Consider the following 67,022-nt stretch of genomic DNA (forward strand, 5'->3'; position numbering starts at 1 on the left):
GAGTGAGTGAGTGAGTGAGGCTGGAGCTCCACATAGTGTATCTTTAGTGGATTAACTTATTTCTTTCCCACCCCCGAAAAAATGTGTGTGGTTTTTTTTTTTGGGGGGGGGGGGGGGGGGCAAAAAGTAACGACGTCTGGTAGCTTTTATATAACCAAAACGTTCATGGGAAACTTTTCCTACCCAAAATGGGGTCTAACAGGCGAGGGATGTACTTTCGGAAAATTTAAAGGGAATAAATAGTAGATATTTATTTTTGTGTGTGTTTTTTCCCTCTTAAAAAAGGAGGCATCGTGTGTGTGAGAGATCGTGTGTGTGTGTGTGTGTGTGTGAGAGAGAGAGAGAGCGCATCTCACCCACAACCACATTTCACACCAATTCCCCGAAGGCTTTGCTGGATTGGGGTCTGTCTGTCTGTCTGTGTGTGTCTGTGTGAGTGTGTCTCAGTGCTGACTGGAGCACAGACGCGCTGGGCTAACGGTAATGCAAGGATTCTCTCTCTCTCTCCCTCCCAAGCGTCTCATTGCCTTGTAAAAGTTGGCGTTAGGAGAAACCTTGGCCGTTAAAGCGACTTCCCTCCCCAACAGGTCCTTCCCGTGTCGGGATCATTCATCTCCCACCTTCTCTCAGACCAGGAGCAGAGAGAGAGGGGCTTCAACCGCACAGCTGGGGTCTAGCGAGGGTGAGTAACTCCTGAAGGGAAATTAACGCATTCAACGATGTGTGTGAGAAAGAGGAGGCTACATATGGGGGGGGGGGGGGGGGGGGCAGCTAAACTTAACACAGAGAATGAGAAAGCCCCCCCAAGTCATGAAGATGAAGAGAGAGAGAGAGAGGAAACAGAAGATAAACGAAGAGGATGAGAGGAAGGAAAGAAGAGTATGACAGATAGATAGATATAGACAGACAGACAGACAGACAGACAGATGGATATATTGATTGATTATGTGAGTACCAGTATATAGAGAGAGACACAGATGGATATATTGATTGGTTATCTGTACCAATACAGAGGCTGATCTTGAGGGCAGGACCTGTGGAGGGAAGTGTACTGTGACCGGGATGGGGAGAGGGCACTCGGCAGATCAGAACAGACCGATTTTGACATTTGGTGAATGTGGAGAACTTGTCTGTGTGTTTAGGGCGGGGAGTCGATGTCCGCTGGCAGGACAGCCTGGAAGAAGATGTTTCAGACTGTCCCCGACACTTCATCTTACGTGAAGGTAAGACACTGAGATGGACTGAGCTGAGCTGCTCTCAAATGGTAAATCACAATCCTGGGCAGTGGTTTTTAACACGAGAGAGAGAGAGGGAGAGAGGGGGAGAAAACAGCTCATTTTTTATGTGCTGTGGCCAAGGACAGCCTAATAAAGTGGGGAACGAGTTTACAGATTGTTTAATTACTTTTCGTTTGAACTCGCAATTATCCCCGTTGCGAATTCCTTCGTAATTGCGAATAATGAAATAATTAGCGCTGGGGAAATAAAGAGAGAGGGAGAGGGAGAGAGTGAGGGAAAGAACAAAAACAGACAGTTTTAACTTAACATAAATCATGAATTCTCCACCCAAACGGAGTATGAGTTGAAACGGGAAACAATTGATTTTTTTTCATTTTAAAAGCATTTCTGAGCCGCCGGAAGTTCAGCCGCTTTTCAGTTTATTATTAATTATATACTATCAATTTATACATTTATAGGTTGATCGATTATCGAGTGAGTTCTGTACTCAACAACAACAATGCTGATTTTTATTTTAACTCGGATTTTCCAGCGAAATGCAATCAAATTCACAACAAATTTCACGGCGTGATTTCCACACACATACCAGGAAATTGTACCTAAAATAATTTAATATGTCTACTTTTATTACATTTTACAAGCTTAGTGGGGGAGAAAAGAACACTCTAAGAAGCCGTTCGCTCTCATTCGCCCACAAAACACACAGTCACTACACTTATACACAGTCACACACTTATAATGTACAATATATTCTGTGAAGCGCTTTGAGATGTCTCAACAAGGCGTTATATCACATGCAAGAATTATTAAATTATTATTATTCCCGGGGATAAATAGTGAGGGGTTTGAAACCAGAAATCGGACACTGTGTGTGTATAAAAATAGGAGTCAAACGGCGCGCATTTGCAGACATCTTACTCTTAATATTTGGGTATGGAATAATGAAAACAAGGAGAAAGGAATTAATAACACGCCGTGTCTCCTGTGTGTAAGTGAGAAACCAGAATATTGCCCTTCTCGCCTCTGTCCAGACAGAAATCACTCTTACAATTTCCCCAGAATGTTAAAATTCACCATTCGCCTCTGGCGGAGGCGTGTATGCGGTTTTATTTTGCTTTAAAAATAAGAATAAAATGGTATATTTTAGTCACACGCGTAACTTTGGTACAAAGAACTCTGAGACGAGGCTTCTTGAGGGTCCCCTGATTTCTAGGAATTAAATAGTTTGTAGAAGCGCTGTGAGACGCTTCCAGTCTCTCTTTCGCTCCCCCAAACCTCAATCTATCAGTCTGTGCTGTTTACAGTACCCAGACTCCTAGAGTTATCTGTAGAAATAAAACCATAGGAATATGCACCCCCCCCCCCAACACACACAGTAACTTTCTTTTATAAGGAGTTACAAAGCCTCTCTCTGTATTTATGTCAAATTTGCGCCTATTTAATTATAGGTGGCAGCGTTTTGGGGGCTGCAGGTGTGTGTGTGCGAGAGAGAGAGAGAGAGAGACCGTGACTGATGGAACCCAACGCCTTTTAATCTCAGTTTAACGCCAAATAATATTACAAATTCTTGCATTTGAGAAGATGGAACGTCCCAAAGCGCTTCGAGGGAATATACTGCAAAGTGGATTACTGACTGACTGACTGACTGACTGATTGACCGCGTATTCTGTTGGCCAAACTCAAAAGGGGGAAAAAAAACAGTGGCTAAAACGATATGGGTAGAGAGGCCGTGTATATGTTTGTGTATGTATATGTGTGTGTGTGTGTATGTACTGTGTGTATATTTGCGTGCGTGTATGTTTATATGTGGGTGTGTGTGACATCGTGTGTGTATGTGAGACACAGTCTCGGAGCTGTTCTGTTCAGTCTAAAACGCTGAATGTTGCTTTGCTCGGCAGTTTTATACACAATATATTAATAAAAGACACACACACGCACACACATGGGAGAGAGAGAGAGAGAGAGCGTGAGCACGTTTCCTCGCAGCACCTCACCACGTTTGTGTTATTTCACCAAAAAAAAACTGTTTTTCCAGACAGTCTCGTCTGCAAGCGGAGGAGAGGTCTGAGAAAGGCGAAACAGTTCCTTCTCTGTTCCCTGCTTTCCCCTCCCTCCTTCCCTCCCAGACAGGGTTCAGCCAAAGATCAATGAGCCCCCCCTTTCCCTCCCTCCCTCCCGCCCTCCTTCCTCCCCCGCGCTTTGGAACCGCGGTATATGCGTATGTGTGTGTGTGTGTGTGCACTGCGCGAAAAATCGCTCCCTTCACTGAGGCGTCCGCAAGCGTTTTAGCGAGAGATGCACCTACAGTGACACCTCTAACACTGACGCGTGTGTTATGATTATAATAATAATAATCCTCGCATTTGATACAGCGCCGTATCACGTCTTCGAGACTCCTCAAAGCGCTTCACGGGATATACTGTAAAGTGCAGCGACTGTATTTTGTGGACGAAACTTTTGTGTTCCTTTCTGAGTGCTAAACCATGCGTTATTTTTTATTCTTATTTTATTGAGAATCTGTTATTTTTTTTAAAAAAAATGCGCTCGCGACAAACGCCGAGAGAGAAAGGAAAGGCGAGGCGGGCTTTAGACTTTATATTAGATTATGTTTCATTCAAGCACATCTCGCCCGGCTCCCCCCGCGCTCTCTGGCTGGCTGCTGGCTTGTTTGGCTAAGGTCAATGGAGATTGAACGCTCCAATAAAAATAAATCTTAAATTAATGATCTGGCCCCGAGCTCAGGTCCAGACAGTTTTGCTTGTGTGCTCAGCCACCCCCACCACCACTAGCGCCCCCAGAACTCTCTCCCTTCCCCCGCCCCCCCCCCCCAGCCCCTCCCCAGCAGCCCCCTCTCCCTCCCCACAGCCGCCCCCCACCAAACCCCACTAGCCCCTTCCAGCACCCTCCCCAACATCCCCCAGACCCTCTCCTCCCATCCCCCTGTCCCTCCCCTCCCCAACCAGCCACCTCTCCCTCCATCCTCCCTCCAGCCGCCCCCCTCCCCAGCCCCCCAAAACCAACCCACCCCCACAAAATGATGAGGTTTGACGCGCCTGTGTGCTTATTGGTGTTACGCGGCTGGTTTGCCGCGTTGCCAGTAGCGCTCTCATTCACTATTGCTCTCTCGTCTGTAAGTTGTAAATAAATATTGCTGTTTAATTTGCCTGGAGCTGCCTTTGGCTTTGGTTTGTATCTTCTCTTCTGTTCTGGAGCCCATTCTGTGTCTGTGTGTCTCTCTCTGTCTGTGATTATGTCTCAGTCTCAAACCAGGGAAAGATGGAACCTGGGGGGGGGGGGGGGGGTGGTGGGTGGGAGGGGAGGTGGTGGGGGGCACCTAGACTGTGTGACCCGGCGTGACTGGGCCGTGTGAACCCACCACAGGCCTGAGTCATGCTTTCTTGAGTCGTGACAGATACCTGTGGAGGGCATGTATGTGTCTGTGAGGGGGGGGGGGGGGGGGGGTTTTGTGTGTGTGTGTGAGGGGGGGGCGCGGTAGTGGTCTTTAGGGGGGCGGAAGGAGGACACCCCCCACCCCATAGAAATAATATGCAAAATCTCTCAGTAAAGTGGGAGTGTCAGACAGCTGAGAGGAAGAGTATCTGATGATGATCTCTCAAAGGAGGGTGTTTGGTGGATGACTTCTGTCAGCTCAGCCCCGGAGAGATGGGGAGAGATGCGGAGAGAGGGATGGGAATGAAGAGAGAGAGAGAGAGAGAGAAAGACAGGGAGTGGAAGTGTATCTCAGCCTCTGTAGATCCCAATAGCGAGCATTACTGCTTATGTTTTGGAATATGAGTGATTAAATACCTCCCTGTTGTAGGCAGCGCTAACGTGGGCATTCGGTTCTCTTGTACACTAAAACTGTATTCCAAGCTGGTGAGCATATACATGATCCAAATATCCCCCCTCACCCCAACACACACACACTCATACACACGTCTTGGGTGCAGACTTAAGTAGTTTACTTTGGGAGAATGAATATGGGAGTAGGAGAGAGGGATTATGATACAAATGCAAATAAATACCCCAGTTTTCTCTATCTAATAGAGATCACTAAACAGATACAAATTAGTAGCTCTATTTATCATACCTATATTACCTATATTTTACCTAGATTACCTATATACCTATGCTTATAATATATATATTTCTCTTCATATGAATAGGATTTCAAACAGCAGTAGTTACGCTCTTATTTATAATCCTATTTATATTAAGCGAGATAGTTAATATATCTATTCACTGGAATATATTCACTGAAAGTTAACATATATTTTAGGGTTAACCAAAACACGAAACTATATTTTGAATGGCCTGCTTATTCGAGAGAACATTTTCGCGCCGACCTCGCCTCCTAAGTAACATCTGTGGAAAAAATTGCGATGATTCTTAACGGTTCGTTAAATTCAATTACATTGAGTTAAATGAACGCATGTGTTAAGATAACAACAACAGTAAGGCGAGGGCAGGTTTCAACGCTTACGTTTACGAAAAAAAAGGGGGATTGTCCGTGGGTTTTCTTAACGAGCGCAAGGAATGGGTTAAGAAACCCCAGCGCAAATTGTGCCCCCAATTGCGCTGACGCTGGGAGTAATGGCGTTCGCTAATTGCGCGCTGTTACTTTTCCGCCTGTTTAGCCGCAGACAGGGGTAAAGGGTATTAGGTAAGACGGGTCATGTGAACTGTGTGTACAAAGGGTATTTTATATATAAAAACATGACAATAAGCACCTTAACTCAAGCCCAAAGCGGGGAATGGAGCCCTCGCTTCCGAGTCTCAAACTATCCCCAAACCTTGGCTTGAGAGATTTAGTGTGTGTGAGACACAGAGAGAGACACAAACAGAGAGTGTGAGAGAGACAGAGAGGGTATGTGTTTCTATGTGTGAGAGAGAGTGAGTCTGTGAGACACAGAGAGAGTGAGTGTGAGTGAGACAGACAGTGTGTATGTGAGAGTGATTGAGTGCATGTGTGTGAGTTTGAGAGACAGAGTGAGTGAGTGAATGTGAGAGAGAGAGAGACAGAGAGAGCAAATGGCCACAGGGTCCCGAGTTCGCTGACTTTGGACCAAATCAAACGGTGACGATTGTTTCTTTTGCTTATCTCAGCGACCAAAATATCCTGCTTTGAAAAAAAACTCTGTGTGTAATGAGCCCCGATCATTGGTTAAGCGCTTCCTCCCGGGCGGCGACTGACTTCACTTCCCAAAACCTCGCCACATACAGCCATCCGGTGTTTCACCTCCTCTCCTGTCCTCTCCCTGTGTGTGTGTGTCCGTGTCCGGGGTAAGCGGGGAGGGTACCTGCTCATTGCCCGGGTCATGTTCGGCATATTGTTCCCATTGGGGGAAAAGGGACGATATTGGGTGACATGGATTGCTCCATTAAGGTAAGACTAAGAGAGAAGAGGGGTTCGGGGGGGGGCGGGGGGTCGCTGAGACTCGATCCCCCCTGGCGCTTGGCTCACGCCCCCTTCTCTCCCCTCCCCCCATTCTCCCCCTTCTCTTCCCTCTTTCCCCCCTCCTCTCCCCTCCCCCCCTCTCTGGTGTCTCAACTTTCTTCACAACTTTCCAACCCAAAGCGGTAAATCCGATTTCCTCTTATTTCCTCTCTTTTTTTTTCCCTCCCTCGCTCTCTCCCATCTCCTGTTAAATTTCCTCTTCCTTTCAGCGCCCAGAGCAAGTGTGTGAGATGTGAGCTGTCAGTGAGATCGACACACACAGATAAACACAGATAGAGACAGAAAGACACTGTGAGACAGATAGACACAGAGACAGACACACAGAGAGACAGAGAGACTGGGTGGGATACTCAGAACCCCTCGGGTCGGGTGCGCCTCGCTTTCTGTCGACTCACTTCTCTTCCAAGTTTTGGAATATTTGGCTCAGAATCGTCCCGCCTGGGGTGGGGTGCGGGATGGGGGGGTATCAGGCTCTTCACCGCTTCTCCCTGCTCGGGTTTAGCCCGGGAGAGCGCCATGGGAGGAAGGTGGACGGGACCTACCAGACAGACAGCGCGTCCTGGAGACATTTCAAGCTGCGTAATGTTGGTTTATGGCACAGCGCCCGGGTGTAACGCAGTGTCACCGGGACCTTGCTCCTCGCCCTGCCCTTGCCCCAGTCCCAGCCTCTGCTCCCAGTCCCAGCCTCTGTTCCCAGTCCCAGCCTCTGTTCCCAGTCCCAGCACCCAACCTCAGCCCTCAACCCCCAAACCCAGCAACCCCCACATCGCGCCTCAGCCGCGAGGGGAACAGGCTGACCTACAAGTAAATCCGAACGAGGGAATCCGGGGGCTGCTGAAATGTGACGGGTCAGTTTGTGGTGTCATTACTTTGTTTTCAGTTACTGAGGAAAGCGAAGTTTGCAGAGTTGGGAAACGCGATCGCCTGAACCCTTCCCGTTTCCCGGGGCTGGGGAATGAGACTGTGAGAGAGAGAGACTAGTAGGGAGAGTCTGGGAGAGAAACTGGGAGAGGGAGAGAGAGAGACTGGGAGGGAGAGTCTAGGAGAGGGGGAGAGAAACTAGGAGAGAGAGAGACTGGGAGGGAGAGTCTAGGAGAGGGGGAGAGAAACTAGGAGAGGAAGAGAGACTAAAATAGAGTGACTGAGGAATATAGCGAGCGTTTTTTATCTCTTCAATGCCCGCTTTGCCTCAGCGACTGAGGAGACGGTCTTTCTCACCAGTCTCTCTTATCGACACACCAGAAGGCTTCCGTTACTTAGTCTTGTTTCCTTCTGTTGTAAGTACAGTATAACAAAGAGGAGAGAGGGTGAGAGCGTCGCTTCTCTCTCTCTTTCTCTCTGCTCCTGTGTAACAAGCAGTCAGTGAGTGTGCAGTTGTGATGTGTTGTGCGTTTTATATAAAAATCTGTTTTGATCCTCTGTTTGTTCCCAGGCTGTGCTGTAATCGGTGAGCTGGCTGGCTTTCTCGCTGGCTCTCTCCTCTCTCTGTCTGTTTCACTTTCTCCCCCCCACCACCACCCCCTCTCTCACCCTCTCCCTCCCCTCTCAGTCTGTCTCCCTCTCTGTCTCCCCCCCCGACTCTCTCTCTCTGACTCTCTCTCCCTGGCTGTGAGGGTTGTTGTGAGGGTTTTTGTTGAGAGCTAGCAGATGTAGAAAGCAATTTGAGAAACCGCAACGGGTTAGAGTGTTTGTCAAGTGATGTGATCCTATTTGCGGCGCTATGTACAGAGGGATCTCTCTCTGAGAGAGAGAGCGCGGGGGACATGCGGAGCGCATTATTCTTAACCTTTAACCATCACAACTCGCTTTGCCCAGATGGTGTAAATAGTGTGTGAGTATGTGTGTGTGTGTATATATATATTGTTTTTCTATGAATGAACCTTAATACACAGAGTGCATTCATTTACAAATACCTAAGACTGTCGGATATTGTATTGTTTTATATTATACTGTATAATGTACACATATTCACGTGTGTATATAATACATATATTACTAAAATAATATACCCTTTTATGACAAACACCGTTACAAACAGTCTGTTTCAAACCGACGAGTGAACGATAGTTAATTATGAACACACACATATTTCTATTAACTTTAGTCCCATTGTATAAGGCCTTCGTGTTCCCAATATAACAAATAGTCGATAATAAAATATCTGACAGGATTAGGTGCTTTTATTTAAATGAAGACACTTAAATGTGTGTGTATATACATACGGTTCATTCATAGAAATAATGATGATCGTGAAATGCGCGTTGGGCTGTTTAGCACATGGACTAATCATAATGAAAGGCTTTTGCAGGTGGCCCTTAATTGTAATTAGCCAATGAAAAGGATAGAACTTTCTATACTCCCTGGGCTATTAACCCGAGCTGCATTTTAGCAACAATATATTCTCATAACAGGGAATGAATACAAGAACATCTCAAATAATCACAGGCGCCAGAACCCTGATGTAGAAGCTACTCCTATACAAACACTCTCGCACTCACCAACATAACGCAAACAATAATCCGTATATTTTACTTGTGTTTTTGATTTCTGTGTGAGGATACGTTGCTGTTAAAATGCAGATTGGGTTTCGCTCATAAAATAAACAGTCACTACACCTGACGCGCACTCTCACTCTCTCCCTCACTCTGTCTCTCACACCCCCCCTCTCTCTCTCACACACTCTCTCTCTCCCCCCAGGAGGCTCTCTCGGTTGTGAGTGACGATCAGTCCCTCTTTGACACCTCCTACGCCGCTGCCCACCTGCCCAAAGCGGATATGACGGCCTCGGCCGCCGCCGACTATGGACAGACCCACAAAATCAACGCTTTGCCCCAACAGGAGTGGATCAACCAACCGGTCCGCATGAACATCAAACGGGAATATGAGCACATGAACGGCTCCAGGTAACAGACACCTGTCCACCTCGCGCAGGCGCACTGCACGCCAGGTATCCCCCCCCCTCCACACACCTCTGGCAACATGGGCCCATCCCAACAAGACTCTGGGACGTGAGCTATCTCTGGCCAGCGCCTTGGGACGCCCTCTCCACGTGACAGGAGGTAGCGAAGCCCAATTTTGTGGTGGTGTTGTCCTGGGGTCACCCTGGAGACCACCCCCCGCCCCCCCCCGATTTGCTGTGGCTTTTAATCCCATCGCACACCCCATTGCTAACTATTTGGAGAGTTTCATGCCAAATGTTTAAGGGAGGAGATTCCATTTCACTGACCAATGGTTTGGGTACCTGTGTCTCTCTCCCTGAACTCGATGGTTCAGGCCGTGATGTACTGAGCTCGTTCTGTGCTCACAAACACACAGTCACTACACCTCCCAACACATCCTGTGAAAGCGCTTTGAAACGTCTCTCCCACCCCCCCATCCCGCCGACATGAGAGGCGCTAACAACAACTTACATTGATATAGCGCCCCTCCCACAGTGCAGCGTCCCAGAGCGCTATTAAACACAAGGATTATTATATTATTATTTTATCGCATTATATTTGAGCGATTAACGTTTCACCACACTGAGAGGAGAATTGTCATGTCAAGCCTGGGGGGCATTTAAAACACTAAATATTCCCCTCCAAATGAATGATATAATTACAATAATCTCATTGTAAAATATTGGGTTGTGAAGCGTTAGAGAGAGTTATACATTGTGGGCAGCTGACAGATACCTCAACCCCTTATTTCTCGTATTATTATTATTATTTGAACTTTTCCCCCTCTCCCTCGCTCCTTTCAAAAATAACACTTTTCATGAAGATTGGGAGATTTCTCCTGTTCGAATTGAGAAATTCGTACCCACAAAATGCACAGTCCCTCCACTTTACAGTATATTCTGTGAAGCGCTTTGAGACGTCAAATTCAAAGATTATTATTATTATTATAATAATTGGGACTGTTAATGGGGACAGTATAAACCGGGCTGGTCTTAAAATAGACTAGTCTGATTACAGAACGTGCAATCGCCTCAAACGTTATTATTATTATAAACTCAGTGATATTTAGCTGAAGGTAAAAAAAAAGGACGTTTCATCCACAAATAACGGATCAACCGCAGCAAAAGGCTTATTGGCGTCTTGAATCTTTCAGCACAGAGGGAGACCATTTAGCCCATTTTGCCTTTGAAAGAGCTATCTGTGTCTCACCCCCCACCCCACTCAAAGCACCTATTACACAGCTCTGATAATGCAGAGGTCACAAACACACGTCAACATTGTCAAAACGGATGGCTTCTGTTTTCAACGAGTTTTGTTGCAGGAATGAGCTGCAGAACTGGACTGTATCACTACGTGTGCTTCATAGACACGACAATGACAGAGAGATGGCACCTGCTCTCTTCTCTCGCCCCATTCTCTCTCTCTTCTCTCTCTCTCTCTCTCTCTCTTAACACCTCTCACTTTCTCTCACTCTCACCCCTGTCTCTCTCAAATCCCCTCTCCACGTCACTATCTCTCGCTCTGTGTGTCTCTTTCTAACATCACTTTCTGTGTGTGTCTCTCTGACTACCCCTCTCTATGGGTGTCTCTCTGACTACCCCTCTTTATGTGTGTCTCTCTGTCTACCCCTCTCTATGTGTGTGTCTCTCTGACTACCCCTCTCTATGTGTGTGTGTGTGTCTCTCTGACTACCCCTCTCTATGTATGTCTCTCTGACTACGCCTCTCTATGTGTGTCTCTCTGACTACCCCTCTCTATGTGTGTGTCTCTCTGACTACCCCTCTCTATGTGTGTGTCTCTCTGACTACCCCTCTCTCTGTGTATGTCTCTCTGACTACCCCTCTCTCTGTGTATGTCTCTCTGACTGCCCCTCTCTATGTGTGTGTCTCTTTCTCACACCCCCTCTTGTTGCCCTCAGGGACTCCCCTGTTGACTGCAGTGTCACTAAGTGTAACAAACTGGTCAGCGGCTCCGACCCCAACCAACTAAACTACAACAGTTACATGGATGAGAAGAATGGCCCACCCCCTCCCAACATGACAACTAATGAGAGAAGAGTCATCGTCCCAGCAGGTAAATTGCCTCACCTGTGTGTGGGTGTGTGTGTGGTGGGGAAAGTCACCCCCCCTTCCTTCTTCCCCCCCCCCAACGCCTCCCTCTGCCCCCTCCTCCCCCCTCTGCCCTCTCTCTCTCTCTTCCCTCTGCCGCCCTCCTCCCATATCCAAAACCTTGCTCCTGTTTGCTGTGATGACAGACAGTGTAAGTGCCGAGGGTTTGTCCCGGGAATTGTAGGTGGAAGCGGCCGGACATTGAATGTTCCCTGTCCAGACAGTCAGGTTGTGGGGATAGTTTCCCACCGCACATCTGGGCTGAGTAAAGGTGGTGCAAAAGGGCAAAGGCCGATTGAGGAGCATCAATGTGCCAGCGCTCAGTGGTCAGGGGGCTATGTGTGTGTGTGTGGGAGGAAGGGGCTATGTGTGTGGGGAAGGGGCTATGGAGAGGGTTGTGTGTGTGTGTGGGGGGGGGGGGGGGTAGCTATGTGTGTGTGGGGAGAGGGGAGTCCTGGCTGAGGTGAAGGTCCCAGTGCCTGACTCCCCCTCTCCCCCCCCCCCCCAGATCCCACGCTGTGGAGCCAGGAGCATGTCAGGCAGTGGCTGGAGTGGGCGGTGAAGGAATACGGACTGGTGGACGTTCACGCGAATCTGCTGCACAACACCGACGGCAAAGAGCTGTGTCAGATGAACAAAGATGACTTCCTGCGCCTCACGTCCCTCTACAACGCAGAGGTCCTCCTCTCTCATCTCAATTACCTCAGGGAAAGTGAGTACATCCCCAGCACAGGGCAGGCACAGGGCGACTGGAAGCCAGAGCAGAGCCGGCCATGGGGGGGGGTCATTAATTACATCCACAGTATTGTGGAGGAGGAAGAGGACGTATTGGGTGGTGGTGGAAGGGGGTTGGGGAGGTTTGGGGGGGTAGTGGGTGGGGTTGTAGCCTCCTGTTAGGATTGTGGAAGGGGTAGAGATGCGTTTGACGTCTGCACTGATCCTCGTTATACACAAGTGACTTTGTGAGCACCACAGCTCCGATTGACAGTATCCACGTAAGCACCGGAGAGCGCCTGTGCTGGAATAGCGCTCAGGAGGTGGCGTCCCGACTAACACTATTATTGGCACCAATAATAATAGTGAAGCTGTCTAGGGCACAAAACCACTTGTGAGGAGCCAGGTTTCCCTTTTCCTCTCACTATTTCACAGCAACCAACACTGAACACACACACATATATATAATATACAGCATATATATATATAAGAGAGAGAGATGTGTTATATAATTACACACACTGATGTGATGCGAAGGTTTTTACGCTGTGTATTAAAATAGACCCGTTATAACGTCGTATGACAGGCTCCAAGTTAAAAGGAAACCTTTCTCTTTCTGGCTGATGGCGTTTTTTGTGGTCACAAAATCTACAGTCACTACACTTTACAGTATATTGTGTGAAGCGCTTCGAGACGTCTCGAATAAAGTGATCAGGCGCTGCATCAAATGCACAGGTTATTATTGTAATAATTATTATTTGAGAACTGGAAAGCATTCATTCAGTATTTCACCGAAAATGAGATACAAAGAAATCCTTTCGCCTTGTGTGGGTCCGATTTATTTCAATCAATTGACTATTTTATTTTGTGTGAGGGGTGGGGTGTGTGTGTGTGTGTGTGTGTATGTGTGTGAGGGGGGGTATGTGTCTGTGTGTGGGGGGGAAGAAAGCTGAAAGACAAAAAGTTGAGTGAGTTTTGTGTATAGTACAATATCTTATATATTGCAGTATATCTGGCCAACACATGTGGGGGTTTTGTGGAAGGTAACATAATGTGAACATATTGCACAGCGCGTCTCAGCGACTTTATAATGGCCTCAGTGTAACAGGAGATCAGGTCACATCCGACCCCGGCTTTAGATTTCAGTAACAATGGAAAAGACAGACTTCCTCAGATTTCTTTCCTTAAATCTTCTCTCAAATCTGCCTATTAGTATTGCAAAACATCTTTAAAATATACAGACTTCATTCAGCCCGCTCGATTAAGCAGCGCAGTTAATAATAATAATAATAATAATAATAATGACACAAACTACAATACAACATTACATTTATAAAGTGCCTTTCAGAAATTACATTTATAAAGTGTATTTATAAAGTGTCGGGAGGACGTCCTAAGGCGCTGGAATAATAATAATCATCCTTGAATTTTGATATAGAGCCTTATCCCTCTTTACCTTCAGTCTTAAAAGCTCGAGATTTGGGAGAAGAACACTGAATGGAATCCACGCCAAACCAATCGATTTTTAATTTTTTCTTTTAACCTTTTTTTGGGGGCTTTCATTATTTTAGTTTGGAAATTAAATTATTTGCAAATATATATTTTAACAGATCTATAAATATGTATTTAAAAAAATCGTTTCACTTGGTCCTGTCCCTTGAAGTTGACGTTTCCTTGTCTCAAGTCCCTCTGTGTTCCTCATACAACATACACTCACTTTCCTGTACTGTGTATAACCCTGAAATCGCTTTGAGTCGCGAAAGGTACTCTGGCAATTATCAGGATGATGATTATTTAAATGGAAGTTGCTTTGACAGCGATTTCTGTAGTTTCCAACCTCAATATTTTCCCAAAATAACGTTAAACCCCAGATTAGCCTTAGATTTTGCTATTAAATTTAGCCATCTCTCGCTGGTTTAATGGCTCTGTACGATAGAACTGGGACTAAATATTTTGCATTCATCCTTTTTTTTTGCTTTCTTTAAAAATATGTATCGTTTGCAGAGCATTAATGGGAATGTCCATTTGATGCAGTTTCTTCTGGAGACGGGATTCTCTGTGTAAATTCTTTGAGGCGTCTGTGATTAAAATGCCGCGTCAAAATGCAGGGATTATTATTAATTATGACTATTAACTCTGCTGCCTCATCGAGCGGGCTGTCATCTGGGATTATTTTTTTTTGTAGATTTTTAAACTGCACCCAGTTATGGAAACCATTTTACTAAAAAGAATACCGACACACACAGTCGGGATTGCGTACTGGGAGCTTGTGTGTGTGTGTGTGTGTGTGTGTGTGTGTGAGAAGAGTGTGTGTGAGAAAGTGTGTGTGTGTGTGATAGAGTGTGTGTCCAGATGTAAATGTAACCTCACAAACTGTCTCTCTGGCGTCTGTCATTGCTCCGAAGCGCTCTGAGACGCTACCCTGCGTGGAGGGCGCTATATAAGTGCAAGTAGTTGTTGTGTCTTAAGCCATCAGCTCCATGGCGGGTGTCAGTCAGTCAGTCCCTCTGGTCTCCGCTGTGTTATCTGTCGTCAGATCGCGCAAACAAAATACGGAATCCAATCGATTCGCTGTGGAGTCTCCCACTCGGAGGGGAAAGTTTGCAGAAGGGGAGAGAGGGAACATCACTAGTTTTTCTTTGACTTTTACCTGAACAATCACAGGATGTATTTGAGCCGTGTGTTCCTCTTTCCCACAGTGTTTTCCCCCAGTGTCTTTCCGATATAATTAGATAGAACATTATTGGTATAATAATGATATATTATTATTATTTCCATTATCAAACAGAGACGGGATATTCTCACAATTATTCACAGCCTCAATATTTGTGGGGAAAACAAGTTAGAAGATGTTGGTTGCTTAAAATAAAGCGTTGAGGTCTGGGTTTTGATCAGCTCAAGAGAGAAAGCGAAACGCACCAGTGTTTTCTGGGGTAAAAACAAATGACAAATGGATGTTTGGCGTTTAAGGTGTGGAAATGTTGTTAAGTGACGGGCATTGTGAGTCAGGGGGTGGGGAGAAATCAAATCTAATTTGAAATGTAAACCAATTCACTGTTTATTCAACCTGACAGGCAAACTGAGTCTTAAACTGTCCCAATCCACTAACTGTTATAGAGAATCAGAGCTTTTGACCACAGAGGACTCAGCTCATTATGAGGCTGTGTAATCCCACTCCCTTGTCGATTACCCCGTTATATTGTTCCTTATCGCATGTTTATCTGCTTCCATCTCAATCCATCTCCTAACAACCCTCTGTGTGTGTGTGTGTGTGTGTCTGTGCGGATAAAAAACACAGGTTCATGTTCTCACCTGTGATACATTCAGATAAATTAGTTACACAATAATAAAATCACAATGTTCTCATTTCAAGAACTTGTGGGGTGTGTGTCTGTGTGTCCTTCACTGTAAGGCTGCGGTAATTATCCTTGGGTTGTAACAGCCGATGTGAAATTCCCACCATAAGAGGGAAGCCCAATTAACCCTTTATTAGAGTCTAACATGATGGGATTTCTAAAGGGATTCCTTTATGAGGAATCGGAGTGGAACATCGCTGCTGATGACTGGAAATGTCTCGCTGTCCTTGTGCTCTGCTCTGAAGTCGATGGTGTCGGAGTGTACTTCCTGAGGCTCAGTATGACACAATTTCCTGTTTCTTAATTAGGGAATCCTGTTTGAAATGGTCACAATTTAGAACCCATTCGGAAAGGAGTTGAGAATGACTTGCGATTCAATCCACGATCCTGTACCACTTACATTTCTTATAGCGCCTTTCGCGTCAGGAGGACTTGTTAAAGTGTTTGAAATAGGCTGGCGGGGTGCCTATGGTAGGGGCGAGAGGTGAAAGGGGTTCATAGAATTATAGAACCTTGCAGCACAGGAGGAGGCCATTCAGCCCATCGAGCCTGTGCCGACTCTTTGAAAGAGTTGCCAACTAGCCTCACTCCCCCGCTTTTACCCCACAGCCCTGCAAATATTTTCTTTTCAAGTACCCATCCAATTCCCTTTTGAAAGCTTGTGGTTGGGGGTGAAGGGGGTTGGGGTTGGGGAGAGAGAGAGAGAGAGAGAAAGATGACCAATATTGTGGTCAAGGAGGTATGTCTTGAGAGTTGTGACAATCCCATTTCTGTGGTGCATTAATTCACGCCAATCTGCTCTATGAGATCAACTCAGTCAATGGATACGCAAGCGTTTGAGTTATGACAGCCACATTAGGATGGGCACACAATTAGGCTGTGGACAGTTTACTGACAGGAATGTGGCAGACAATGACTGGTGTTTAGCCTGTAAATCTCAGATATGTTGTTGATGCCACATGCGATAATAGAATCAAATTGAAAAGCAAATGTTTATGACATCAAAGGAAACACTCTTACAGCAACAAGAACAACAAATTTACATTTATATACAATAATGCCTTTCATGTTGGGAGGTCATTATATAAATGTAAATTTGTTGTTTTTGTAAGAGTGTTTCCAATCTTCTTCCTTTGATATAATAAACATTTGTTTTTTTCACCAACAAAGTACGCAGTCAATCCACTTTACAATATATTTATTATTATTCTGTGAATAGCTTTGACATGTTGCAACAAATTAAATTCCTATAGTGGTTTTCACATTGGGAGAATGTTCTAATGTGCTGGAGGTGTCAATGACGTGATAAGGGGCCATATCAAATGCAATGATTATTATATTATAATAAATATGTTTCAGAGAACCAGTGTAGGCACAATGGACTGAAAGCTGAAAATTTCTATGGTTTCATTTTATTCTCTGAAGGCATCTTGTATTTCTCTTTAGAGGATTCTGGCTGCCACATTGCTGATCTCTAACTTGAAGCAAATGCAATGTGAAGGAGTTTCTGTTTTATTTCCAGTTCTGCAACCTTCCTTCCTCCCCCATCCCTTAACTGCCCCCAAATATATAGCCAATCCACTTTGCAATATATTACGTGAAGCGCTGTGAGACGTCTTGAAGACGTGATAAGGTATATTGGAGTATTTAGCATATTGGTTGAAGCACGTGCCTCGCAAGCGAGAGGACCCGGGTTTGATTCCCAAATGGGGTGAAACATTAGGCAAGTTTCCTTACTCCGCACGCCGCAGTAAGTAGGAACCCGGTTGTTAGTCGATTGGTTGCTGAGTTTCGCCCACAAAATATACAGTCAATTCACTTTACAGTGTATCCTGTGAAGTGCTTTGAGATGTTTTGAGGCGTTATATCAAATGGAAGGATTATTATTATTATATACTCGGTGTAAATCCGCCACGCAGTGTAAAAGGCTCTCACCCAGTGTGACACTGAAATGAAGGAGATAGCGACTGAACTTGTGAACCATTGGAGGTTGGTTGCAAGTTACTCTGTGATTAATTCATTGTAATATCTTCTGTAGGTAGTTCTCCATTAACCTATTCCACGTCAACTCACACTGACCAGCCCGCACGCCTCCCAGCCAAAGAAGGTGGGTTCAATTTCCTTCTGTTAAAACCACCTAAAGCGGGTTTGGTGAATGATAGTCAATCTGGGTCATTTATTCACTGAGTGGGATCTTGTTAATTTATCTGATGAAGCCAATGCTCAGCACGTGACACACAGGATATCTGTTAAAATAACCTTGCGAGTTAAAAGGGACTTTCCGCAGGATATATTTAACATACAAAGACTCCTTTGATATCTGCTGTGCGTCAGCCTGGCTCAATTGATAGCCGCTCTTGCCTCTGAGTGAGACAATGTGACAACGTGCTCTATCAAATGCAAGGATAATTATTATTCGTGTCGTTGTTATTTAGCCCTGGCTTCAGGTCCAAATTTTTAGTGTTTTATCTACAAAGGACAAGCAAGTCCCAGTGTTGTTGTGTATAATGTGTCGTGCTGGGGGCATGCTTCATTGTCAGAGATCCTGGATATGATGTTAAACCGAGCTCCCGTCCTGTGCCTTGTGGAGTCCTGTAGGCAGTGGTTAGAGCACTTGCCTCGCAAGCCAGTGGACCTGGGTTCGATTCCCAGGCAGGGCGAACCGTGAGTGAAGTTTCCTTACTCCACACACCTCTGTTTACCTAGCAGTACGTAGGAACCCAGTTGTTAGTTGGTTGGCGGATCGCTATTCTGAGGGTAATAATCACTTAAAAAAAAATCAAGGAAAATGCCAGGGTTCTGACCAAACCCACAGCAGAAAGACAGGTTTTCAGTGGGTTTCGAAGGTGGTGAGAGAAGGCACGAGGCTTCTTAGAGAAAGTTGATAATAATAATCCCTACATTTGCTACAGCGTCTTTCATGTCAGGAGGACGTCCTCCCAAAGTGCTTCACAGGATTTGCTGTAAAGAGCAGTGACCGTGTGTTTTGTGGGCAACATTCCCATGAGCGGCAGTAAGTGAGGTGGTTGAAGACTTAACCATTTCAGGGTGGGATGGAGGGAGCGAAGAAACAGTAAACTAGAAGCAAAGAGAAGAGTTTGGGGTGGGATGATGGAGCTGGATGGGGTGTGAGGTGTAATTACAGACAGGCAGAGGGAACTTCCATTATTAGCTGTGCTGTGCTGTACCTGAGCCAGTGAAAGTCTGAGTGTGGTGGTTCATGTGGGACATCCTTCCATTTTCCAGGACAAAGCTTGACGAGGAGAACAGTAGCTGTGTAGCCAACGTGTGTCACAGTTAATGGCTCCTTTTGACAGCCCTGCGATGTTTACACATTCAACCTTCAATTAACTTCACCACCAAATACAATTAAACCTAAACTCAGGAAGTCAGAAAGTTGTGTTCGCAATGAATCTGGAAATAGAAGCAAAGTGGTGTTCACACGCATACACACACTCACGCACACACTCACCGCACACAAACACACCGCAGAGTAAAGTGTATTTTGTGCCAGTCCACTCCAGGGCTGAGGCCTGAAATTCCCCCTAGTCTTAGCCTGTGAGACTATTTTGGCTTAAAATGTTGCAGACGGAGCAGAATCATAGAAAGTGAAAATGAAGAACTTTCCTCGATTCTGTGGGATCCTAAACATTAAGACGAAATTATGAAAAATAATCATAATTTGGTCACCCAATCCACGACTGTTAGTGGGACACTGTGCACAATTGGCTGCCGCGTTTCACCCACAAAATATACAGTCACTACACTTTACAGTATATTCTGTGAACCGCTTTGAGACATTTCGAAGATGTGGTAAGGTGCTGTATCAAATATACATATAGCTGGGATTCACCGGGTCTTACCACAGGCCACGACAACCCACATTGGAAATCAATGCTGATCTACAGACGAGCAGTGGAGATGCTGTGAGTTGAACTGTCGTTCTCTTAACACGAGGGCAAGCTCATCATCATCAGACGCAAATGATTTCCCAGTTCCGTGAGGCTCTGTGCTGGAATGTGTAGCAGTCTGTCCCTCGCCAGGCTACACAGCTCCTTAGGGGCTCGGAGCCAAGTGTATTTAACATTATAATGCAGTAAACAGCCTTAAATATAGTGTCTCTCCCAACAGTTAAACACTGGAATGTGTTCCCACAGGAGACCACACCCTAGCTCCTTAGTTGATGTTTGTACACAAAAAAAACATTTGATTCAGATCATAAACATTTCAAATTTGTCCAGCGGTAAACATTTAAGATTGCGAAGAATTTGTGAAAATCCTTAAATTCGGCTTTAATTTGTTTTAAGAACCACGGAAAAAACGGCTTCCAGAAATTAGGACGGCATACAATACTGTGGGCAGGAGGATTTGGGAAAGGTGGAGGAGGATTGTGGAGTCCAGCAGCTCAGTGGTTATAGCGCTCGCCAAGCAAGTGAGAGGAGCTGGATTTGATTCCCGGCAGGGCAAAACATTGGGCGAGTTTCCTTACTCCACACGCCTCTGTTTAACTAGCATTAAGTAGAAACCCAGTTGTTAGTCGATCAGTGGATCGCTTTCCCGAAGGTAATAATCCCTTGAACAAAAAATAAAGAGAGGAAGGTCCTATTTGTGCTAGAAAATGCAACCTGGGAACACTAATTCTTACCAGTGTTAATCTGGTAAACTCCTGATAATTCGCCACTCCAGGCGAAAGAACTCAGTGACGAGTTATCAGGAGTTGACTGTATTAACATCATTGACAACTCTATGTGTCGATTTCCTATTTTCTCCTTCCCCGCCATGGCTAGGATGATCACTGTACTGGGCCAGTCAATGGGTTACAGGTTTCACTCTGGGTTTATAGTTAATCTGATGTCTCACTCGTCACTGGCAAGTAGAATGGTTGCCACAGGCTGGTGCTTTGAGCTCAGCCTGTGTGTGTGGGTGGGTGGTGGGGCTGTGGGTTTCAATGATGTGATAAGTGACCTGAACATTAGAGTTTTAAATATTAATTAAATAATAATAATAAACTTTGCATTTGATAGTAGACTTTCATGTCAGGAGGATGCCTCCAAGTGCTTCACATGATTTACTGTAAAGCGCAGTGACTGTATGTTTTTAACACACGTGGCTGCCACGTTTGCCTTCAAAATACACAGTCACTACACTTGACCCCAATTCCCCGTGAAGCACTTTGAGATTTTTCAAAGTCACAAATTCTGCATTAAATGCAGTGACTTGTGTATTTCTCTGAACCGAGTGTTTAAACGCAGAATAATATTAACAATAATAATCCTTGCATTTGATACAGCACCTTATCATGTCTCCTAGACGTCTCAAAAGTGCTTCACAGGATACACTGTAAAGTGAATTGACTGAATATTTTGTGGACGAAACGTAGCAGTATAAATATTAGACAGTACTATATAAATATTATAATAATAAGAGAATGGGATAAATATTAACTTTATTGATGGCTGTGAAGTTAAAGGAGAAAAAATAGTTTTTTAAAAGCAGTGAAATTGCGCTTGATTGCAGATTTTTTAAAAAAAAGCTTAAACAAGTAAATAGTCCTGGTTTAGTGTTGTCTTGTGTATGTAGTTGGTTTGCAGGTGCACCTATTGTCAAGAAGGCAGAATACACACTCCACCCACATGCATGTATTCACTGCTTTCTCGCCTCTCTACCTGAATTCTGTCATTGAGCCATCAATATAAAAGGTGCATTAGTCAAACAAAACCTAATCAGACGCCTGGTGCCTCAATGAGGTTGCTGCCTCGCCCACTGGCTGCTATTTGCCCAAGTGTAAGCTGAATAAACACCTCATCAGGCAGAGAGATGGAGCTCATAGAGAGAGAGACTCTGGTTAGCAGTGAGGGACAGGTGGTGCCAGGGACAAAGAGAGGGAAAAGCTGCTTTCAGAGAGAGAGAAAATCCTTAATTATCTCTTTAATTCATAAGAGGTTAGGACTGTGAGTAGGTACCAAGCTGCCATGCTCTCAAACACCAAACGCCTTCAGTAAAGTGGATTGGCTGCCGCGTTTTGCCCACAAAATAGTGTAGATTTGGCTGATAATAATAATAATCTTTGCATTTGACACAGCGCCTTATCACGTCTTCGAGGCATCTCAAAGCACTTTACAGGATACGCTGTAAAGTGAATTGACTGTGTATTTTGTGGGCGAAACGCGGAAGCCAATGGTGCACAAACAGTTGTGGATTGAGTGACCAAATTATTATTTTTTTAAAAAACGTTGAGGGGATTTTCTTGGATCTTAGATTTTAAGACAGAATGTTCCTAGGCCTCAGACCAAGTCTCCCTGGCTCAGTCTCACTCACTCACCCTAGAACCTGATCCAATGAATAAATATATGGGGGACATCCCCACCCTGTGCATGATTTGTGTTGTAAAATCTTGTATTAAATTATCCCAAGTGTAAGGTTCACCCTCAATAAAGCTGTACATTTTATAACTAACATTCCTGCTTTATAGGGGTCAGAAACAGGGGCTGGGGAGCGGAGGGAAAGGCTGCTCTCCTCTCCCTTTGGTTTAGCTGAGAATTCCTTCAAAAAATAAATAAAATAATAATAATGTGGTCACTCAATCCACGGCTGTTTGTGGGACACTGCTGTGTGCAATTGGCTGCCACATTTCGCCCACAAAATACACAGTCAATTCACTTTACAGTATAGTCTGTGAAGCGCTTTGAGACATCTAGAAGATGTGATAAAACATTGTATCAAATTCAAGGATTATTATTATTATTAATTATGTGCCAGGCCAATGGACGGGATGGTTATGCCCCCTCTCCACCCCCCCCAAATCCTGGACGTTCATAAAATCCTGATAATGACCATTACACAGAAAAATAATAATTTGGGGGCGGAAGTTGGGGTCTGTGAGCAGAGAATACCTTGGACAAATTATAGGAAATTTCACCCCATTCCACCCCTCCACACAATCCAACGGTAATAAACCTAAAGTTACATGAGTGCATGCCTGAGGGTGAGACCTTCTGGAGAGAGAGAAAGGGTAGGGAGAGGGGGAGAGAAGGAGGGAGAGAGAGATGAGGAGAGGGGGATGAGGACAGAGAGAGAGAGAGAGAGAGGTGGGGGTGAGATCCTGAAGGAGCCTCATTCCCCACTTTGTTTTGTCTGATTTCAGTGCTTCACCTCCCGAGGCCCAGGGCTGAAAACCCTTTTGCGTTTTTTTTCTCTCCAAAAAAAAATACACACATGAAGCCAGAGAAACAAAGAGAGTCTGTGTGTGTGTGTGTGTGTGTTTCTCTCTGCTCAGGAAACTCGCTCTTTGGGGACCTCAGCCAGTCTGCAGCCCATCCAGACTGACAGCCTCACCCGGACAGATCCCTCTCTGAGCCGCTATTATACTCTCAATTACATGCAACCCGCATTGTTTCTCTTTAATATTACCGGAGAGAGTGTGTGGGGTGGGGGGGGGGAGAGAGGAGGAGAAAGGGGGGGGAGAGAGAGAGTGGGGGGAAAAAGGGGTTGAGAGAGGGAGAAAGGTGGAGAGAGAGGGGACGGGGAGTGAGAAAGAGGGGGCAAGTGAGATCTGAAGAGTTTCTGAGATTTAGTTTATGTTTTTTCTCTAAAAGTCATTCAATTTGTCCCATTTTGTACACAAACATAAACAGTTACAATTCGACTTGGGAGGGGTGGCTGAAAAGGACCACAAATGAGATTTAAAAACGCACACACGCACAAACACATTGCCACTGATCTTTCTCCGGGCCAAGTTGATCAGTTTATTGGTTTAAAATGTGGGTCAAATGTGTCCAGAGATGGGACAATGCAATATCTGCATTGGGAACCTCTGTACAGTGTCTGAACAATCCAAACAAAGTCATTTCCTGGTCGCTGTTTGTGTGTCAATTATTCTCAGGACAAAATAATCACTTTAAAGTCAACATATTCCAAACCTTTCTAACGAAAAGATTTGATATAAGTTGCGTGTTTTATATAAGTTACAGGCAGAATATTTCTCTCCCTCCTTCCCTCCCTCTCCAAGCCAATTCATGCCAATATTTTCTAACATTTTTTAATGAACGTGTATGAGTGAGTGAGTGGGTGAGTGAGTGAGGAGAGAGGGAGAGTTTGTTTCAGAACGATTTGAAATACATTCCTCTCTTTTAATTTATACACAAGACGTAAAACCTTTTTTTTTAATGTGAAAAAAAAACCGAAACCTTCTCTGAAACATACGAAAATAATTTTGTCCAAATCTCACGTGTTAAACCCTATCCCAACCCAACAAACGCTCTCAGTGTCTTGAGATCAAATCGCAGGGTTCTGAGTCAAGCGACAGAGAGCCAGGCTGGGCTTAGCCTCGCCAGCGAATGCTCTGGTTTTATTAACACATATTTTTCAGCCCTTTTTTGTCAGACAGCAGACAGACAGACCGACCCCTTGAGTGTCTCAATTACCCCCCAAACGCAAAAAAGCCTTTTTTGTAAAAAAAACACGTCTGGAAAAATAAAAATCACATACATTGACTGTATGTAGTCATAAAAAAAAAACAGTTTGGTTTAGTGTGAGTGTGAAAGGACGTCGGGACATTAACCTCCAGTCTTTTCGCCCACAAAATACACAGTCAATTCACTTTACAGTGTATCCCGTGAAGCGCTTTGAGACGCCTCAAGGATGTGATAAGGCACTGTATCAAATTCAAGGATTATTATTACTAGGACTTCTCTTTCAGGAGGGGTGGGGGATAACTTTACTGCAGAGAAATATATTGATTCTTTCTGTTTAATATTACAAGAAATATATGTATATATTTTAAAATTAGAATAAAATATTATCCTCCCTCCCAGACACACACATCCATATTAAAATATATTTTTCCTCATTTCCACCTGGACCAAAACCTGTAAATTACCATCTGATACTGAAAATAAATGGTTCGCAAGAAAAGTATTCGCTAATGTGTCCCAAAGCGCATTCTAAAGCTTTTGTTTTGCTAAAAGTCTAACTTTTTTTTTTTAAAAATCGCGGTTCAAAGTTTCAAACGGAACATCTTAAATGTCTGGAACTTTATCCCCTTCAAATGTGTTTCTAATCTGCAGAGTTTGCTTTGAGTCCTCTCTCTCCGGCGCTAAATAGCGAACGCGTTGCGAGAGGTGGGAGGTGCAGTTTGGAGAGCGGTCACCAGAGGGTGACAAAGAACCGGAGAGGGAACACAAGAGGGAGGAGGACAAATTCTACCCGAGTCCAGACTTGCACTGTTGTGTGTCTGTCTGGCTCCGTCAGTGGCACTCTCCCCTCGGAGACCAAAGGATGTGGCTCCAAGCCCCATGTCGGGACTTTGAACCCATTTAGTCTTAAGTGCAGAGCCGGGGGCGGGTGTTGCATTGTCGGAGGTGCCGTTCTTCAGATTAGACGATAGGTGTTCGTTCAAGATCCCGCGGCACTATCCGAGAAGAGAAGGGAGTTCCTCTCTCCTGGTGTCCTGGCCGACAATCCCCCCAAATAAAATTAGTCACTCAGTCCGTGGCTGTTTGCAGGACATTGCTGTGCGCCAATTGACTGGGAGCAATGTGACTGGTTCCCCATGGTTTGGGTGGCGGGGGGTGGGGGGGAGGGCTTGAGGAACAATTGTATTTGAGTTAGTTTCGAAGAGTTTATTGTTAAGCAGATACGTTAAATGTTAAATAAGATACTCTGTGCACGAGAGAAAGTGAACGGACAACAATACTTTCAGATACTCTAGTTAGCAGGATCAGAGAACACAGGTTCAGGGATGTGAAGGGTAAGTTTAGGACAGACACCAGGAAGTGTTTCTTTACACAGAAGCTCGGGAGCAGCTGGAATGGGTTAGCAGGACAGTAATTGAGGCCAGAATACCAGTATTTATGAAACAGCTTGACACTGTAATGGAAAGAGAAGTGAGTTGTTATTCTGGGCAGATGAGATGAAATGGACTGAAGAGGTTTCAGATGATTCAGAGCCTTTCACGTGATTTCCACCCCTCGGCCCCCCCACGAGGAATGACTTGAGTAAATGGTTATAAAACACCAATGATGCCATGTTAGGGTTCGGTCTTGTTCAGTGACACATGACTGAGCAATGAGAGAATGACACATTGCTCACACTCACGCCAGCCATTCTATGTGAGCCTAACACAGTAAGCCTCACATTAGTCCTATCAGTTGGGACCAGATATTTAATATGACGTCTGCAAAGTATGAGTTGCACCAAAATAGCATAGAATATAAACTCTTGAATGAAACTTGGGGCAGATGTACGACTTAGGTGATTTATAGAGATTGGACTTCTGTGGATTTTACTGTACAAAACTAACACAACACTGTGGGAGTTGGGGGCGGGGGGGGGGGGTTTCCTGTCTTGGGATGTGGGTGACCTTGGTATTTTGCCAGTGTTTATTGCCCGTCACCCCGAGAAACTGCCGGTAGAACCTTCCCTTTAAGCCCGCTGCTAGCCTAATAGTGAAGGATTGCCCACCATCTTGTTGGGTAGTGGAGTGCAAGGAGCCTGACCAGCATAGAGCTGGTATCCTTTTATGATCGAGTGTGGGAGGGGGGAGAGGGACAAAGAGTGAGAGGAGAGAGAACAGGGTCATTTCCTTCTGGTTTGCTTCAAAGCATTCCCTTCTCCCCAAAGAATATCGCAAAAGAAAGTTCATCATTCCGCTGGTATTTGTCAGAAATCCCCCTGAGAAGCCGTCGTTCCCAGTGGCTATGACTCCGACTGTTTATCACGGTTTGCCCTCATCCTCCCCGAGCAGACTGGGAGCCGGAGAGGGGGTTGACACTGACAGTTCCCGAGGGGGGTGGGGGGTAAACTGAGAACTGAGGTTAGAACAGGAAAATCATCTCTCTTCCCCCCCTCCTCCCCCCAACACACACACACACACAGCTCACTCTCTCTCTTCATTTTCAGATCCTTCCTACGACAGCAGTAGACGGTCTGCGTGGGGTGGTAATATGAGCCATGTGACTAAACGTAAGTAACCTGACCCCTGAACTCTCGCCCTAAACCACAGGACAGCGTTCCCCGGAGTGAGGCCATTCCTAGCTACAGTCCCGCTTTATTGCGTCTCCTCCTCCATCCCTTCCTGCCCTTCAGTCGGATAGAAACATAACACACGTGAATAGGATTTATTACTCAAACAACTATAAAGAACCCAATGGTTTTTCTTTCCTACCCTTCTAACCAACCCCCCCACCCCGCCCCCTGGTGTTTAGACTGATATTGGGGTCCAACATTGAAGCAATTCCTTAATAAGGATTCCCGACGCGATCTGCTCCCAGTCACCGGATTACAGTATTCCATTCCAACCCACGGAAGCTTCCCTCCAGAAGCAAGGATTTTGCTTTGCTGTGCACACACTGGTTGCCAAGGTCACGTACAAACACGCACACACAGTCACTACACTGGACAGTAATTACCGTGAAGCGCTTTTGAAGAGGCGTTGCGATGCTATGGGCTCTGCTTTCAATGCAAGGATTATTACTAATAATTACTACAGGGCTTTAGGACGTCCTCCTGGCTTGGCGGGCGCTTTACAAATGTAATTTATTGTCGTCGTCGTTGTTGTGACAGTAGATTTCCTGTGGGTTGAATTGACGAGATTCCAGGTTTGTAATGAAGGAATTATTATTATTATTATCCCGTTAGAACTCGCGGGGCTTTGGATTCCTTTTCAAAGGAAAGGGACTGGGAGTGTGTAGTTGTGTGAGGATGAATGTGAGAGGGTTCCAGCCATTGACAGACAGACCAGTGTCACTGGGAAACATTGGAGAGATCGGGTTATTACGGATCATGTTTCATCTCTTTCTCGTGTGTTAACATCTGGAACGTGGCATCAGGAAAAGGTGGCTGAAGCCAGGAAAGAAACTGGGCTCATAGAATTGCATGGGATCATAGAGGATGGAGCCAAGTGTAATGGCCTTGTGCAAATCTCTGAATTCATCTCTTTTCAGCATCTCCTGGAGCCTCTCAGAGTGCGAACAAGAGCACGGAGCAGTCTCGCACCCAACCAGGTAACAAGACACAGAGAGCTGGTGGGGGGGGTGGGGGGGGCATTCAGTTGATCGGCAGCTCGCTTTCTGGGGTAATAATCCCTCCCCCTCCAAACAATGTGGTCAGTCAATCCAGGAGAGTTTGTGGGGACGCTGCTGTGTGTAATTGGCTGCTGTGTTTCGCCCATACATTACACCAGTCACTCCATTTTACAGTATATCCTGTGAAGCACTTTGTGACGATTCAACAACATAATAAGGCGCTGTATCAAATGGAGGGATTATTATTATTAGAGACAGGAGATGACGTACAGATGGGAATCAATAGGCTGTAGGATATTTACTCCAATGGTCAGCCTTTATCTTTCTCCTCTCCCCCATCGCCCCCTCCTCTCTAAAGGCAGTGACATTTACATTGGATTGTGTTCCTGTGGCCCCGACCCCCCCAGTACATGACTCAAGTGACCATTCTTTGTGGACATGGAGGGTCTCAGACCCCAGCCAAGGTCACTGGTCTCTAATGTTCTTTCTCGTAATCTCAGCAACAGTTTGATGGCCTAAAAATGCCGTGATGTTTGGGTTTAGGGTTTAAAAGTCCAGACTCAGGCTTTAATTACCCGCGAGAGTAATTTTTGTCCAATTAGTCCAGTCACCCAGCCTTTCCTCTATAACTCACCGTGTGAGCTGGTCAGCGAAAGGTCTTTTATAGCCTTTAACCCATTAAAACACTTTACAAATCACTGGAAGTAGTAGCCATCCATTTGCACCAGCAAAGTCACACGCGCACACATATAGACACTCAGTTTATTGCCAGTTTATCTGGGGATTGTCAGCCAGCACACCAGGAGAGAGAAACTCCCTTCTCTTTTCCAATAGCGCCACAGGATCTTTAAAGCCCACCTGAACAGGCACAGACGGGCCCCAGGTTTAACATCCTAGAGCATCAGCCTGGACGATGAGCTTTAAGTCCAACACTTGCTGTGCGCAATTGGCTGTCGTGTTTCGCCCACAAAACACAGAGTCAATCCACTTTACAGTATATTCCGTGAAGCGATTTGAGACGTCTCACCAACGTGATAAGGCGCTGTATCAAATACAAGGATTCACATTATTATTATTATTGAACCCAAAATCTTCAGCCCCAGAGGCGGGAGTAACACCGACACAACAACAACATGACATTTATCGAGCGCCTTTCACGTCGGGAAGACATCCCAAAGCGCTGAACAGTCAGGTGTAGGGGCTCGAGCATGGGGGAGGGGTGAGGGAAGGCAGAGAGGTGGGAGGGTGACTGAAGGCACGATCGAAGAGGAGGGCCTTGAGACCGGTCTTGAAGGAGGCGAGGGAGAAAGGACTGTGGAGTGGAGTTCCAGAGTGTGGGGGCAGACACTGTCCAATCATTGAACACAACCTTTCCTTGGTTTCAGATCCTTACCAGATCCTGGGACCCACAAGCAGCCGTCTTGCCAACCCAGGTAAGAAGGGTCAGTGACCTCCTTGTGTGCTCTGTTCACAGTCGTCTCTTGCTTGCCAAGCTTTCAATTTTTCTTTTAATTTTCAGCAGATAAATATTGCGGGTTTATTTCTTTTATTCACCATCCCCCCACCCCCCGCAATTTTTAGTGATCTTTTCGACCATAAAAACGTTCGGCTCGGCTTCCAAGTACCAAGTTAGCGGCCGCAAGAGTTGCTCTCTACGCGCTGGATTGGGCGTATAGACACGCGTACGATTAAACACAGGAAGTGACATCAGCCACCTCCTGTGTTTAATCCACTTCCTTTGATCGTCCATGACGACTTTACGATCATGAACAGGCGACCATTTTGGTCAGTTCAAAACGGGTGAAAGAAAAGACACAAAGATTTCCGCCCCACAATCGCTGATGGGAATGAATTTTCCTCGATTTGGAAAACCGGATAAATACAGATTTTTAACTGACTTTGAAAATTGAAAACTAACGAGCCTAAAAGGGCAAAGGTTGATCCCATAAACTATGTCAAGGCCAGAACATCTCACCAATTGGCCCAAGAATAAAGAGCTTTGGGAATACTGGTAGATTTCTTTCATTTTATTAGTTAACTACTTTTCTCTGCTGTACTTTGGTATTTCTGAAAGTGGCTTTACAGATGTGTGTTAACAAGGAAGGGAACCCATGTTTTGAAAGCTACAAAGAACACTATGTGCTCCAGAGTTTGTTTTCACTCCAATCAGGGGGGAGTTTAGTCAGCTCAGAGCAGTAGATCGCAATGTGTGTGATCTCCACGTTACAGTTGAGAGTAGGACATTACAGAGTAAAGATAAGGGAATGTTCAATGTTAACAGTCGCGTGTGTGAGAGTACACTATAACCCCATTATTTATGTGGGTTCACTTATAGCATGATTCGGGGTGTGGATCCCTGACATTTACTTGTCCCCCCCCCCCCCCCCGCAAATTCCCTAATGCCTTGGAGGTTTCGTTAGTATTTCTCTGACCCGGGGAAAGCCAAAATGGTCATCGAGTTAATGGCAACTTCACTTCCTACGTGTTTGGCCATTTAGGAGGGGAACACGAGATGGGAGTCCTGGTCCTGGAGTCTCTTCAGCGCCCTCTAATGGCTGTGTGCATGCATGGCACGCCCTCGGCTTCACACACACACACTCACCCCCCAATCCCCTCAAGGACATGATAAGGCGTTACATCAAACACAAGGATTATTATTGTAGGTGAAAACCGCTGTGTTAGTGCGGGTTAGGATCGCAGATTCTCACAGCACAGAAGGAGGCCATTCGGCCCATCACACCTGTACCGGCTATTTGAAAGAGCCACCCAACTGGTCGGTGGTGTGATGTAACCCAACGTTATCGTTGCTGCTGAGGTTCATGTTATTGTTGTTGATGTTGTTGCTGTGGGACGGGGGAGTGACACAGAGTGTTTGCTGCAAGCTGACCCCTCGCTCCTGGTTTCCCTGCAGGAAGCGGTCAGATCCAGCTGTGGCAGTTCCTGCTCGAGCTGCTGTCAGACAGCTCCAACGCCAGCTGCATCACATGGGAGGGGACCAACGGGGAGTTCAAGATGACAGACCCTGACGAGGTGGCCCGTCGCTGGGGCGAGAGGAAGAGCAAACCCAACATGAACTACGACAAGCTGAGCCGAGCTCTGCGCTATTACTACGACAAGAACATCATGACCAAGGTCCATGGCAAGCGCTACGCCTACAAGTTTGACTTTCACGGCATTGCCCAGGCCCTGCAGCCTCACCCCACAGAGTCGCCCATGTACAAATATCCATCAGACCTCTCCTACATGACCTCTTACCACGCACACCCGCAGAAGATGAACTTTGTGTCTCCACACCCGACCAGCATGCCGGTCACCTCCTCCAGCTTCTTCGGGGCAGCCTCGCCCTATTGGAGTTCTCCCACCCCAGGCATCTACTCCAACCCCAGTGTCCCTCGCCACCCCAACACCCATGTCCCCTCTCACCTGGGCAGCTATTACTAGCCTCGGATCTCCCTCCTGCTTGTGATTTTATGTGGACCCCAAAACCCAGGCTAGGCCCCTAGGGACCCTGGAATATCGGGTGGCCTCGGAACTTTAGTGAACACTACATCTAATTCTCAAACTGGATTTTTGCCCATTCCTCGATCGCTGACTTTGGGGATGGAAACGATGCGATCTCTAACCTTCTCCGTCTGCTAACCTATAGCCAGAGTGGATTATCGACCGGTCTTGAAACTCTGAATCGTGTGAGCTTATAACTAACCTGGTAGAACCTGGTCAACAAGAAGCCTTCTCCCTGAGGGTGGAGGGGGCGGGAGGCGAGAACAAGCTTTAAACCCATCGAAGGCTCTTCAGTCAACCATTGACTTTGGCCAATGGTGGAAGGTGGCTCCTCGTATCAGTTACCAACACTGCAATCGTGAAGCAGTTACCTACATCCTAACCAGCAACATATTAACCAAACCACATATTTAAATGGCTGTGGAATCCGTAACATATTCTCAGACTGTAGGAGGTTACCGTGGACCATTTGATGTCACCTTTTTACCCCAGCTCTCGATTCCACAGGAGAGACTGTGCTGAGGTTCTCTATTCCGTAAGGAGCTCTCAATAAGGAGTGTCCTCCTCAGTGGAATGAACCGACTGAGGGTTGGGACTAATTGACCGAAAGATGACGTCCTGAAGGAAAGACTGTCGCCACATCGAACTGTATCTTATCCTTAAGGAAATACTAAAAAAAAAGCCAATTAGATGACACAGGATTCGCAAACGCTGTGCGTTTGTAAGAACTCAACATTGGATCAACCACGCGTCCTTGTATGAAAAGCAACTTACTGTATAAATTATGCAGAAAAAAATTTTTTTTTCCTTTGACAGTATATTACGAGTTGACCTCGGTCACCAATGCAGGTTTTTTTTAAACTATCAAATCCATTTTGACGAAATATAGTCATTTTGTAGCTCGTGAAACGTTTATCTGTACATTTGGGCTCTAGCTTTCTACTGACTAAAGGGATGCGTAGTGAAGTCGTTGTTGAGAAAATGTTTTTATAAAGTCTTACGTATGACGGAGGCACTGAACAGCTATTTCCTATAAATTGCAAAGAGCTGCAAGTGAATTTTATTTTGTTTCCCCCTCCCCTCCCCTGTGTCTTTAGGTAGTTAGTTGCTTTTTGAACTGTTTTTTTTAAGGTAGCTTTTTCTTTTGTTGTTGTTTAAATAATCACTCACACGATCTCCCCCATTAAAATGAGGGCGTCGCCTAACTATTATATGCAATTAGTTCTTTGATAACTATGTTAACTTTGCAAAAAAAAATAATCCTTTGCAGCATATTAAGTATTAAAACCAAAACACATAACAGGAGGATTTTAACCTCTGACACCACAATAAACTGTTGCCATAGACAGCTGGATCTATTGTTACGTACCTGTATTTTTTTTAATGTGGAAAAAGAACTGTGTACAAGTGAAGCAATGGCGTGTATGACAGTCTCTCACACTATGCAACATTTTCAATAAATTGCACCCACGGGGAGTGCCTTAATGACTCGCTGGCATGTGCAGACTCCTGTAACTTGTCAAACGCTCCCATGTTAATCGCTTATTCTGGGGAACGGTCTGCCTGGACACTGGAGAGGACGACATTCACTTCTCCTTCCAAACACCCCTTTCTCCTGTTCGTCCCTCGCCCCCCACTCCCCCCCCCCTCAACCTTCAGCCACTACCTCCCCCCCACCCACCACCAAAGCTCTGGAACTACGCGTGTGAATGGCGCTGTAATAAATGGCGCTGTAAATAAAGTTGTTGTTATTGTTGAGAAGGCAGGAGAATGGGAGAAGGTTCTGGGAGACAGCCCAGGAATGAAATCTACACGTGTTGTAAATTTCCACAAATTCGCCACATTTCATGTCTCTCTCCCTCTCTCTGTCTTGAACGACAGGAACTTTTAAGAGTTTTTTTTTATCATCACAAGTGCTTTAAAAGTAATATCAAATGTAATGACAGCGTTTCTCGGCAACCAAGCGGCCAATTTGTGGGCAGCGAGATCCCATAAGCAGCCATGAGATGATCAATAATTAATTTAATTGGATTTGATACAGTGCCTTACTGTGTCATTGCAACGTCTCAAAGCGCTTCACAGGATATATTATAAAGTGCAGCGACTTATATTTTGTGGGCAGCTAATTGCACACAGCAGTGTCCCATACACAGTCGTGGATTAAGTGACCAATTATTGTTAATCATTTTAATAATCTTTAAAAATCAAAGTTCATCCCCGATTTCACAGCCCAGTAACACAAAGGGCAAACGTGTCTTACAACTGAAATAACAAGCGTGTCCGCTGTGTTTTCACCAGTTTTATTCTGCAGCAATGTGTTTCCTGTTTTTGTGCCTGTGTGTCGGAGAATGGCCTCACACGCCATTGTTATCGTGCAGGAGAGACATCCTGAGCAATCCTGTCACTCAGGAGTGAATTACAGCTTCCCCTGCCACACAGGCCGCTGGTGATAAACAGCCCCAAGCTTTACCGTCTGTATGAGGGTTTTTCACGAGAATCAGTATGAGGGGAGCGCGGTGAGCGTTTTACAGTGGGGGGTGTATGACAGTGTTACAATAAGGGGTACCCCCTGCAGTTCCCATCGTCCCTACAACATAGAGATCATCAGGAGACACTTTGCAGAGGTTTGCACAGTTGTGTGGTGTTGCGATATTCTTGTGCAATGCCGTGGCACTGGTTAGTAATAGTGGGAAACATTCTGTTTGCTGTTGATCCCAGCACAGCATCACAAGGCTTGCTGCCATCAACATTCCCAATTAGTTACATCACAGACAATCCCAAACACCCACATCACGTCCCACTGCGACTGTCTACAATTCCAATAAATCCATTCACTCCCAATGTATTCTGTACAGCAATCTTGCCTCTGTGTCACACAAGGCTGAGGGGTCCAACCACACACAATGGGGACACAGAGCTCACAGTCAAGACTGACATAGAAACATACGAACAAGTGTAGGCCATTCAGTCCCTTGAGCCTGTTCTACCATTCTTTAAGATCATGGCTGATCAACTCCAGTTACCCGCCTTTGCCCCATATCCCTTGAGATTTCCCAACTAACAAACGTCTGTCCACCTCAGTCTTGAAACTGTGAGTGGATCCAGCATCCACAGCCTTTTGGGGGAGAGAGTTCCAGATTTCCACGTTCCGGTGCAGTGCTGGGGGGAGAGAGTGCCGCATTGTCAGAGATGAGACATCAAACCAAGTTTCCGGACGTCTGTGCCTGTTGGGATTGGACGTTAACGATTCCAGGTCACGATTTGAACAGAGCAAAGATTTTCTCTCTCCCGGTGTCCTGGCCGACAATCCCCGGATCTTCGTGAACCCGAAACGTTGAACCGCTTTCCTCTCTCCGTAGATGCTGCCTGACCCGCTGAGCGTTCCCAGCGACGTCCGTTTTCGTTGACAGATTTCCGGCATCTGCAGCATCTTTGCGTTCTGACCCCCACAGACACAATCGATCATTCACTTTCCCGGCTGTCTGTGGGATGCTGCTGGGCACGAATTGGCTGCACCTGGGGTGATCTATAAGGAGGTACCTGAGCAGGACCAGGACTGATATTTGTATCGGGCCACATCCACAGGCCTCCATGTCCTTCTGCCTAAGAGACACCATTGGCATCTCAGTGGATACAGAGCAGAGCTCCAGACACAGAGCTTTCTGTAGTGCAACATCGCCCTCATGTGGAGATACAGATAACTGCAGGTGGATTTACAGCCCACTGTTAGTTCCCAACAGAGCTGTGAGTGAGGGAAGGTGTCTGATTGTAACGGCTGGTTATTCAATGAACTGATTTATTTCACATCTGACCACATCTGTTTAATTTTGCTTGTTGAAAGCTGGAACATTGCACTTATCTATTTCCAAGTTAATCCGCTTCAACAGTATGTCCCGTGAAAAGCTCTGAGACGTCTCAGCAAAGTGATAAAGGCGCTATATCAAATGCAAGGATTATTATTATTATTATTAATGATAGGCTTCTGGGCTGGCTGGGCAACCCTTACGGACTACCTGTTGAGAATGATTACCCGGGCATTCACGTTATTAAAGGTGGTGTTAGAATTATGTATAAAGGCGGTGCTCACAGCGGGTCTCAAATTTCAACATAAATATAACGTGGCAGTAAATGTGGGTGAAATTGAGGTGAAATCACAGCAGAGAGCCATGCGATACAACAGTGAGGAAGTGATGATGAATCTGTATGGACTGGAGCTGGAATATTGTGTGTAGATTTGGGATTATGCATTATATATAGGAAGGACAGGAGAGCGATGGTGAGGGTAGGGGGGTGGGGTGGGGGCAGCGCATGTTTGGGAGGATGATACCGGAGATGAAAGGATTTAGCTGTGAGGACAGGCTGGTTCCTGTTGCGGGGAAGAAGGTTGAGGGGTGATGTGATCCAGGTGTTTCAGACAATAAAAGGGTTTGAGAGAATTTATTGTGAGAAACTCTTTCCGTTGGCCTGGAATTCGAGAACGGGGGTGGGGTGTGGGGGTGGGAGGGATGAATTCAAGATGGTGACTCGGGGAGAACTGGGCTGAATAACCTCCTACAATCCCTCAGTTACCTGCTGCTTCTAATATAATACAATACAAAATGACATTTGTTTGGTGCCTTTCACATCTGGTGGACGTCCCAAGGTGCTGGAAAACCCTTTTCCAACCCTCTCTCTTCCAGCCGGGTGTCTGACACGCATGGAAACCCACCACACACGCCTAAGTGTCTCCAACCCAAACTACTACAGTGAGAGTCCCACATTATGTATAAAAGTTTCCCTGTGCCTGGCAATGGAGTGCGCTCATGCGCTCTCTCTCTCTCCCCCAGAGGAACGTACCCAGCTCAGCTGCAGGTTGGCGAGAACCAAGACTTGGGGGGATACCCCAGAGCATGTGTGGGAGGGAGGGGAGGGTGGGGCAGCTGCTGGAGTGTAACCAGCTAACACAGAACATACGGCTTGCCATTGTGAACACTGGGAAGCTGGGCTGAGCTTCGATCATCTCCTCCATTATGGCTTTCCCTGTCTCACAGGGATAACAGCAGAGAGTGGATGGAATCCCAGCTCCCAGCAAATCCTTGAGGAACACAGAGAATAATAATAATAATAATCCTTGCATTTGATATAGCGCTTTTCACGTCGGGAGGACATCCCAAAGCACTTCACAGAATATACTGTAAAGTGAATTGACTGTATATTTGTGGGCGAACGCGGCAGCCAATTGCGCACAGCAATGTCCCACAAACAGTCGTGATTGAAAATGACCAATTTATTATTGTTTTTGGTTTTGGAGGGATTATTATTAGGCTCTGTGTGGAGTAAGGAAACTTGCCCGAGGTTTGGCCCTCTGCCTGGAATTGAACTCAGGTCTCTCACTTGCAAAGCGAGTGCTCTAACCACTGAGCTACAGGACTCCAGACAGGCTTGGGGGGCAATCCTGGCTCCCACACCAGGACGACAAAAAGATTGTTTGTAATTTTTCATGGATGGATGGCTTATTGGAGGCTTGTGACTGGAGATGTTCCCTGCGGAATGAACCTAATGGTGTGCTGTTCTGTGAACAGAACAACTATTTTCCCACTGTGCTGTAGGACTGTGCAATCACAGGTGCATGGCTGTAATACACCAGGGACAATGGAATCTCCCCATCGTTGCATCCTGTGCCAAGCAACTTTGTGAGCTTCTACCTCATTAACTGGCGGGCAGCCAGGGGCTCCTGTGTATCTCGCTGGATCTCTGCCTGCTCGCTCCACAGCTCTCCCTGCATCTCAAATCGAGAAACAAAGGCCACAGCCTTCGCTGGCAGAGAACTTGCAGCATCCTGAAACAACCCCACATCCTGTTTCCTGGTCACACGGACGGACAGGGAGCCTGAGCTCAGAAAGGGGAACGCTCAGTGTTTGCAGCACTAACTTATCATCATAATAATAATAATCATCGCCTTTCATACAGTGCCTTTCATGTCAGCCTTGACAGATTGGTAGGGGGTTAGGAGGTCACAGAGGCGTGTGAAGTAAGGAAACTTGCCTAAGGTTTTACCCCACCTGGGAATCGAACCCATGTCCTCTCGCTTGCAAGGCGAGGGCTCCAACCACACTACAGAACTCCACGAACAGAGGGAACTGTGTGCAAGAAAAAAATTATTAAATAGCGATTAAGAACTCAAACTTCAAGGTCATTCAGTAAACACAACAAAGTAAACTGAAATTCAATGCAAACTGCTTAATTTAAAGATCACAAGTGTCGTTAGAAAGTCCTCATGATAAACATAAACCAAAGCTTGGCAAACACTTCACCTGACAAATCAAACCTTTTAAAAAATACTGCCATTTTATTAAGACCATGATTATTTTTTACAACCAAAAAAATATTTTAAATATTTTAACCTAAAATATGTCAGGTATTTACACACGGTTTAATTTGTTCACAGGCGTGTTGATTGAGAAACACCATACTATGGACCCTATAATAAGGGAACCACTCGTGCATTTTATAGGAATATTTAAATTTCATAATCAATAATTACAACCTTGAAAGTGCCATTTATGTGCAAATTGATATAGGTCAGAAGGGACAGTGTCCCAGAGCACTTGACAATAGCGGAATCTGACACCCACAATCTGGCCTCACAGACGTAGATCTTACATCAGTCTCTGAGTGGAGAGAGAACCTGAGACAAATCCTGGTAACTGCAGGATTCGCCAATTACCCCTCAATTTACAAAATATCTTGAATTCCGGAGTTGAGGTACAGATCAGCCATGATCTTACAACATGGCGGAACAGGCTTGAGGGGCTGAATTGCCTGTTCCTATGTTCACGGAGCAGATGAAGTCCTGATCAAAGCCTTATAGTCACAGCTTTAGATCTCACACCCTGACCTGAGCTAACAGGAGTCCTGTGTTCATTCCTGGCTGAAGACCACACTTCGCTTTTCTTATACCTAGAAATGTCACAAGGTTATCTCTGAATCTGAAGAGTTATTCATATTCACCCTCACCCCCGCCCCCCCCTCCCCACCCGCGCCCCCAACCCCACACTGACTTATGCTGAGCACGTTTGGAAACAAAAAGTCTGCTCTCGTTAAGGAGGGGCGCTGGTGAGGAAACGCGAAATCCTCTTCACATTTTGGTTTCATTCACCTCGGTCACCTGATAGGCTGGGTTGTCGTAGGCTTTGTGCTGGGTGACCTTAGCGTCCCTTTCATTCTGCAGACAGTACGCACAGTGAGGGGTGTCCACTTGTATAGTTTTGCTGAAGTTGGAGAAATCTACTCTGTATTTCCCTTCTTTGGATTTAGAGATGATGGGAGCGAACCTGTAGCCCCAAAATATTTCTTCTGGGATGTAAGAGGTTCTCACCTGGCAGGTGGCACTGGTGGCTTCAATGGTGCCATCCAAGAAAACCACCAACTCAAAGTCTTGTTGGTTGATGGTCTCTGATGACATGTCGTAAAAGGGACTGGACTTGTCGATGATGTGGTAGATGGTGAGAGGAGAGATAAAGAACAAATTCTCGTTCCCAGCGTCCACCACAAAGTCGATGTTGACCTGGTCCAATATGATAGTCTCCCCCTCCAGAGTCACGGTGGTTTTCAGGAGTTTTCCGTAGATGTGGCTTCCAATCAGGAGGCTTTTCCTGAGGTTGGCCACTCGAATAACCAGGCAGAGTTTGCCCCCACGCTTGCTGATGACCCCGATCTTGCTAAATGTTATGGTTTTGGCTCTCTTCTTTGGCCTGGAGATCTTGGCCAGGATGGCACCGCACATGAAGGAGTTAATGATAACCCCGAGGATGGACTGGGTGACCAGCAGGAAGATGGCCTCCCCACACTCTTCCGTCACACACCTAAACCCATAGCCGATCGTCACCTGGGTCTCCAGCGAGAAAAGGAATGCGGATGTCAGTCCATTGATATTCTGCACACAAGGGTTGTGGTTCTCGTTGGGTTTAAATTCAGGGAGATCCTTGTGCATGTAGGCAACCGCGTACCACAGCAAGCCGAAGAGAAACCAGCTGCCCAGGAAGGCTGAGATAAAGATGGCCATTTTGTACCTCCACTTCAGATCCAGGACAGTTGTCCAAATGTCCACCAGGAAAGCCAGCCTCGATTCGTCATCCACATTCCCAAACTCTATGTTGCATCTCCCATCTTTGGACACCAGCCGGGCCCTCCTACGGTTGCGACCTGTGAGGCTCCTGGTGAATCTCTTGCGAAGATATTTGAACATTCCTCAGCCAAAATTCCTGAGCCTGAGGAGACAATGGCAATAATCACATTGAAACCCATTAGTTACCCTTCAGCGAGTTCTCAGGAAAGGAAGAAAAACATTTCGGTCGGAAAACTCAACCACGAATTGGACTTTCTCATGTCTCCCACAATTAAATATTTATTTGTATTTGGCTTCAGTTTGAATTGAATCTCATGGGACAGTGAACTGAAACAAAGTAAGAGAGTTAGAGGAAGTATTTTGTGCCTTGGCAAGTTACATATTGCTGCCAATCAGACAAACCTTTGTTAATTTTCTAACCCCCTGTCAAAGCTAAGTGAAGTTGTCTGGTTAAAGAGTACGGGTCTTAAACAACAGCTGAAACCTGCTGAGCACTGGATATGAAGGTTACACACACAAAGGTAAGCAAATAAAAATCCAACATTCTTATAACCGCAATCCTGAAACTGCTCTCTCCTCGTCAACACTTCCTACTGAAGGGTGAACATAACAACACAAGAATTTGCTAGAAGAAAGAAGACCAAGACCATCCAGTTCACCTTCCACCATCCTGCCAGTTGCTTGCACACATCATATCCCAAACTATATACTATATCCCTAGATATTATTTCCTAACACAATTTATCTAATATGTGTGGATAATTCTCAATGGCTTCCATCTGAAACCACTTTATCAATGGCTCATGTTAACCCACAGTCTGACTACTCAGGAACCCGCTGTTTGGGAAGTTAGAAGCTGCCGTTGACATTTGCAGAAAACCACAGTTTCGATTTGAGTTAATGTTAACAAACAGATTTAGGATTAGGGAAGGATCAGTGGAAAAACCACAGCTTTGATTTGGGGTGAGAGTTAGTGCTAGTATAAACTCTATCCTTGATCTAACATTCCCGTTAACAGAAACTGTCATCTTGATTTAGAATTACAGTGGGGCGCCAGAGCTCACAACCTTGATCTCGGGATGTTGGCAGATACAGTCGTCTTGATTTAAATTGATCAGGAAGCACAGCCTCCAATTCTTGTGCTCCTCTGAAACTGGAAGCGATGGTGTAATGGGCAATGATGCCATGCATGTGAGGGGCATTGAACAATGCCAACTCATTACATGCCTGTTGTAGTGCCTGGCTCCTTTGAAAACAAACACTGCTTCCATATGTTGGCTGTACGTGCACAACTGAGCTGAACTTCAGGGAAACAGTGGAGATAGACAGAGAGAGAGAAATGCACACAGGCAGATACATATAGATACAGACACACACACACACCGAAGTTGAGTCTCAGGCTGGTGTAGAGACTCTTGAGCATGGTGATGGGTTTCTGCGTGTATCAGACACACTCGCTGATCAAGATGATGGGTTTCCTCGAGTGTCAGGAAAAGCCGAGTGTTGTTGTTGTTTTCGTGGCTATTTCCGAAGAAGACATGCCTGTACTTTCAGGTGTAAGGGGTTGGACGCCTGTGGATTGGACCTGGGACAGTGAACTGGCCGGCTCCTCAAGCCTCCCTCCCACAGGAGGCGGTCACCCCCTGGAATGCTGACATTAACAGGCAGTACATCACGGCTGACACGCAGCAACTCCTATGTCTCCTCACAGGGATATCGAGTCGGACGTTACTCCTAACACCCCACCACAAGCGTTCCTCAACCCCGCCAGAAAGCCGCCCCATCGCCGCACAGACACATAGACTGCCCACAGCACACTCACTCGCTCCCATAGTCACACACAGTGACACAGCAAGGAAACAGGCCATTGATCCTATTACATAATAATAATCTATTCTTCTCTCCCTCATGTATGCATCAAGTGTTCTCTGAATTATATTAATGCTTTTTGCTTCCATCACAGATTCCAGCAATGAGTTCCACATTCTCACCCCCACCCTGTGAAGAAGTTCCTCCTAAACTCTCTATTAGATGTTACAGCCTCATTTAGATTAAACCCTTCAGTCCTGGACTCACTAACAAGTGGAAATAGCACATCCACCTTATTGAATCCTTTTATAACCGTAAACCCTTCAATCAGGTCTCCCTTCAATCATCTCCACTCTGGAGAGGCTCCGTCAGCATGTGTCCCATCTTCCTTGATAGATTTATCTTCTCAACCCTGGGGAACATGCTTGCAAATCTAGGCTGAACTCTCTCTCTCTCTCCGATGCGATATGATTTGTCCTGTAATGTGACGATCAGAACTGTACACAGTAGCCGAACGTGGTCTAACCAGGGTTTTATATATAAGCATAACATCACCTCCCTGCTTTTACACTCTATTCCCTACCCACAAAGTCAAGGACTCTATCTGCACTCTTTATGGCTTTGCCTAACTGTCCTGCTATTCAGACGTGAACAAGGTCACAGATACGGGCACAGCCGCCCAGATTACAAACTCACACACACAGACAAAGAGAGAGACACACACCTCTGTTACACCGCCTGTTACCACGTGTTTTCCGGTTACTTTAGCGGCTGAAAAAGATACCAATTAAAAAAAAGCTAGAGGCAAACAACACAGTCTCACAGAAACCTCCAGTGAGTCGCGTTACATACCCTTGCTGCTCCGTGCCTTCAGCAGGACTGAGGCTGTGCCTGGGCTGGGGTGAGCTGTACCTGTGGCCCTGGCCTGTTGCTCAGTGGGGGCCGCATGTTTAAGCTGCTGTAATCCTGGGCACATGTCGCAGTTTAATAGCCCAGACCAAAGGAAGCCTTGTTACCAAGCCAGGCCCAACACCCCCAGCCATCGGCAGGAATTTTCATTCCACTGTTTATTGTTTATCGCTGAGATTCATTAAGCAAAAGAAACTTTGTGCAACTTCTGATTAAAACTGGATTAAAGTGATGAAGCGACTTTGACTCAAAACCTTTCAAAAAAGGGGTCAAAAGACTCACCTTAAATGTCCCTGGTATTAGATAATAATAATAATCCTTTGATATAGCGCCTTATCAGGTCATTGAGACGTCTCAAAGTGCTTCAAGACTCCCCCAATATTAGATCCCCCCCCAGTGTTAAGTGTCTCACCCAAAGGACGTCTCTTCTGATAAACACAGCAACATTTCCATAAGTGATCCAATACAACATCTATCTGAGCCCAGTGACTGAAATAAATTTCCTTACTCCACGTGCCTTTGTTTACCAAACAGTAAATAGGAACCTGGCTCTAGACGATTGGCGGATTGCTTTTACGGGGGAAATAACAATAAAGTGTAGTGACTGTGCATTTTAATAATAATAATAATAATAATCCTTGCATTTGATATAGCGCTTTTCACGTCGGGAGGACGTCCCAAAGCGCTTCACAGAACACACTGTAAAGTGAATTGACTGTATATTTGTGGGCGAAGCGCTTTGAGACGTCTTGACAACGCAATAGGGCGCTATATCAAATGCAAGGATTATTATTATGATTATCATCTAACCCAAACAGACACCTAAAGTCCTTATGACCTGAAACTGGCATCAAAGTGGAGTCAATCAATCTAGTGGCACAGGTGCTCTCGCTGTGTGACGCACCTTGGTCTGTTATTCTGATTTTTTTTTAAACGCCAACTGTTTTGCAGGAACAATAACCGAAGTCTCCGTTTGATGAGCTTGACCCTGACCCACCCACCAGTCTCTCTCACACCTGGTGAACAAACAAGAGGTGAGTGCACGTGGCACGGAGCCCAGTGCTGGTTCTGAAAAGTGTTAGAATCTGGGAAAGTGAGTGGGGGTGGGGGGTAGGGGGCTGGGGCAGTGGAGCATGGCGGCCCCTAGCCATGATTTACACAAGACGCAACAAAGGAAAAGTACAGCGAGTGAGTTGGACAATTAACCCTGTGCGATATCCACTCCACAAACACCGGTGGGCTGCGATTCCGGCCGGTGTTCTGCGAAACGTAATAATAATCCTTACATTTGATGTGGCACCTTATCATGTTGTTGGGACGTCTCAAAGCGCTTTCATTGGATACACTCAAAGTGAGCTGACTGTGTATTTTGTGGGTGAAACGTGTCAATTGCGTGGATTCAGTGGCCAAATTTTTTGGAGGGATGATTACCCGCTAATCGACTAACAACCAAGTTCCTACCTACTGCTGGGTAAACAGAGGTGTGTGGAGGAAGGAAATTTGCCTAAGGTTTCACCCCCACCAGCCCGGAAATCAAACCTGTGTCCTCTCGCTTGTGAAGCGAGGGCTCTAACCACTACACTCAGGGGCTCCATAGGAACATGCAAAGCTTGGACAGTGTGAGCTTGGACAGTGAGGTGTTGCGTGTGCTGAAGGCTGGAGGCCAGTGGAGATGCCTCGCGCAGACCCTGCGATGTAGTGAAGGCCCCAGCACTGGGATCACAGTGAGAATTCTGAATTCCTCAATTCTAGCCACTGCGAAGCAGGTACTCGGTGTACTCCAGCCTAGGCCGTGCATTCCATCAATTAAATTACAAAATTAAGACTATTCACGGGCTCAAGGCCTCCACCTGATCAGCCGGGGCCTCAGCTATGGGAACAGGTAACAAATTGAGAATCCATTCTCAACAATTGGGCAACAAAGCCTCATCCAACCACAGCTCATCACCAGAGAACATGTCTGCACTCACTGTTGGCTGTGGATTTGCAAATAACCTTATTTTACCAACTAGAGCCGAACCTTGTGTGGCAGTGGAAGCACTCTCACCTCGGAGTCAACTCCTACATCGGGACTTGGAATCACATCGTCTAAGCTGACGCTGCAATACAAAGGCTTTAGTGATTGATAAATGCACATTCCCTTCTTTTTCTGATATGTCTGAAAACACACAACTTGATTGTGTAACTCCTTAATAGTGGAAGAGGTCAACAAGGCTGATCCCAAGTGCAGGAGATGGCTGAGTGGTCAAGGGAAAGAAAATTAAAGCTTAATAATACTAACCCTTGCATTTGATATAGCACCTTATCACGTTGTTGAGAAGTCTCAAAGCGTTTCATAAAATATGCTGTAAAGTGAATTGGTTTTATATTTTGTGGGCGAAACGAAGCAGGCAATTAATTGTACCCTGCAATGTTTCACAAACAGTTGTGGATTGAGTGACCAAATTTATTTTTATTATTATTAAGAGAAAGACTCGAGTTTTATTTGAACTGATGAGGGCACACAATCTCTTTATGTCTCCCTGAATCACAAGCTAGGCAGGAAGATAAAATGAATAACCCAACAATACTAAAGGGCATTGATAACATAGTTATAATGTGATTGCTTCATTTAAACTGAGATAACAACTTTAAGAGCAGATAATTAAAATTGTCTCACATCTATAAATGGAGAGAATTACTTTCTCTCCTCAATATAAGTCGCCGAATGTAGTTTCAACAATGATGTCTAGTCCTCTTTAGATCATTTTCTCGAATCCACAACTGGTCAGGTTAATTCTTCTAGGTCGGAAACTTAGACTAACACTTTTGAAGTTTGATTCGATTGTCCTCGAGGTAAACCGTTCACTTACTGGAAATATTTTCTGGGCTTAATAGAATCATAGAAAGTTTATGGAGCACAGAAGGAAGACACTTAGCCCAATGTGTCTGTGCTGGTACTGGCTCCCAGACTGGAGCTCTCCACTCTAAACCTAGCAACACAAGTAGAATACATCAATAGCCAATACAGAGAATACGCCATTCGCCCCTGTAAGTGAAGTGCGACAATAAGGCTGATATGTGGAGTACACCAGAGAATCTGGTAACAGATAATAATAATTGCATTTGAAATAGGCCATTGTTTTGTAGGCTGGCACTGAAGTTTGTACTGTGTGGTCAGCCCCGCACTGCATTAAAGCGTCAGCCTAGATTATACAAGTTCTAAATCCTGACGTGGACCTTAAACCCAGAGGCGAGAGCGTAATCGACTGAGATGTGAAATAATTCACCTGAATTTACGATTCCAAAACTGCTCCTTTTAGAGAGTGATTCTATTTGCCTACCAGCAAGTTTCTCTTGACTGCTAAAGTACCTTTTTGGGAGTTTTTCTTACCTGTGTAAGAAAAGTGCCTGACGTCAGGGCCAGTCGAGTTGCTGAGTTAAAGAGGCTGTTTCTTCCTCCAACCCCCAGAGCTTTAAGTGGCGAAGTTGAGAGGTGCAGAGCTAGTCTCTAGCTTTATGGGAATAGCTCACAGCTTATATAGCACTGTGTTTGGTATGAACTGGTTAGCACCCAGTTTATATGCAAATACCTCAAAAAGGGATCAGAAAGCCACCTTACTGGCTGGAAGGGGAGAGATTGTACATCACTTGCCCCATTAATTACTTTATCTGTGCCAATCTCTCGCCGACTGACAAAGTACCAATCCCGTGTGTTGGTTTAATTCCCAGCGGTAGGTAGCTGTCAGTGAGAAAGAAAGTTTCTCAGGTTTGAGGGCTGTACCGGTGCCAGCTCCCACTGTGGCTTCAGGGAGCTGCCTCAGGGGGACTCTCAGAGGTGAAGGTTAACAGAATTTCATTTTAATTGTGCTTCTGTGTGTTTATTGCAAAGCAATGAGCATAAAAGCCTCCAAGCACGCTGCTCATTCACACCGCTACGCTCTCTGCATACTCAAGCGTGTCAAACACTTCCCCCTGGAGTCTGCCTCCCACCCACCAGGGATGAAGGACGTTTCAGTACATTAACTGGCTCCCAAGTTCACTCTGCGCATGGTAATGTGATAGATTTGACATCTCACCGAGGTCAGAAAATATCCTGTGACCTGAGTCAGGTGAGAGCTACGTGCTGTGCACACAAGTTATGCAATTGTTCAGCTTAAAAAAAGGGATAATTTATAATAATAATAATTGTTTCGCCCACAGAACATACGGTCAATTCACCTTATGTCTCAATGCCCTGATAAGGCGCGATAATGCATAGATTATAAGGATTATTTCAATATTAATCATTGCATTTTATACAACGCCACATCAGGTCACCAGGACAGGATTTTACTGTGAAGTGCAGAGACCGTATTTTGTAGGCAAATGCGGCAGCCAACTTGTGCATGGCAATGTCCCACACAGACCAAGGGCATGAATTATTTAGTTGCTCCGAGACACCGTCTGGCGTAAAGGGCTCTATATAAATGCAAGTTATTTTTGTTATAATAATACTTGTATTTGGTATCATGAGACAAGAAGAGCTATCATGAGCTAGAAAGCTCCAGTGGGGGAGCGAGCACCAGCACAGACACGATGGGGGGGGAAACGGGGAATGGGGTTAGAGTAGAGAGTGTCAGTGGGGGACGAGCACTTGCAAGTCTATTATGGACCAAGTGACTTCCTTGTAAACAATGGTTCCACAATTCATCTCAACCAGAAAGAAAGAAGAGATGTATTGAAAACCAATGCTAAAGATCATATCCCAAGCACTTTTCACCAGATAGTGGAACAGACCTCTCCATCAAGACCGTCCACCTGGTCACAAGGCAATCCCATTAATAAATCAGCAACTGGACCTTATGGGGGAGGAGAGGGATAGGAGGAGGGGGAGTGGGCTCCTATATAAAAGCTTCTAGCTATTATTGCTGTTGTCCATCATTTGTTCTCCCAGCTCTCACAATAGGAGGGCTTGGGTGAGAACAGACTGTGCCTCAGCACTGAGTTCCCAGGACAGGTGCCTCACTATTTCAGGACAGGAACAAACACTGAGAACAAACTTCAAGCTGCTGATATATTGTGGACTCGGGGGCTGGAGACTTCTTTATTCCCTCACCTCCTCATCTCCAGACACAACAACAACAACGATATTCCCTGTGTAAAGCCCCTTTCACGTCGGGAGGATGTCCCAAGACGCTGGACAGTCAAGAGTTTCGGACCCGAGCTGGGGTTTCGGGATCAGGGAGGGTAGAGGGCAGGGGGGAAGCAGGGAGATCGAAAGCACGGTTGAAGAGGAGGGTCTTGAGATGGATCTTGAAGGAGCCAAAGGAGGGGGCGAGACGGAGGAACTGCGGGATGGAGTTCCTGAGTTCCAGACACAGCTTCAATCCTGATTTACAACAACAACTTGCGATTACACAGCGTGCGTCATGCTTGGCAGCATCCCAGAGCACTTAACAGAGGAGAGCATGCCACTGAGCTGGGGGGAGGGAAGGGGTGACCATAAGCATGGTCAAAAAGGAAGGTCTTCAGGCGTGATCTTAACAAGGGGAAAGGGGGGGGAAAGGCAGAGGAATTGGAAGAGTTCCAAAGCTTCAAGGTGTAGTGACTGAAGATCAGCCGATGGTGGAGAAGAAGGGATGAGGGATAAGCAGGAGGGCAGAGCTGGCTGAGCGAAGGCAGCAGGTAGTGGGTTCGGGAGTAAGCAGGTCGGAGAGGTAGGGAGGTACCAGGGTGTGAAGGGATTTGTAGACAAGTGAGAGGATCCTGAAGTCAATCTGTTCTGTGATAGGGAGGCAGTGGAGCCTGGCGAGGAGTGGGGTGATGGGAGTGCAGAGTTTAGAACGGAAGTTTTTAATTAGTGGGATTTTGTGGATAGTGGAGCTGAGAAGACCGGCGAGGAGGGCGTTGGAATCATCGAGGTGGGAGGTGACAAAAGCGTGGACAAGGGTTTTGGCTGCATTGGGAGTGAGGTATGGTCAGAGGTGGACAATGCAACAGAGCTGGAGGGAAGCGGTCTTGGTTAGGGATCGGATGTGGGGTAGGAAGCCCATTCTGTCCAAAACATTTAAGAAATGTGGAGCAGTTGAGGTCTGATCCGCGTAATGACAGGCGTGATGATAAATTTAATTCTCCTAGCAGGAGGTTGTATGGTGAAATATGGGTTACACTATGTTATGTACTGTTGCTGGGAACATTACTCTCAAACAACTGTTAATTACTTCAGTAAGAGAACATACCCAAATGTATTGCAGGGATCGAAAGGGCCATAAAAAGCCTTGGAAGCAGATCATTTCTTCAATCATTTCATTATCTTAGCGCTGTGATACTGCACTCACCTGTAAGTCATGTGTTAGCTCAAGTGAGTGCAGTGCCGCAGAGCTAAGGTTCCCCCGCATACACAGAACCATACAGAACGCCAAGCTATGCAACGCTCAACACCAGAGCAACAACAAGAGCAACTTGATTTCACACAGCGCCCTTCATGTAGGGGAGCGTCTCAGAGCGCTTAACAATGGGGGAGCCACAGTTGACTGCTGCGTAAAGTAAACCTGTGCACAGTCACTGCATTTTACAATAAATCCTGTGAAGCACTTTGGGATGTCCTCCTGATGAAAAAAATATCTACATCAAATGCAAGGATTCTTATTATGATTATTAGTATTATTAACAAGAATCTAAGCAGTGAATTCAGGACGTGGCTACCCACTTTGGAAGCTGTAGGCGATTTTATGCCCTAACTCCACTAGGTGACACTCTCGATCAGAGTTAAATGCGAATTACAGCAAATAGTGAAATAATATTCAGAACATGTTTGCATCTGAAGCAAAAAGAAAAGAAAGGATCAATTTTCCAAATTTGTCTCTCTCACCAGGAACATCACCCAGAAAAAAAAATGCGTGGTTTAATCTAACCGAGCTCGGTCGATTCCCCACCTACAAAAACACAGTCACTACACTTCACAGGAAAACTCCATGAAAGATCACTCTTTGTACAAAGAACTTGTTCTTTGTTTTTCATTTTCTGTTATTCTGTTGTTGTTGTTGTTCTAGGCAACGACGCAGTGTTCAGTCCAGATGGGCAGTCAAGAACACAGGTGGCTGTTGGTGCGAGTATTCAGCCCTCATGTTGAGGTCTTAAGGCTTCTTACGGTGTGTGTGTGGGGATGGGCGGGGGGAGGTGGGGGGGCAGGGGATATGAATGTCGGTTGTCATTTGCTGATGTTTAACACAACAACAAATTATATTTACACGGCACCTTTCACGTTGGGAGGACATCCCAAGGTGCTGGAATGGAGTTCCAAAAGGGACTCAGAATGATAAATACTTAACATTTAACAGCAGAGTAAAAGCACCAATCAAATCCATTACAGGCATCAGAGCCAATTAAGTTAAGTTGTGCCATAAAATAGTCTCTCTGCTATCACTGTAAGTCATACTTTGAGAAGGGTTTATTACCACTGATAGGATAGAACCAAAGGACTCGCAGCCTGTTTAACGACTGACAGAATTGACAACGTCAAGAGAATTATGCACATGGAGGAGTTGTACATTAAAACAGATCATGTTCACCCACGTCGTTGAGTGGTGCTATCTAAATCCCAGAGCCTCTTTGCATCCTATTAGTACATTGTTCTCCACATTCACACTGGAAATTAATGCAAAGCATTAACGTTCAGTTGCAGAAATTTATTTCCTTCTAGTTCTCCAAGTTGTGCAAGTCGAGACACGCATATCAATCTCGAGTGGACAGCAGGAGAACCATCAACAGCAAATTGCAGTTATGTAAAGCCTTTCACATAGAATGAACGTCTCGAAGCACTTAACGATTTGGATAGGGAGAAGAGAGATTTAAGGAGCTCGATCCAAGGCATAGTCGATTGTTTGTCGATTGGACCAAGAGTTCCACGTATGCCACCTACACATGGAAATTCTGTGTCTTAAAAAAACACACATAGCTTGCCATTGAGAGCCCTGTCTGGCAAGCTTCCCCACTGCGTGTCCAGCAAAGACCACCCTACCCGTCAGGGCTTTGGCTTGCAGGGTTAACAGGAGCTGAGTGGAAAGAACCCCGAGTGACTGGTCTGCCCTTCCAAGTCCTGCGAATGAGCCAGACTGGGCTGAGCTGTCATCAGCAATGTCCTGGAGAAAGAGAGAGCTGGACTCAAGTTATTAAATGAGTCCATTCCTCTAGCCTCAGTAGTAAACCTACTGTTGGATTCTCCGATGTTAAAGTTATGCAGCTTGTGACCTGAGGTTAATCCTGAAACTCTCTGATAAAGGTTGTGACATTGTTCGTGCAATAATACTAGTATCTAAGCATTTCGACTGACAAAAGATTTAAGCACAAATATATGTGCTATTTACATAAAAAGAACAAGCAATCAGGCGGCAGACAAGGCACTTTCACCTTGAAATCTGTGAATGTGTGAAACTACGCAACAGCCTTCAGGCTGATCTGGAAGCAGATTCTGGTGAAAGCATAGGAACAGGAGGAGGCCATTCAGCCCCTCAAGCCTGTTCCATCATTCTATAAGATCATGGGTGATCTGTACCTGAACTCCAGTTACCCGCCTTTGCCCCATATCCCTTGATACCTTGACCTAACAAACATCTATCCACCTCAGTCTTCAATGGATCCAGCCATAATCCACAGCCTTTTGGGGAGAGTTCCAGGTTCCCACTAACCATTGGATGTGTGAAAAAGTGCTTCTTGATTTGACTCCTAAATGGCCTAACTCTAATTTTAAGAGGTCACAGAGGGAGGGAGGAGCAAGGCCATGGAGGGCTTTGAAAGTGATTCCTCCTGTACAGTGTACGCCAGCTAAACCTCTCACTGCCTTCACTCTCTCTGGGGATGTCCTGTTCCGAACATTGGCTGGGGGTGAGGGAGGGAATGGGGGTGGGAACGGAGGGGAGGGAATGGGAAAGAGTTCCATGTTGCCTTCTGTCATGCAGCTCGGGCTAATAAAAAATTCATGTAATAAGACCGAGTCAGTAAAAGAAAGTGTCAGACCTGCACATGGCGTCTCACCATCAAATACCATCTGTTTTTAACCACATGGTTTGCATTATAAGCTTAACCCTCGTCCACAAAACTTTCTAGCAAACTGTGTGTTATATTTCTACTGTTTTATGAGCACAGATGCACGTGCGAGCCCACATGCCATGTACACGCAAACACATTCACCACACGCCGCATACACACAACACACACACACACCACACGCGAGCGACGCACAGAGAGTTATCCACTTGGGGCCAACCTGAGTCCAAAAGTCTCCAGGAATAATAAACTCTGGGACATTACTTTGCGGGAGGAGTGCTATATAAATGCAAGATGTTGTTGAGCTCGGATCGCTGAACCTCAGCCTTTCAGGTGCTGTAAAAGACCTGTTTAGCCCCAAACCTCTTGCACAGCTTTTACCATCCACAAATTGGCTCACAGACAGACTCTGCATCTAACATGGTGCCTGCAGCCAGCTCTGGGTTTCACACCTAATCAAGGACACCTTCGATCCAGGATCCACACCTCCCACCGTAAACCATGTGCTGCCACCAGGCACTGGAGTAATAAAAGCTGTTTAATTGCCGGCCTCAGCAGCTCCGTCAACAGCTTACATTCCACAAAAGCTCTTGATTAAAAATTTATGCCGAGCGATGCTGTGAGGGTTGGAGCGTGCTGTGCTGAAGGGGAGAGGAGCTGCCGAGGGCAGGTGTGGAAGTGGCCGTGGGCAGTGCATTATTGCTTTATGGAGCATCACCTCAGAGAGCTATAGTGTGGGCTCGTGCCCTCAATTACCCTGCGCAGCACATTGGGTTTCGCCCACAAAATACAGTCAATTCATAGTGTATTATGTGAAGCGCTTTGAGACGACTCAACAACGTGATAAGGCGCTGTATCAAATGCAAGGATTATTATCATTACATACAATTGATCGGTTATTGATCATGTTGTTCCTTGTCGGGTGGGCATCGCTCTCCAGTTGTCATTGTTTCAAACAATCGTGGAGTCTTTCTCCCGGTTTACATTCCTCCACCTCCTCCCTCATCCCAAATTCATTCACAAATTCAAATGAATGAGTTGCCCCTCGCATTGCTGTTCGTGGGGCATCCCTGGGTACAGATTAGCTGCCGCATTTGCCTATATAATAACATCCACTTTTGCTACTAATCAATTGGACATTGTAAAATGCTTCAAGATGTATTTCTTACATATGAAGGCGCTGGATCATTGGAAGTTTTTATATGTATGTTCAGCTCAGTCTATTACGAACTCTCCAACAACCAATTAATCTCTGGAGCGATGTCTGTAAACTTTCTCCCGATCTCCGAAAGGTGAAGCAAACAAACCTGAGCTACAATGACCAGTTATCTGACTTGCTACTGTACTGCAATTCCCTGTGGGGCCCTGGACTGAATTATCTGATAGAATAATCTTTGCCTTTCATGTCGGGAAAAATTCACAAAGCGTTTCAATGCCCCACAAACAGCCATGAAGCGAATGACTAATGAAGCGAATGACTAATTTTATTGCGGAGGGTTTGTTGGTCAGGACACTGGGAAGAGAGAAGCTCCCTTCTCTTTTTGAATAGTACAGTAAGTACGGTAGCTATTTGGGAAAGTTCAGATAAACTAAGAAAAGTAAAATACATTCATATGTAATGTGGAAATGTGATTGGTCTGGCTGATTCATCACTGAAAAACACTTAGAAACTACCTCTACGGTAGTGATCTAAACTGTAACCGCATAACAATAATAACAACAGTAAATAATCCTTGCATCTGAGACGGCACTTTCACATCAGGAGGACATCTCAATGGGCCTCACGGGAATTCACTGTAAAGTGTAGTGACTGTGCTTCGTAGGCAGATAATGCGTGTGGCAAATCATTTTTTTTAAAAAAAAATCAATATAGTGTATAAAAAGATTATAAGTGCCTAATCATCATCTTTAACAGAGCACAGACACACAGACACACACACACACACACAGGACAAAGAAACATCTGTGGATAAGAGCAGCGCAGGGAAATCAATATTCTCTGAGCTGAATAATGAAATAGTTTATTCTTGGCCGGCATTGCGAAATTATAATAATATTAATAATAATCCTGGCATTTGATACAGCGGCTTAGCACGTCGTGGAGACATTTCAAAGCACTTCACAGGATATATTACCAAGTGAATTGACTGTGCATATTTTGTGGGCGAAACAGGGCAGTCAATGGCGCGCACAGCGGCATCCCACGAAAGTGGTGCAGTCTTTTTTCTTGGAGGGATTGCTCTGATTAATATTATTATTGAATTGTTTGAGCAAAGTAAATTAGCGACTGTGCTCTCTATGGAAAGGCTGTGGATTGCCGCATGTGACGCTCAGGCTGGTGTGATCACATGGAGTCAATCCTCTCTCTCTCTCTCTCCCTCCTCCCTCTCTCCATCCCTCCCTCCCTCCTCCCTGCTCAGACAGACTGGGAAGAGAGCAGCGTTAAGGACTTGAGGCAACCCATCAACAGCTGGGACCTGATTGACATGGAACAGCAGAGGAAAGCATGAGGATCCGTGCGCTGTGCTGTAAGTAACCGCTTCGGGTGCAGTTGGCGTGCGGTTAATGGGATAGTATTATCCCCCCACACCCCCACACACACCCACACACCCCCACACACCCCCACACACACCCGGCCATCCGCAAAACAAAACAACAGCAAAGGTGCGAGGTTTGCAGCTGTGGGATTTGATAGACCAGAGAGAGACAGAGAAAGGTGGGGGAGAGGGATCAAAAATAAGTTTGATCTGGGATTACTGCCCTCATTCCAGCCGGGAATGCCGGGCAGCGAGTGCTGGGGTTCAGGGTATGTGTAACCTGTCACTTTGCCCTCTCGTCCATCTCAAGAGCTGATCAGGAACTCGTCGCTGCCCGAGGAGCCGAGGACATGGGTCACAAAGAACCCCGAGGAGCCAGACTCCAACTTGGCACTGACTGAGTTAATCGCGTCTTTCTTTTCATATATTGTGATTGTACATATAATAATATATAGAGTTGGTTTGGGGAGAGTGGGGAGAGTGGGGGGGGGGCGACGTGGTACCCAGTGATTGGGGGTTTGGGGTTTAAGCTACAATTAAAGGGGAGACAATTCACCAGATGTTTTGGGGATAAATTCAAGCAAATGAATAAAACACATCGCCTTTGTGCTGGGGGTTGGCAGGAGTGTGTTTGTTACTGTGTGTGCGTTTGTGTATGTGAGTGTATTTGTGTGTGCATGTGCGAGTGTGTGTATATATGTGTGTGTGTGTGCGTATGTGTGAGTGTGTTGTGCGAGTATATGTATGTATGTGAGAGTGCCTGTGAGTGTGTATTTGTGTGTGTGTATGTGTGTGTGTGTATTTGTGTGTGAGTGTGAAACAAAAGACTAGGAATCCGGCTGATGATGGATGTGAGAGTGAAGCACCTTCCCATCTCCCGGTGGTGGGTGGGGGGTGTGGGGGTTGGGGGGGGGGGCTGTGCGCCCCATCAGAGTGCACACAAACCCTGGACCACTAACGCTTTTGTTCAGTTCAGACAGAATCCAATTCAGTGTCGGGAGTTCAGGCCAATTGGGGAGGGAGGGAGGGGTGGGGGGAGAGACTGGCGAAAAACAGAGCCATGACCCCCCCCCACCCCTGGAACTTCACTCGTGGATTTGGGAAATACAATTTTCTTTTTTTTAGTATTTATTGATAAGCTTAATTCCCTCCCCCCCCCCCCACCCCTTTTACAGCATATCCTGTGAAGCGCTTTAAAACATCTCGAAGAGGTGATAAGGCACTATATCAAATTCAAGGATTATTATATTATTATCACAACGTTGAGGTGTCTCAAAGCGCTTCACAGGATATATTGTAAAGTGCAGTGACTGTGTGTTTTGTGGGCGAAATCTATTCTTCTATTTAAGCCATCTATTCTTTTCTACCTTTGATGCTGCATTTTAGCATGAGTTATCCTGGTTACAGCAGATGGCTTGAGGTGAGGGTGGGAGGGGGGGAGAGAGGAGTTTCTTTCAAACTCGAACTCGGTGCATGTGATTAATTGATTCGTTAATTAATTAATTGCTTTGCACTAATGGAACTGGAATGTCGTTATAATGTCAGGGGTACGGTACCACACCAATCTATATGGCAATTATTTAGTCATTTACAGGAACTTTCTGTACAATGCTTTTGGAATGGCAATGATATGTTGAATGATTAGAATTATAACCTACTGGTTCTGTGGTGACGGAGTTTGATTTATAATACTCAGCATTCAATTATCAAGTATTTGGGAACAGAGACACAAGTTGGTAAGGAACTGACTAAGCATATTCCTTATCATTAATTCCTACAGTCTCCTTCACCCTGACCTCAGCTCCGCATAACAAGAATGTGGAGGAAAACATATACAGAAAGAATGAAGGACTTGTATTTTTTAATATGAAAACATTTTTTAATATCATGTGAAAACAACAATAATTAATAATTCTTTTGATACAGTGTCTTATCACGTTGAGATGTCTCGAAGCTTCTGCCAGGATTTTATTGTAAAGTGTAATGAATGTGTATTTTATTTGTCGGCCAATGTGGCAGCACAGAGACCCCAAAACCAGCCGTGAAGTGAATGATCGATTTTTACCTGGGGGTTTGTTGGCCGTGATGTTGGGAGAGAGAAACTCCCTTATCTTTTCCAATCGTGCCACAAATCTTTAAAATGGTTGCATGAACAGGCGCAGACGGGACCTCTGTTTTAATGTCTCATCCGAAGGACGGCACCTCCCAACAATACCGCCCTCCCCCCAGCACTTCACTGTAGTGTCCGCCTAATAATAATAATCCTTGCATTTGCTATAGCGCCTTTTACCGTTGTTGAGAGATCTCAAAGCGCTCCACAGAATATGCGGTAAAGTGAACTGATTGGGTGTTTTGTGGGCGAAACGCGGCAGCCAATTGCGCACAGCAGCGTCTCACAAACAGTCGTGGATTATTACCCCCGGAAAATGAGGTTGCTCGAACCCACAATCTTCTGCCTCACAGGCGAGAGTGCTACCATCTGAGCCAGCTAGTGACACGGTCTGTGTGATGGGAGCATCAGTGTGTGGCATCTGATTATACTGTTGTGTGCAAACATGGAGAGATTATAGGGTTGCTCATGGCATTAGCAGTCAGCAATGTTTATGAATGCACCATTTTTTCAGCAGCGTCTGAGAAAATAAAGTGATTTGCACAGTTTGCGGATTCAGCAGTAAAAGGCTGCATGTACAGTTTCCTCAGAGTTATATTAAAACCCACATCACATTGGCTGGTAGGAGCACAGAGTAATACTGCATTCTGGCAATGGTTAAAGATATGAGTTTAATGTATCTATGTCCTACACAGAATATGCATCGGGTAATTTACTGGAGAGAGTTTCACCCTTTATCCTGGCCAACACTTCTCCAGATAAACTGGTTATTCACTTCATAGATGTTTGGGCCATTTTACTGTGACAGATTGGCTGCTGCTTTCACCCACAAACAAGAAAAACTTGCATTTATATAGCAACCCTCATGCAGGGTAGCGTCTCAGAGCGCTTGAAAATACACAGTCGCTGCACTCAACATAAATTACCCGTGAAGCACATTGAGACATTTTGACACAATAACAGGCCCTATTACCAAAATGCAAAGAATCTTGCCATAAATTACACAGAATGAGCATTGTCTGTGATGAATCACCATCTCAAAGATATTGTAAGGACCCAAACAACTGCAATAACAACACTTGCATTGATATAGACCCCTTCACGCGGGGTAGGATCTCGGAGCGTTGTTTTAGGATACAGGGCGATATGAATGGTGTCAACAGAGAGGTTCCCAACAACAACGATTTGGGGAGAGGAGAGGAAGGATCACCACCTGTTATCCACACTCCTTAATACCTTCAATTCTCCAAATATCCATCCATCTTGTCTATTTGTCTTTTCTCCATAGTCTTCTGGGACAATGTGCTCCACATTCTCCCACAGCTCTGATATAAAAATCATTCTGTGATAAATTAGGAATCTCTGTAGGTAAGGAAAGCTTGAAGTTCAGGAAACGCTCATCTATTATTCTATACATAAACCACGTGAACCTTTGATTTCATTAAATTAAATCCTGGCCTGTAACTCTTCCTTATCTGTGACCCTAGATACTGTATATACACACACCACCCAAATCCTTCTATTAGATTTGGAATGGAAGCTCACTCCAACAATCCATTAAATTGTGTTATTATGAGTGTATTTAAGTAAAACATTTCCCAAGGCCTGGCTTATAATTGCTTTACTGTTAGGAAATTGAATTATTCTGATACAGTTCTGAGTGCTTTATCAATCTGTTGGCAATAAATACTTGGTGACCAAACCATGACATGTTACTGATTAAAAAAATATTTCCCAACGTTGTGGAAAATGTGTCCCCGGGTTTGCTAATAGCATTCTTCCCTCAAACACTGGTTTAATATATTCAGGAATAATGAAATAATAGTAAACCGTGCGTTTGGTATCATGTCTCAAAGCGCCGCACAAGGGATTGCTGTAAAGTGTAGTGACTGTGTATTTTCTAGGCGATAGCAGCAGCCAATTTGCGCATAGCAACGTCCCCATAAACAGCTGTCAACATGCCCCATGAGCAGCCAAGTGAGCTGAAATTGGGAGAAACTCCCTTCTCAAATGGCATTGTTGGATCTTTATCGTGTACCTGAACAGGAACAGACACAGCAGGAGCTTGGTTTAATGTCTGGTTTGAAGGACAATGACAATCAGCCTAACCTGCGAGCTCAAAGTCTATGAATATGGTACTAGCAGTTGGGAAACCATATATAATCTTCCTCTGCCTCTCCGCCCTTGCCCCTTCATTCCTCTTCGACCGTACCTATGGTCACCTCCCACCCCCCACCGGCTTGGCATCGTGCTCTGCCACTGTCAAGCGCTCTATATAAACACACGTTGTTGTTATAGTAGTAGCTGGTGGTCAGTGTGGCTATAAACTGGTTGTTACAATTTCAGAACAAGGAATCCCTCCATCATGGCCGTCATTACGAGAGTTTGAAGATGGCCAACACTGGGGGTTGGAGCTCTAACCCAACAGCACAGTGTGAGATGCCTGGCTCTGCCAGCGAGCTGTGTGCAATGCCATCGTTGTTGGTGTGACATCAGTGGGCAATCGAATGGCAGACTAGCAGATGGCAAAGCACGTCAGAGCCCCACGCCACCCTGACCACCTTCCAATGCCGTATGTCGCTGGTGAGGGCGGCAGTCTCGGGTTTTTAAAGAGATAAAGATCTGCACGTGAACCTTTAATTTCTGCAGAAAGCCTAGGATAGCAACAAGGACAAGCTACATTACACCAGGCATTTTCTCCATCTCAGAGACCCTAAACTCCCCATAGTCTTTGCCTTAAGACAATTGTCTTAAAATTTAAAACCCTGCAGAATTTTTGGAAGATTCTGATTCTATAAATTGATTTTTTCCCATTCTTGAAAAAGGAGTTAGAGGAATTACTGAAGTGCCGGGGGTTAAAAAAAACAATCATCGCATTTTCTGCTACAAACTATACAGTGAGACTAGACTGTGAGCTCAAATTCCTGACGTGGGGGCTCCAACCCATAATTTATTGCCTCGAAGGCCACATGCTACCAACAGCCAGGCGTGTTCTTTCACACGTCTAATTAGAACTGAGAACAGAACCGCTGAATGGGAGAGAATGTGATTTATAGGATTGCGAAGGACTAGTAGGCAGGAAAAGACCAAAACTGTTTTGATCTCATCCTAAAAAAAACCTGGCGAGAGAGGAAGGGGCTGAATGACCTCTTTCCTCCAATATCAGGTCCAAATCCCTGGCTGGCCAACGCTCTGGGATGTCCTCCTGACGTGAAAGGCGCTGAGTAAATATCATTTGTTGTTGTTGTCATTCCCTTTCACTGCTGTGTTCACATCGTGCAAGTGTGAACATTTTCAGAGGAAGGGATGGAAATTTAAAAGCGCACTTGTCAATTACATTTGTTTTACTTTGAAAATGAAAGTTAATCTACTTATGAAGGAGAACAAACTGTTCCATAAAGCTCTGTCATGCATTAGTTGAGTCTAATCCCTCACATTTGTTGCTGCTTCTCTGTTAATTGCACCAGCTACATCAGTAAGAGACATGACACGACAAGGAAAATGATCAACTCGTAACAGTGCCTTTGATACTGGATCAAGCAGTAACCGTAAAGTCGTCTTGGCCATTGAGTCCTCATCATACACCATCCCCCAGAAAACACAGTGACTACACTCTGCAATAAATACTGTGGAGCGCTTTAGGACATTTATTAATTACAAGAATTATAACTTTTTAAATCCCATTCCCTCTGTAGTTTCACCATATGCTTTAATATTCCTACTTGCCAAGTATCTCTCTCTCTCTCTCGCTCTCTCACGCACACACACAATGTAATTTGTTGTTGTTGATTGGTTCAATGGAAGAAACTCCCTTCTCTTTAGAAATGGCATCACAAAATATTCAATATCACATCTGTACAGGCAAACGGGATCTCAATCTCGCCTCAAAGAGAACAACTTGAATGACCAGCACTGCATGAGGTTGTCAGCGTAGAACACGAGCTCAAGCTCTGATGTGGAGCTAGAATCAATAACCATCTGACCCAGAGATTTTTTCTTGGAAGCTTTACTTCCAGCTGAATTCAAATGAAGTTTCTGATCCCTTCAGATTGAGGCACTGCTGACAGGTTGAGAATCTCCAACGCTTATAATTATAATCCTTATGTCTGATATACAATCACGCCTTTCACATCAGGAGGTCGTCTCAAAGCAAATAGTGCAAAGTGTCGTGATTGTGCATTTTGTAGCTGAATGCAGCAGTTAATTGATGCACAACAATGTCCCACAAACAGCCACGTAGCGAATGACCAATTTTTTTTATTGGGGAGGAGGGATTGTTGGCCAGGACACTGGGAAAACTTCTTAGAAATAGCACTGTAGGATCTTTAATAACCAACAGAAAAGGCTGTCGGTTCCTCGGTTTAACGTCTCATCTGAAGGACGGCACCTCCAACACTGAAGCGCTCACCACCCCCTTCCCCCCACCCTCCAATAGGGAGCTCGAGCTCATAACCTTCTGACTAAAAGAGCAAAGATTGCCTTAGATATGATATGTTTTTGACACAAAGGATTATTTGGACTTGGAGGAATGCCTTACCCAGAGTGGTGGAAGTATAAGTAGAATCCGTATGAGCTTTTAAGAGGGAATTGGTAAAATATTTAAGAAGGAGTAATATAGAAGAAGGTGAAAATGCGGGAGGCTGGGAATATATCTGAGGTCCATTTGACCCTGAGCTCAGTTTGGTTTCAATGGTTCACTTGTGCTCACAGGGTACATTTTGTGATCTTTCATTAGCTCTCTCATGTCAACCCTTGCCCTCACCCCTCTGCCCTCTATAAATAATCAGCTCTTGCCTTTACAGCTTCCAAATCCCTAAGTATTTAAGTTCCTATTTCACCATCAATCTTCAGGCCGGAGGCAGGTACTCAATGGAGATCGTTTGAGGTTCTGTCTTGCGAATGGTGAATTGGAACAGAGCGCTGGCGGCTTGGGGATTTTCTGGCCTATTCCCGGAAGGTGAAATCAGCGGATTAGCTCCAAGCCTGAAATTATTAATGACTCCGTGGCCTCACAAGGACTTTCTCTAAGTTTTTATTGAGTGACTTTCTCCCTAATTACCTCATTCAATGCTTTTAGGCTAAGAGAAAGGCATGCTTCATGCCCTGCTTTGGAGCCAGATTATCAGTCTGTGTATTAAAGTTTAATTACGGGTATTAATTACATTAATTTCTTTGAGCTAGCACCAGAAAAACACCTCAGGAAAAGATAGTCTGAAAACGTTTTGTCTAGTCGCAATTTCCTGCATTTTCGCTGTATGGTTTTATGTCAAACATTTGTGTAATTTCATTTTAAAGGCTCCTCCTATGGATTCTACCTCAACAATCACTCTCGGTAGGGCTTTCCATTGTCCCGTTGTGTGCCATCCTGTCTCAGTTGGTAGCAAAGTTGTGTCAGAAGGTTGTAGGTTCAAAAGAGAAGGAAGTTTGTTTCCTGTCCAACAATCCCTCAACTAACAATTGTTCATTTTATTGTGTGGCTGTTAGCGGGACATTACTGTGTCTAATTGGCTGCCATGTTCCTCTACAAAATACACGGTCATTAAATGTTAATCCTGTCAAGCACTTTGAGACGTCCTTCTAATGTGAATGGTGATATATCAAATGCAATTTTTTTTACGTTTGGTGAAAAAACAATCCTAACTTCTCCCTTTTCTCTTTTGGTAATTATCTTAATTCTATTCTCGACCCGTGGACATTTTTTTTGTGACTATTTACATTTTGAACTATTAAGAGAAACTCTCTTACAACTTTATGTAACTCGGTTTACAATAGATTACCGTTGTAGCAATTTTCCGAGATCAACTTGAGACCAATTTGAGGTGATCTACCTCCATGGACAGATATAGCTGAACTCTCAAAATAACATAACAAATTACCTTCTTATGTTACATACAAACACTGTGGTTTATATAGAATTACTCTATTTCAGGTTTGAGTATCGGAGTGAGATTCTGCTTGGTCTGAATCCACTCTGTGATGGCCGGAGATTCCAGTCTTCATGGACAAAAACATGGAGATCGTTGCGACCACCAAACACACCAAAACCCCACACAAACCATCTCGCGACAAGGTCCTAGCGACTGACCGGACTCAGCTGCTGGCCAAACCCAAGAAACCCCGGCAGCGGTATGTGGAGAAGGATGGAAAGTGTAATGTCCATCATGGAAACGTTCAGGAAACCTACAGATACTTTAGTGACCTCTTTACCACCTTAGTGGACCTCAAATGGAGGTTCAACCTCCTCATCTTCACTCTGGTCTTCACTATTACTTGGCTCTTCTTTGGCTTCATATGGTGGCTGATAGCCTACATCCGAGGAGATCTCGACCACTTGGGAGATGAAGAGTGGATACCCTGCGTCAGGAACTTGAATGGGTTTGTGTCGGCCTTTTTGTTTTCCATAGAGACTGAAACGACCATTGGGTACGGTCACCGGGTCATCACTGAGAAGTGTCCAGAAGGAATTATTTTGTTGTTGATCCAAGCGATTCTGGGGTCCATCGTCAATGCTCTGATGGTGGGCTGTATGTTCGTCAAGATTTCCCAGCCAAAGAAGAGGGCAGAAACACTGATGTTCTCCCAGAGAGCCGTCATCTCTCTCCGGGATGAGAAGCTGTGTCTGATGTTTCGAGTGGGAGATCTGCGTAATTCGCACATCGTGGAGGCCTCGATCCGGGCCAAACTGATCAAATCCAAACAGACCAAAGAAGGGGAGTTCATCCCGCTCAACCAGACCGACATCAACGTGGGCTTCGACACTGGGGATGACCGGCTGTTTCTCGTCTCTCCTCTCATCATTTCCCACGAGATCAACGAGAAGAGCCCCTTCTGGGAGATGAGTCGCAGTGAGTTGGAGCAGGAGGAGTTTGAGATTGTGGTGATCCTGGAGGGAATGGTGGAAGCCACAGGTACAACACCACCACCTTAATAATAATCATAATAATCCTTACATTTGATATAGCGGTTTTCATGTCTTCTTGACGTCTCAAAGCGCTTCACAGAACATACTGTAAAGTGAATTGACTCTGTATATGTGGATGAACCTTGCATTTAATGAAGAGCCCTTCAATTGGGGTAGTGTCTCAGAGTGCTTAACAATGACCTAGGTGCGGAGAAAAGGGATGTGACCATTGGCAAGGTCAAAGAGGAAAGTACAATGTACAAGGCTTTATCTCATGTGCCTGGGGAAAGTACCAAACGCGAGGATTATTATTATTACTATAGATTGGGAGGTAGTGTGACCCATGCCGGAGGAGTTATTGCAGCTTAGAATCATTATTCAGTGAATAACTTATTCCAAGCACAAAGAAGTTTGTAAACAACTAGAAGATGGAACTGCCTGAAAGGGTGGTGGAAGCAGATTTAATAGGGAATTGGATAGGTACCTAAAAAGGAAAAGTGTGCAGGGCTTTGGGGTAAGAGCGGGAATAGTTGGTAGCTCTTTCAAAGAGCTGGCAAGGCATGACTGGCCGAATGGCTTCCTTCTGTGCTGTAAGATTCTAGGATTCTATGAAGATCACTTTGTGCCTCCTGACCTCGAGAGTCTGAGAGGTGCAGTGTGGACAGTTCCACATCCATTGTGCTGTGCATCAATAAGCTAATGGAGCTTGTGAGTGGGTGATGTTAACTGTTATTGACTTGTGTCTCAACAGGATTTGGAACCATTTCTGTATTTATGGCAGTGCAGAGAGATATCAGCCTCTCCTTAAGGTTTCCTGCTAATTCTCCTCTCCAGTGCTGTGCTACCCTTGTGCTCCCACAGTTCCCATCTCAAACTAATTATTGAATTCTAATTAAAACTCCGTCAACGTGATTAATTCTCTGTGACCTGGTTCAATGAGATCTCTGTGTGATTAACAAAATGAACGCTACAGTTAATAGGGTTCACTCGAGGTAGAATCTCATTCCAGTTGTCTGAAGAGAAAGAGATTACAATAAACATCAGTAACACAATCATTGGCATCTGGCAAGCATGGCTCAAGTTAGAGCCCAGCCACTTGTGAATTGAGCAGTAAGGAGTAGGCCGTTAGTTAGCTCAGTGACCAGACCCCTTTCACTGTGTGAAGTCATTAGGCTGACTACTAAGAACAAGGACCAAACCCAACACAAGAATCAAACTGATCTTCTTATCTTCATTGTAACCTGAACCCTACCAACCCCGTCACTCACTTTGCTCAGTGAACACTGGCCTGCTTCACGTCCCCGCTCCATCCTCCTTTGTCAACCAATCTGCTCTCTGGGAGTCTCTCCGACTGGCACCCTCCCACATTCAAAGCTCGCTTCCAGACTTACTCCTTTGACAGCGCTTTTGGTAACATTTCCTCCTCCCCCCTTCCCGTGTCCCTTATACAGCTCGGATGTCCAGCCAATGAAACTACAACAAACTAGTGTGTGAAGTGCTTTGAGATGTTCTCCCGACGTGACACTGTGTAAAGGTAAAGCCTATTGTATTGATGTCTCTCTGGGCAGGAATGACGTGCCAGGCCAGGAGCTCCTACTCAGATAAGGAGGTGCTGTGGGGCTACCGCTTTAACCCTGTGCTGACGCTGGAGAAGGATTTTTACGAGGTGGATTACAACAGCTTTCACCAGACGTATGAGACCAACACCCCAACCTCCAGCGCCAAGGAGCTGACCCAAGCGTACAGGAAGGGCGCCATGCAGCCCAAGGCATCCTGTGCCACCCTCAGCAAGTGCATCGAGGCGGAGCCTAGCAACGACACCGAAGAGGAGGAGCAACTGAGCACGTGCGGCCACGCGGGCAACACGGAGGAGGTGGCATTGCCCTCGGCGACCAAGGACTCGGATTACTGCACGGGATTCTTGCCGCAGTTTATCGAGGGGCTGGAAGATTTACAGGGAACCTAGAGCACAGACACGCTATATTTGGTGGTGGTGGAGGGTGTGGGGGGATTCGGGGGGGTCTCTCTATCACTTTCACCCTCACTCTGTAAATTATATTGCAACTCGTAGGCGTTCACCTACAAAAACACAGTCATTACACTTTACAGTAAATCCTGTGAATCACTTTGAGACGTTAGAACGAGGTGATATAGTGTTACATCAAATGCAAGGATTATTATTATTATCTACACCCTAGGTAGCTTTAAATTTAGAAGCGGGATGTGATAACTATGAGATGAAAGTGAGCTGAGCTGAGTCCTTTGTGCGTCAGGAGATCATTTCAGTGGATTTTAAGAGGATCCTTCATGGTGGACAGCTCCCTAATTGGTTTTTTTGAACCTATTCTGCCCCACTGTACGACTGTAATAAAACCTAATTTCCCAGTTGCTGGGGAGAGGAAAGTGATCATTATTAACACCTTCCCGTCTGAAAGTCCCAATTCTGCCCAAAATGAAATGAACTAAATAAGTTCCTGGCTCCCGATATTTTGTTCCCTTTAATTGCATATTTCCTTGGGGATAAATAAATCTAAACCTGGTCACTTGCTCTTCTCTTTGTCTCAACTTGTGCTGGTTATACAGATCCTCCCTCCCCCCCCACTCCAGTATGTATCAGAGTGAGTTAAATCACATTAAAATATATGGGGAAAAGGCAGATAGTTCCACTGGACACCAGCACAGACACAATGGGGGAAAGAGCAGGGAATGGGATTAGCGTAGAGAGGTACAATGAGCTGATTGACCTCCTTCCACACTGTATGGCTATTGGCATGGACAAGGCAGTGCAGCTTGCTTCTCCACAAATACACAGTCACTACGCTTCACAGATAAACTCTCCGAGATGTTTTGACGTGATATGGTGCTGTATAACATGCAAGGATTATTAAGGTGCAACCAATATAATTGCAAAAGTTATTCTCACATCTGAGCAGAACTTGCTCCAAGTCGCTAACCTGAGTGAAGGCTGCTATATAAATGCGAGTTGTTGCTTTTGCTGTTCAGCGTTCCCAACAGCCAAAGGAGGAATAAACTCCCGACACGTGTAGAGGCTCGTTTTGTTGATAAACTTGTAACAAACGGTCACTACATGAAGCTCACAATCAATGTTACCCTATTTATCCTCTTAATAAATTGCATGTTTCGGTAGCAGATGAAACATTGGCAGTGACAGCTGTAGCCGCCAGCGACACAGCTGCTATCAGAAGACATCTTACATCTGATGGTTGATGAACATTGCCCTAATGATTCGGAATCCTTTCCCCGGCTCCACCCACACTCAAGGGCTCTACAGCTCAGATCTTCCAGACCCGAAATTCCACCTTGTCTTAGCCTGTGAGACCATTTTATCTTTGAGATGTCCTCCCGACGTGAGAGGCACTTTGTATCTGTAAGTTGTTTGTATTGTGTATCTAATTCTGTAGTTGAAGCCATTAACAATCCTTGCAATTTACATTATCACATGGTTGAGTTGTCTTAAAGCGTTTCACAGGAATTACAGTAAGCCGCCTGGTAGATCACATGTCCCATCTCAAACATTTGCCAAAAAAAGCTGACATCGTATTATATACAATGCAAATGAGGAGTAAAATGCGCTGCCACATTTTTAATTTCAATGAAGGGTAAAATTATTGGTGATTGGAGGCAGGAGAGCTTTAGGTACCCAGTCTCACAATTTTGCAATTTTCAAAATTGCAATTTTCTGCTTGAAAGCGGCTGGTGAATATATCGCTGAGTGAGCTATTAAGGCACAAAGTTGATTTGGAATCAATTAAATAGGCTGGTTTGGAGGATCAACCGAACTGGTGTCTGAACTGGCAAAAGTACCAGAGGAGAGATAAGGAGACAATTCTTTTTTACTCAGATAGAACTTACGGTCTGTAACGCACTGCCTGAAGGAATGGTGGAAGCAGATTCGATAACAGTTTTCAAAAGGGAATTGGATAGGTACTTAAAAAGGAAATTTTTACAGGGCTGTAAGGTAAGAGCGAGGGAGGGCGATTAGTTGGATAGCTCTTTCAAACAGGTCCTCTCGTTTGTAAGGCGAGTGTTCTAACCACTAAGCTACAGGACTTTACAGCAAAGGCAAGCTGTTCTTAATAACCTGCATGTTATCTGCATCATGTTGAAAAGTACAAAAGAGAATAAGGTGGTATTAATTTCAGTTAACACCGCAAGGTTTCCATTAATACCGGTAAAGGCTTACCTTGGGACATCAGGTTTTCACTTATGACCCAGAAGGTTACGCGGGGACCTGATAGAGATCTTCAAGATCATGAAAGGTTTCGATAGGCGAGATAGGGAAAAG

General features: G+C 45.3%; 3 protein-coding genes across 11 annotated transcripts; 2 read left to right on the top strand and 1 right to left on the bottom strand.

Moving 5' to 3' along the window:
* Positions 1–431: 431 nt before the first annotated feature.
* fli1 (Fli-1 proto-oncogene, ETS transcription factor) lies at positions 432–32,830 on the top strand. 6 transcript variants are annotated; one of them, XM_042343969.1, is made up of 10 exons: positions 432–682; positions 1,143–1,223; positions 9,394–9,599; positions 11,554–11,708; positions 12,252–12,455; positions 17,852–17,920; positions 26,713–26,775; positions 27,756–27,815; positions 29,222–29,278; positions 30,748–32,830. In XM_042343969.1, the coding sequence occupies exons 2-10, from the start codon at positions 1,155–1,157 to the stop codon at positions 31,275–31,277; spliced, it is 1,413 nt and encodes a 470-aa protein (XP_042199903.1). In that variant the 5' UTR covers positions 432–682; positions 1,143–1,154; the 3' UTR covers positions 31,278–32,830. The 6 variants fall into 6 exon arrangements, with proteins under 6 accessions (XP_042199903.1, XP_042199904.1, XP_042199907.1 ...); XM_042343970.1 differs by having other exon boundaries at positions 29,222–29,269; XM_042343973.1 differs by lacking the exon at positions 17,852–17,920 and having other exon boundaries at positions 433–682.
* A 5,564-nt stretch (positions 32,831–38,394) lies between these two features.
* LOC103180253 (potassium inwardly rectifying channel subfamily J member 1) lies at positions 38,395–45,635 on the bottom strand. 4 transcript variants are annotated; one of them, XM_007896001.2, is made up of 2 exons: positions 45,536–45,635; positions 38,395–39,586 (listed from the first exon to the last, which is right to left on the bottom strand). In XM_007896001.2, the coding sequence occupies exon 2, from the start codon at positions 39,562–39,564 to the stop codon at positions 38,455–38,457; it is 1,110 nt and encodes a 369-aa protein (XP_007894192.1). In that variant the 5' UTR covers positions 39,565–39,586; positions 45,536–45,635; the 3' UTR covers positions 38,395–38,454. The 4 variants fall into 4 exon arrangements, with proteins under 4 accessions (XP_007894192.1, XP_042199909.1, XP_007894194.1 ...); XM_042343975.1 differs by having other exon boundaries at positions 45,515–45,537; XM_007896003.2 differs by lacking the exon at positions 45,536–45,635 and adding an exon at positions 42,106–42,124.
* Positions 45,636–61,791: 16,156 nt separating this feature from the next.
* Positions 61,792–64,801, top strand: kcnj5 (potassium inwardly rectifying channel subfamily J member 5). The gene is given in 3 exon segments (XM_007896000.2): positions 61,792–61,808; positions 61,810–62,723; positions 64,285–64,801. Coding segments are annotated over 3 exon segments (1,329 nt in total). The 3' UTR covers positions 64,683–64,801.
* The last annotated feature ends 2,221 nt before the right edge of the window (positions 64,802–67,022 follow it).

The sequence above is a fragment of the Callorhinchus milii genome, unplaced genomic scaffold (assembly GCF_018977255.1).
Source record: "Callorhinchus milii isolate IMCB2004 unplaced genomic scaffold, IMCB_Cmil_1.0 Scaffold25, whole genome shotgun sequence".
In the NCBI taxonomy this organism is placed as follows: Eukaryota; Metazoa; Chordata; class Chondrichthyes; order Chimaeriformes; family Callorhinchidae; genus Callorhinchus; species Callorhinchus milii.

Bases quoted from the DNA above. Each gene is read 5' to 3' on its own strand.
- fli1 (XM_042343969.1), top strand. From the start codon at position 1,155: ATGTCCGCTGGCAGGACAGCCTGGAAGAAGATGTTTCAGACTGTCCCC. The intron at 12,456-17,851 runs GTGAGTACATCC...TATCTTCTGTAG, and splicing joins TCTCAATTACCTCAGGGAAA to GTAGTTCTCCATTAACCTAT. The intron at 27,816-29,221 runs GTAACAAGACAC...CCTTGGTTTCAG, and splicing joins GCAGTCTCGCACCCAACCAG to ATCCTTACCAGATCCTGGGA.
- LOC103180253 (XM_007896001.2), bottom strand. From the start codon at position 39,564: ATGTTCAAATATCTTCGCAAGAGATTCACCAGGAGCCTCACAGGTCGC.